Here is a 62671-nt window from a genome sequence, read left to right as displayed (position 1 = left end):
AGAGAGAGAGAGAGAGAGAGAGAGAGAGAGAGAGAGAGAGAGAGAGAGAGAGAAGAGAAGAGAAGAGAAGAGAAGAGAAGAGAAGAGAAGAGAAGAGAAAGAGAGAGAGAGAGGAGAGAGATAACTATTCCAAATCTTGAAATGCATCTACTCATTTTTTTTCTCTGGATGTAATCCTTTAGATTGAGCAAAATGACACGGATAATGTTTCAGAGATGACAGCAACATTTTCTTTAACGGAGGTGGAGGTGTGTAGACAGATCCTAGCAGCATTTCTAAACAAATGCAGTCTGTTGGATTCTCCGTGTATCCAAGGACCTAATCTGGAGCATGCTGAGCCTCACTGTTAATCCATCCCAACTCCCGGCCACTCTGTTCTCACCACATATCTATTCCTCCCCCCTCCCATCCACTCCCCGAGTCAAAATCCACTCACTGTTGTAGCTGCCATGGCTGTTAGTCTCTGCTGCTGCCACGTTCTGCTGTAATAGCCCTTCGGATGTGTCACTTCCTGACAGTGAATGGGTGAAGACAAGGAGAAATTGGGGAGGAGGGAAATAAAAAAGAGAGAAGAAAAGCAGGGAGGGAGGATGAGGGGGACGTGAAGGGATGAAGCAGGGGACAAGAAGGGAAAGGGTGTGTCTTTAACGCCATCGTTTGTCTGGCTGCAACATTCCAACAGCTTAATGCATTTTTTTTTTCAGGTTTGTATAGAGTCGCCTATGGCGAGTATGATTTTAATTCCAGGTGACCAACCTGTACGGAAACCTTTACAAAAGCCAGTAACAATAACAGTAACAGAGTTGGAAGAGACTTTGGAGGTCATCTAGCCCAACCAGATGCTCTTACAGGAGACCTATACCATTTCTGATAAATGGCTGTCCAGGCTCTTCTTAAAAGCTTCCAGTGATGGGGCACCCACGACTTCCAAAGCCAATTTGTTCCACTGGTTCATTGTTCTCCCTGTTAGGAATTTTCTCCTTAGTGCAAGGTTGTTTCTCTCCTTGGTTAGTTTCCATCCATTGTTTCTTGTTCTGTCTGGAGGTGCTTTGGAGAATAGCTTGACTCCCTCTTCCTTGTGGCAGACCTTCTAGTATTGGAAGACTGCTATCATGTCACCCCTGGTCCTTCTTTTCACTAGACTACATATCATTTGCCCCTTCCTTCTGGGTTATTGAACCTACAAGCACAAGCTGTTAGGCTAATAATACACATTTTGTGAGTGTATTGACTAGCACGATATTATTTGTGGTCAGGATCCATGCTCAACAGGTTTCCTGCTGAAATAGTCTTCTTCATCAAGTGTCCTACCAAGAAAAGGCATCTGAAAACTTTGCCCTTTTTTGTCACCCTAAAAATAAAGGCTTCATACATTCATATTTATGCTTTATATGCACATTTCCCCCCCTGCTCTGAGCTTTTATTCTTTCATGAACTTTAACTGAACTAGAGGAATTTCTAAAATTCTAAAATGCACAATTTTCTTTTTCTTTTTGAATCCCACCTTTATTATTTTTTACAAATAACTTAAGGTGACAAACATATTCAACACAACTTCTTCCTCCTATTGTTCTTACAATGACAACTCGGGCTGGGCTGAGAAAGAGGGCCCAAGGTCACCCAGCTGGCTTTCATGGCTAAGGCAGAATTTGAGCTCACTGTCAACCATCCCAACTTGGTCAGTTAGAACAGAAAGACTCTCGGCCCACAGTTAGCCAAAAGTATACTTTACTAAAATCAAGTGGTTACAGAAGAAGCAAAGCTAGATCTGGGGTTTTCACACCTAAAGCATACGGTTAACCTTCCCTTGTTCCCATCCATCTCCCTGGTTATCAAAGAGTGTCCAATTAGGTACTAATAAATTGTTTGGGTAACAGTCCCTGTCTTCGTGGGCTGGATGGTTCTGCATTGTGTTGTGTGACCTTGGAATGGCCAGCAATTCTCATAGGATGACAATCTAATACAGGTCATTTAATATATATTTTAATTTGGTTTTTAGATATTTATTGTATTGTACTGTTTTTATTTACCTGTAAGCCGCCCTGAGTCCCTCGGGAGAAGGGCGGGGTATAAATGGGAACAAATAAATAAAATAAATAAATGATGCAAAGTTTTGATTGCTCATGCTAACCCTTCCCTTATCCCACCCCACCAATCTCCCTCTCCCGTTGTGTTTGTCAGGCTGTCACAGGCAATGCATAGCATAGCAGAATGGCAGTCCTGACACTCACAGTCTCCTGATTTCTAGCCTGGTGCCTTAACCACTACACCACTAAACTGGCTTTCTATGCACAATGGATCATGCGCGCAGGCCAACCCTTTCAAACATTTCAATTTCTTTGCACCTTTTGTTTGTGAATTCTTGATAAAACTCTTCCTCCCAAAGATCACTCCACATTTTCTCTAATGCATGTTTCCACATCAGTAAAACACCACACACACACACACACACACACACACACACACACACTTTTGAGTGACAGCATCTACAGTCATATTGAGATTGCTTTGTTGACACTACCTGTAACACTCAAGATACAAAAGGAAGCAATGTACTAAATCTGGAAATGACAAAAAAGGAATAGGGGAATTGTAACAATTGATCCCGTCTGGAAGTAAATAAATCAAGGCTTTCAGAACTCTGCAATCTAAAAATTGCAAGTGACAATTTCCTGTTCTTTACCCAATGCTTGCTGAAAGTTTTCCCTAACAAAAGGAGGAGATGCATACAACCTTCCCCTCAATATTGTTAATGGAAATACCCTGAGAAATATTTTTGAAAGGCAACTTCCACTGCTTCCATCCTTTGTCATATAAATGTTCTCAGCATCGGTGTCTTTAAAATAAAACTACCCTTTTCCGGATGCAAATTTCAACAACCCGCTCTTTCCCAAACCCGTTTCTCATAAATAAAGGACACTTTAAAAAGCTTGTTCAGTGCAACATTCGCTAAAGCTGTAAAGTCTGTTTTGGTGATTCTCATAAACCTTCTCCCATTGAAAGCTGGGTTGGATTTCTTTAACACAGAGGTCCCCAACCGTTTGGGCACCAGGGTCCGTTTCCATGGAGCAAGGTTTTTCCATAGACGGGACAGTGTGTGGTTTTGTGTGCTGCCTGCATCCCACGGATGGGGCTTTGCTTGTTTGTGCGGCCCAGTTGCTGGCATGCTGCAGCCCGGTACCAGTCCACGGACCGGGGGTTGGGGACCCCTGTTTTAACATCACTACCAACTGCAGCCGTTGTGGGAAATTGTAAGGGTCCTATGGGAGAAAAGGAAAAAGGAAAGAAAAATCTGGTGGTTTCCGATAGTGACGTGATTTCTTGTTCAATGAGAGGCAGAACTCAAGACAGTAATCAATTTGGGGTAATTACTTGAGGTTATTTGGAGATGCTTCAAGATGCTATCCAAAGACAGTAGAGGTACTCCTCAACTTACAGGCTCTACTGACAACAGAATTTCCATCATTAGGCAAGGCAGTCAGTGAGTCGTACCCAATTTTACCACTTTTTTTTTTTTTTTGCCAAGGCTGTTAAATGAATATTTTGCAGTTGCTAAAATCAATAACACGGTTCTTAAACAAATCGAGCTTCTCCCATTGACTTTGCGGGACAGAAGCAACCTGGAACAGTCGCAAATGGTGATTGCATAACCCCAGGACACTGCAACCATCACAAACACTGTACATGCCACTTGCCAAGCACCCAAATTTGGAACACAAAACTATGGGGACGCCCCTTCCCTTTTTTCCTGAAGGGAGGTGGAGAGCAGAACAACCTAGCTTTCTGAAACCTTTAAGTCCTGACTAAACTTCCCATCCTTTACCCTCCATACAACAGAGGTCGATGATGCTGTGATGGTTATAATAGCAATAACAATAGCCCTTAGACTTATATACCTCTTCATGGTGCTTTACAGCCCTCTCTAAGTGGTTTACAGAGTCAGCATCCTGCCCCCAAAAATCTGGGTCCTCATTTTACTGACCTTGGCAGGATGGAAGACTGAATCGACCTTGAGCCTGTCAGGATTGAACTCCTGGCAGTCGGCAGAGTTTGCCTGCAATAGCAATAGCACTTAGACTTATACACCTCTTCATGGTGCTTTACAGCCGTCTCTAAGCGGTTTACAGAGTCAGTATATTGCCCCCAACAATCTGGGTCCTCATTTTACTGACCTCGGCAGGATGGAAGGCTGAGTCAAGCTTGAGCCAGTCAGGATTGAACTGCTGGCAGTCTGCAATATTTGCCTGCAATACTACATTCTAACCACTGTGCCACCATGACTCATAAGTGAAAGTACTAAGCCATTTTCTCCACTGCCATCATAACTTCGAATAGTTGTTAAGCAAATGATTGTACGTTGAGGATTACCTATAACCTTTCTAAAAAATTTAGTGGCTATTCTTCCCAATTTTGGAACCTCATATAAGAACACTGATTGTGAGAACGGCACGTCAGTGACAGCTGGTGTTTTAACTCTAGAAAAAAACGATTGCTCTACTTTTCAAATGTATTTCCTCGTATTCTAGTTACAGACTGTCTGATATGAAAAATCTCACAGCTGGTAATAGGGCATTATGTACCAACAAATCCCAAGCAAGAAAAGCAATCACAGACTTGAAAGCCAAGGTGGAGAGAACACCAATATAATAAAGAATAATGCTAATCTAATCTAACACGTTGAGATGAAAGAATGATTTCTCCCCCGGCACCCACTTTGTCCCCATGCAAATAGCTTAGGGAGATGGCAATCCAGGGTTTGATTTACAGCTCACTTGGAGTAAATACGAAGAAACAAGGATAGCTTTTGACTATATGAAAGTCAGTGATCTCATACATTTTTTTTTTTTGAACAGGTAGGGGAGGGAAAACAGAAGCAGAGGGAGAGCGGATTTATTTTTTTTGACTTCTTCGTTCTATAGGAGGCGAAACATTGTTCTGTAGGGTTTAACAAATCAATCCAAAGTTTAAGGTTTTTGCAATGTTGGATCAATTGGAAAGAGTTAGAGAGCAGGGGAAATAATGTGTTTAAGTCAGTCATTGTTCCTCAACAAAGAGACTATGATTTTTAAATGTTTATTGTTTATTGCTTTTAGGCCCTATGTAAAGATCTTTCCTCTCCCTTCTATCCTTTTAACAAGCTTGTGCAATAAGTTTAAGTCAGGAGAGAGCAGTTGGCACAATGTTACTGCACAAACTTTGTGGCTGAACTGGTAGTTCTCCAAACGGTCTGCAAAAACTGGTAAGCTATGTTTTTAATACCAGCTTTTGAGGAAAGAGATCTTGCTTTCTGATTTCATTCTAAGGGGAGGAAAACTACAAAGGAATTCTCCTTCTTGCAACTATTTAATTAGCCAGTAGTCAAGTGTGTGTAAGTTATCTTGCTTTTCGTTGTGGGATCCTCTGTCCATAAGCCTGAATCCTCCCTGGCTTTCCACAATAACTCCGGAGGAGACCTCATGGCATAACTGTGGTGTTTTCAATTGTGATGTTCCTCTCTCTGCTAAGCGAAGGTCTGACCTTAAGAGACAACTGGGCAATTGGTGTAATCTTTACAGCTTGTTGGGCAGTGTTGGGCTTCAGGGTTTAATAACCAAGGCCTAAACAACAGAGACAAGGTGGCCTGCTACAAGTTGGAGAGAGCTGGTCTCTAAGACCTGCATCCCAGTCAGCTACTACTATTACATTCACGTCGGAAGTAGCTACCAAGGCACTTCCAGGTTGAAAGAATTAGATGGTGACATCACTGTCGCCAGGGAACACCCAAGGGGATGTCCTTGGTATTTTCCCACTGAAGTGCTACCTATTTATCTACTCACATCTGCACGCTTTCAAAGTTAGGGTGGCAGGAGCTGGTACAAATTGATGGGAGCTCATTCTGTCACATGGCTCACGCTCTCAGTTTTGAACTGCTGAGCTCTCAACCTTTCAATCGTCTTCTGACTCAGCGTCCTAACCTCATGATCCACCGCGGCTTCCAGTCAGCTAAAGACTAATCAGAAATCAAGATACCTGAGGAGTCCAGTCAGTTCCTCTGGCTTGCTTAGGAGTCCACCTTGCCTCTGAAGATGCCAGCCTCGTTGGCCAGCGAAACGTCTGGAAATCTGTTGTCTAGACCATGATCACTAAATTGGAAAATTCTTCCTTCCCTTCGAGAAATTTGAAGAAATTGCCCACCCAATGGCCCTATCTCAAGTTGGAATGGAGAATTTAGAAAAGTAATTATGGACGGTCCTTGACTTGGAACCATTTGTTTAGTGAGCATTGGACGTTACAATGGCACTGAAAAAAAGGTAACTTATGACCATTTTGCACACTTATGACCGTTGCAGTATCCCTGTGGTTAAAAGTCAAAATTTAGATGCTTGGCAACTGGCTTGTATTTATGACACCTGAATATAGGTGTGGTTCTGTGGGACTCAGAACGTGAGACTGGCCACCAAGACAGACAAGAAAATCAGAACCTTTGCTTTTTAATGCTAGTACATCCCTTATCCAGGAGGTTTGTTCTGACAGGAAATTGTCAATTGTATACACCTTGTGTTATCTTTTGTTCAGTGTGAACAACCGGTTCTCTGTTTGGATGCCGCTTCCATTCTGGGCCTGGGCAACAAAAAAATTAGCTACCGGTTCTGCCGAACTGGTGTGAACTGGCTGAATCCCACCACTGCTTTCTTTCCTGGAATGTACTCTGAGGCCTGAGCATATGCTGATCACAACGCTTCCTAATCTAAATTTCTGCTGAGGTTCCCAGTTCAAGTTTGTAACAGGCGTAAATGGAAGCGTTGCAGTGACACACCTCAGCAAACTTACTTAGACTATTTCACAAGCCGGATGATGAACTGGTTTGCACGGCGCATTGCAAAAATGTTCCAGCTGAGGTGATGGGAACATTTTTATTTATGTTTGTGAAAAGTGGAAGAAGAGAAGGTAAGAGTCACCGTGTCACAATTCCTGTTTTCTATGCATGTGCAATTTTGTCGACCGCTGCTTGCCAATTATATCCTGAGTGCACTTCACCAGAGAATCTAATTGTAATGGTGGGTTGATAAAAATGCTACTACTCTGCAGTCCAGTAGCAGGGTCCTTTTTTTGAAGTCTCAAAGCATTAATGGGAATTAAACAACATTTAGGCATCTTACACAGGGGCATATTTGGACACTGCATGTGGAAAGGAACATATCTTGGTCACTATCACTTGCAAGAGCAAACTTAGATCACGAGGGCCAACCACAGTCAAAAAAAGGAAGGGGAAATTGGTGCTATCACGAATCTTCCAGGTATTTTGGGAAAAAAATAATTTAAGGTAGAAAGGCCTACATCCTTATTGCCCCCCTGAGTGCCAAAGTGAGTGCCATTAGAACAGAGGGTGGCAATTGTGAAAAGAGAAATGGAAAAATACATCAATGACAAATGATATGCAGGAAAACAAGAATTGCTCAAAGGTGAAAGATGAAAATATTTTGCTGTACACTTTGTACACTTAGCTAAGTAAAAGAGAGTTATTTTTACAAATCACTTAAGGCATTGACCATCTCCAACACACCTCCCTCCTTCTCCTATTTTCCTGACAATTATCCTGGCTTTCGTGGCCGAGGTGCGATTTGAACTCATGGTCTCTTGTTTCTAGCCTGGTGTCTTAACCACTAGACCAATTTCCCCCCCCCCTTTCTTTCTCTTTCTTCATCTATCTATCTATCTATCTATCTATCTATCTATCTATCTATCTATCTATCTATCTATCTATCTATCTATCTATCTATTTATCTGTCTGTCTGTCTGTCTGTCCGTCCGTCCGTCCGTCCGTCCGTCCGTCCGTCCGTCCGTCCGTCCGTCCGTCCGTCCGTCCGTCCGTCCGTCCGTCCGTCCGTCCGTCCATCCATCCATCCATCTATCTATCTATCTATCTATCTATCTATCTAAAGTTTACTCTAGTGCAAACATGTCAAACTTGTGATGTTACGTGACATCGCACAACGTATCGGGACAGTTTTGCCATTGCCAGCAATGGGGTGGGCGCGGCTTCCGGATGACGCATCCGGCCCACGGGCCAGCAGTTTGACACCCCTCCTCTAGTGGCCCATGCATGCACAAACAAACAAACAAACAAACACACACACACACACACACACACACAATATCACAGTGGGGTGTAATGGTTCAGTGCTTAAAGAAGCTGAGTTTGTTAGCCCAGGTTCGAGACCTAAGCTCCTCGTAACAGGGTGAGCTCCCATTCCTTGCCTCAAATTCTGCCCACCTAGCAGTTCAAAAGCATGCAAATGAAAGCAGATTAATAGGTACCACTTTGGTGGGAAGGTAACAGCATTTTGTGAGCCTTTGGCGTACAGTCATGCTGGTCAAAGGAGCACAGAAATTATCTTTGGACAACGCTGGCCAAGAAGCAGAGACGACCACTGTGTCTTAGAGTTGGACATGACTGATGGGGAAACCTTTACCTTTTATAATCACAATATACCTACGTAGTCCCTATATATATAAAGTGTCACAATATATAGAGTCTATGTTTGCTATATATTGGACACACTTCATTTACACCTGTGTCTTTCCTCTCTTCAAAACTAGATCTTCTTATTGAGGTACATTAGAAAAGGATCAGACTGTACCCATTAAATACTCCAGCAGCCAATTTGGTCTTCACCCGGGTTTCCACCCTAGTCAGCCTTTTTCTCTGCTAACCTCATTTTCATGACTAGTGATGAAATTAATAAAAAAGAATATCCAAAGACCTCATTCATCCAGATGGAGCCTGGTGGGAAGGTGAAGTGGAGAAAGGAGGTCTGTGGATCAGGTGCGGTAGGTTGGCGAATTCGGTGAAATTAGGATAATTACCATCCCCGAGATAATGCCATGCAATTTAACACAGCCTAATTGCCCTGATTAATTCCTCTGTGCTCACAATACTTTGCTATGAAGGGCTCTTCATGTTTCAGAGTGGAAGAGAGGGGATGAATTGTTAATAGCTTCTCCTCTCCCTACCTTGGAACAGTTGAGAGAGAGAAAGAGAGAGGCTGAAATGCAGAAATGTTCATGCGGTGGTTTATGTTGAAAAGACTTGTATCGGATATTTAAGACAGCCCTGGTGCCATTCCAGACATTCAGAATGCTCCTCCATCATCATGTTATTATCATGTTGGGATGTCTGGATCAATAGAACTTCACTCCGATACCACAGAATATAGTATCATCTTCCAACGAGATTTTAAAGAGATCTGAACGACGATTTGCACCCTTTCGCATTTGCAACTTTGCTAAGCAAAAAAGAATTTCTGTGGGAAAGACTCCTTTGGATATAGAATTCTTAATGCAGATTAACCTTTTTTTCTTTTTTCTTTATGCAAGTTTCTATGTTAGTAAATTTCCCGGCTGCCTTTTTTTTTTCTTTTTTAGAAAAATAAAAGCATTCTCTATGTAACTTTCAGAAATGACTCTTGACAAAACAAGTTGCTTCACCATGGTATTTTTGAGGAAAGCAAAAACTTATTTCTGTCATGCATAGAATCCTAGAACTGTAGAATTGGATAGGGCCACAAGCACCATCCAGTTTGCCACTATATAATGTGTAACCAGTTAAACCAGCTTTCAAGGTTTGGCTGTCCAGCTTCTTAAAAAACTCCATGTAGAACTCATAATAGGTAGATTTTTCCATTATTCTACAAATCTTACCACTGGGAAGTTTGACCTTACAAACAACAAAGTGATAGATAGGTCATCGATTATAAATCATAGCTACACTAATTAGTCATAAGATACAAACAACAAGTGATAAATCATAAGATACCAATAGGGGAAAGTAGTAGGAAAGATGAGAAGATGACAAGGATAATAGCAATACAGCCTACTACATGGGTAAATATCTTTAGGCATAAGGTAATGCTTGGAAATTACGTGTTCAGTGAAGTGATGGCAGGGGGGGGGGGAACTATATGTCTGTTTGTTTTGGCATGCAGTGTCCTATAGCAGTGTCCTGAGGGCAGGAGTTGAAACAGTTTATGCCCAGGATGTGAGGGGTCTGTAGATATTTATGATCTATAACCTACCACTTTGTTGTTTAATCTGTACACTGACGGCTTGTGCACTGGAGACAAATTCCTTGTGTGTCCAATCACACTTGGCCAATAAAGAATTCTGTTCTATTTTTTAAAATTAAATCTAGATAGCTGCAACTTATAGTTCTTATTTTTGGTCCTAGTTTCTGCAACCATTAAAAATTTGTCCTAGTGGGACTTACAAATTTGTTCTCGCAGAAATCAGCTGCTGTGGATTTCTTGGACATTTCCATTACTAGATTTAGATTCCTCATGGGACCAGCAGAGAAAATATTGACCTGTAGGTTTACTTTAAAAACACTGTTGTCTATTAGCTCTCACGCAAGCTAAAGCAAAACATGAGATGTACATGGGAGGTAGACAAACACTTAATGAATTTTTCTGCAGTTGACGGTTATTCTAGGTCAGATGAGGATAATAAGGACAATGAAGTTAGCACATCATGAAAGCTGATTGAATACCAGAGAGATCAACCTAGTCTACAAAAAAGATCAAATGAAGAATAGAAAAGGAACATGGGAAGACAAGGGATTACACGACTAGTACATAAAAAAATCTAGCAAGCAAAGCAGATAACAAGACGACCTACCAATGGCTAAGAGCAGTAAAGTTGAAGAAAGAGACAATTCTGGCTGCACAAGACCAAACCTTAGGAAGAAATCTATACAAAGTCAGAATTGAGAATATAGCAACAGACAGCAAGTGCCGCCTCTGCAAAGAAGATGAAAAAAAGAGTGGGGCACCTGGTTAGCTGCTGCAAGATTGCCCAGAAAAACAAACTGCATGATAAAAGTAGCAACAATAGTGCGTTGGAATATTTGCAAGAAATGCCATTTGCCTGCAAGCCAGAATTGGTATAAACCATGAAATAAACAATGTAATAGAAAATGGAGAAGTAAAGTGATCTGGGACTTTAGAATTCAAACTGGCAAGCAGCTGCCATATTATATCCAGACTTCACAACTGTCAATAAGAACGGCAAAAACAATCTGGACAGCAGACATGGCAGTAACTGGAGACAGCAGAACAGAAATCACTGGGGAACATCACAAAATACAACCACCTGCAAATAGAAGCAGAATGACTGGGGCGAAAGAAAGCAAAGATAGTATCAATAGTAATAGGCCACTTGGGTACAATCCCAAAACTTCTGCAACACCACCTGAACACTTCTGGTATTGACAAAACCACCATCAGTCAGTTGCAAAAGGCAGCTTCACTTGGGACAGCTGACATCCTGCAACAACATCCTTAACACATATGCCAATCCCAAATCCTTGGGAAGGATTGAAGAAGGTAAAACAAAATGCCAAATTCAGTCTAAAACATTTGCTGGCTGTGCAACCAACCATAATAATAACTATACTGTTTCTTTAACCTGTCAGATTTACATGTGTTTATCACCAGGATGGTTGGCGGCAGAACATAATGTCATATGCTATCATCATCATCATCATCATCATCATCATCATCATCATCATCATCATCATCATCATCATCATCATCATCACCACCACCACCACCACCACACAGATACCATTAGATATTTCTGCTCCTACATGTGAAGCAAGTACATAATCTGCAGCCTTTGTGCAACGATGTCTCCATGGCTGTGTTGTCATTTAGCACTTCTCGGACACCATGTTTCACACTCAAAATAGTAGGAAACGGCACCATCATTTTTCATGCAATGATTATCAGAGTAGATTCTGGACCTGCACAATGGAGCTTGACAGCCTGTCCTCTGTTAAATGTTGAGGGAGAGGATACAGTGTGCCAGGTCCTAAGGCCCCCAATAAATGTCTTCCTGGAAGCCCACTGACAGGTGCTCTAATGAGACTGTTGCAATCATATGCAGTTCTTCAACCAACTCTATTTAGCTGCAAATGGCCAGCATTTCACACATCATTATTTCTTCTGTTTTAATCAAGGGGAAAAGGGCTAGGAGCTGATTTAATTAGCATCCATCAAACAGTAGAATGATAGAACTCCTGAAGGGCAGGTGAGGAATCGATTTTTTCCAATACACCGTTACTAGGTTTCCAAGACGAGAGGCCTATGAACCAAGCACTAAATATACCACGAAGGCATATTTAAGACCAACAACTAAATGCTGAAAGAAAAGAGGGCTGTGCGCTTATGGATTGAGATGCTTTGAAAAAAAGACATGGGCCCCCTTATCTAAATAATGGTGTCTGTCACTCCATTGGTACATGGGGTGCAATCTACTGAAGGCATAAAAGAACATGTTGCAGAAGTGTAACAATATATAAAAATAAAATAAATGGTTCCAAAAGGAGGACACTTGCAGACAGCAACAATTCTAGAGTATGTGGATACATCTTTGTGTGCATGTGTGTCCATGTGTGTGTGTGTATACACACACACACACACATCACTAAGTTTCACAGATCCCTGTCTCTCAGAAACGCATATCAGAGGCAAACTGACATGACGCTTCTCCCTTTGAAATTTGAAAGTTGCAGAAAAGGAATAAATAAGAAAAAAAGATAGCTTTCTTTTTACTTTTGTCTCCCACCTGACAATTTATCTCCAGTCTCTTTTTTTTTTCCTTTTGAAAAATAATCTTCCAAGCCCATAAAACAAAACCCCTTCTATCTATCTATCTGTCTGTCTGTCTGTCTGTCTGTCTGTCTGTCTGTCTGTCTGTCTGTCCGTCCGTCCATCCATCCATCCATCCATACCTACCTTATCTATCTATCTATCTATCTATCTATCTATCTATCTATCTATCTATCTATCTATCTATCTATCTATCTATCTATCTATCTATCTATCTATCTATCTATCTATCTATCTATCTATCTATCTATCTATCTATCTATCTAGGCAGAATAAACATCTGAGTGCATTCCTATGCAATCTGCATTGAAAAGGACACATCTGTCTTAAAGCCAGAACATGGATAGGCTTAGGAAGAGCAGAATGCTGCAGTGCTTTTGTTACATAAAGGTCTGTTTTGCTGTATGCGGACATGTAACTGGGAAATTAAGCAGTTCACCTTTTCGTTAACTGCTTTGTATCTTATTTTGGCTCCAGACAGATGGTGCTTTTTTTTTCTTCCTTTGATTAAGAAGAGGAAGACAAGAGGAAGACCAAAACAAAAAACAAAAAACCCAGAAGTGAATCCTGAATCAGAAAAAAACAGTCAAGCATCCCATTGTTTGAATTTAATGAAAATACCAAAATGCATGCACATGCATACACACACACACGCATACAGGGACACACACACACACACACACACACACACACACACTGGGCGATAGGGAGCTCTGATACATTTTAATGAAGTTGTTAGCCTGCAGAAAGCTTTGGACCTGCCGTGTCAATATTAACCTTCTGATGGAATCTTACATAGCTTTCCCTCCAGAGAATGATAAAACGCTGCAATCTCCAGAGGAAATCGGTAGGAGAATTTACAATAACATTTTAGCTAAAATCAGCTGAAATGAAAGTTTGGCATGAGTTTTGGACTCAGAAAGTGAAACTCTGAATGTATTTACCCCAAACAGGCTTTTTTTTTTTTTGAAGCAGAGGGACCACTCACACAGAGTACGCGCTCACGAGCAGGAGTGAGGACCTTAAAAAAATGTATGTGGTTTCCAAAGCTCCACTACACTGTCGATTTATTTCTATCAAAACCCAAAGTTGATTTTGTATTCCGGCTTAGGAAGGACAGGGAAAAGATGGAGAGGGGTGCTATTTCCCGAAGCTTTCCCATCTTCAGTTTGATTCTTGGCAATGCTGACTTGACCTCACAGGTAAATCTTTTGCAAGATGTTCTACATGAGATTTAGGGATTGGTGACTTTTTCTTATACTGTATGTCTCAAAAAAGATATTAAAAACTTGAAATGAATGGGCATTGTATAACACCTTGCTCCCCAAGGATTAAAACAGAGGAAGCCCCAATAAACTTAAGAAGACAACTTCCTTGTTGTTGTTAGTTGCGAAGTCATGTCCGACCCATCGCGACCCCATGGACAACGTTCCTCCAGGCCTCCCTGTCCTCTACCATCTTCTGGTGTCCATTTAAGTTCACGCCTACTGCTTCAGTGACTCCATCCAGCCACTTCATTCTCTGTCGTCCCCTTCTTTAATTTTTATTATATTTATTATATTCTATTGCCCTCAATCTTTCCCAACATTAGGCTCTTCTCCAGTGAGTCCTTCCTTCTCATTAGGTGGCCAAAGTACTTGAGTTTCAACTTCAGGATCTGGCCTTCTAAAGAGCATTGTATAATACCTTGCTCCCCAAGGATTAAAACAGAGGAAGCCCCAATAAACGTAAGAAGACAACTTCCTATCACTTATCAATTGTTGTCTCTTATCTTATGATTTATGATCTATGACTTAACCCTTTGTTGTTTGTAAGTACACTGAGAGTTTATGCACCGGAGACCAATTCCTTGCATGTCTAATCACACTTGGCCAATCAAGAATTCTATTTCTATTTTCCTATTTCCTGGCTGGGCAGTTCTTCTTCAGGGGAATCTAGGGAACTGCCTGATACAGCTAGTCCTTGACTTACGAACACAACGGAGACCAAAAAACAAGATAAAGTCCAGTAGCCTTTTGAAAAAGCACCTTTGGGACAATCATGACCTGGATGACTGAGAATCTCATGAGACATTTCCCTACAAGTAGATTTTTTCTCAATCTGGATTTTTCTTTTGTGATCTGCTCTGATTTAATTCACAAACTCGATATACCCAACAGTGACCTAGATTAGCGTGGCTTTGTTCAACACAATGTCAAAAAAAAAAAAGTATTGTAGAAATATTCAGATCAGAGCTTAAGATGTCCCTGCTTTTTAGTTTTTATGGAGACCAAAGTCTCTAGTCGGTGCTTAAGGGATGCTGCTCCCTGCTCAGGATGGAAAGATAATATTATACAATCAGAAATGTATTTCTCCTCATCGCTTAGCATATATCTGCTTTGTAAAGCAGGGGTTAAATTGCTGTAATTGTCAGTTCATTTACTGTAAAGAGAACCTTTTTTGCCCCTTGATCCCAAACTAGATGAGTTTACCTGTGTCCTTTGAAAAAATTCAAATTAACAGAATAACAGAGTTGGAAGGGACCTTGGAGGTCTTCTAGTCCAACCCCCTTCTCAAGCAGGAGACCCTATACCATTTCAGACAAATCTCTTCTTAAAAACCTGTAGTGATGAAGCACCCACAACGTCTGAAGGCAAGCTGATCCACAGGTTAATTGTTCTCACTGTTAATAAATTTTTCCTTAGTTCTAAGTTGCTTCTCTCTTTTCGTTTAGTGTCCATCCATTGTTTCTTATCTTGCCTTCTGGTGCTTTGGAAAATAGGGTGACCCCATCTTCACTGTGGCAGCCTCTCAAATACTGGAACACTGCTATCATATCACCCCTAGTCCTTCTCTTCACTAGACTAGACATACCCAATTCCTGCAACTGTTCTTCACCTAATCATCCAATCCTTTACCCCAACAAGTTATTTGCTTGTCTAAACTGTGTTTGCACCAGCTAGAGAGCACAATAACTGAGCCTAAATTGCCTATTATTTCTATTTTCATCATTTACACACACTTATCAGTTACCCTTCCTGTTGCTTTTTCCATAAGCCTCCTGTATTAAGTTTGCCTAATCTTCCTCCACAAGTCGTGGCCTCCAATCCTTTAATCAACTTTGTTGCCCTCCACTGGATTCTCTTTAATTTATCAATGTCTTTTCTTTAATGAAAGACCTGGTGAAACGCAAGGAGTGGCTTGTTCCAAAATTATGCATGTTTCTAGGAAAGAGAGAGAGGCTGTTGAAAACATGTGCTGGGCTGAAGAAAGAATGACTGTAGTGAAATGTGGTTAAATGAGGGTGTTGTGAATGCAGATGGAACAGCAAGGGGGGAAAAAAAGAGAAATAACTGTACGGCTTTTCTAGAAAATCTGGACCCTTCTATCGAGAGTCCTCAATAGTGAGATGGGCGACACATGCATTAAATAAATAAATTATTATGCTTGTTTCTTTCTTTGTTTGTTTTAAGGAATGCTTCTTATGAGTCAATTACGTATCTTTACATGTGTTTGAAAGCATTCTCCCTGTACCATTGCCACTTTTTTTTTTTTTACAACAGTCACAAAAGGTTGAGGGTGAGGGTGAGCCAAAGAAATAGGAGAATAACAGAAAAGTTGGAAGGGACCTTGGAGGTCTTCTAGTCCAACCCACTCCCACCCCTACCCCACTCAAGCAGGAGACCCTATGCCATTTCAGACAAATGGCCATCCAACTTCTTCTTAGAAACCTCCTGTGATGGAGGACCCAAAACTTCTGAAGACAATCCATTGTCTCCAGGCATAATTTATGCAGTGTATGACGTGCATATGTGGAACCCTTAACCTAAAGTTTGAGATAATCAAGAGGTCCCATTTCTAATGAGGTTCTAGAGGTTCCACTTAAAATTAGGAATGCTCATAAATACTGAACTGACTGCAGTAAGTCCAATGCTTTGTTTGCCAAAGTGATGTTGTCATTAATAAGTCTTCCCCCAACTCTTGTGCGGAAAAGAATTGGCCTGATCCATCCTCAGTGCTAGTTTATGAGCCATCAGATTCCCCGAAACCTAGATGTTCTCTGAGCATCATGCAAAAATAAGGGTTTACATCATTGTGGAAATCTTTCACAACTGTAGAGCAATTTAAGCACAGAGCAGAATGAAATGGCAATACTTTACATGGTTGAATTTTTAGTTCACAGATATGGGGGAAACAACAAGGAAATAGAAATGTGGAATGGATTCTGGATGAAAAAAAAATGGCTCCTGATATTCAAGAGAGGGCATTGATGGGTTTCAATTGATGTTGAATAGTCCCAACAGAAGAGGAGGAGGGGAGGAAGAAGAGGGGAAAAAAACAGCAACTAGAAGTTCAATTGTCCTTCAAATTTTAAGTGCTGCTTAACTAATTTGCAGCTTGGGTCCATGCCTACTAGGAAACACATGAAACTAAGGTCTTTTGTTTCTTAGCTATGGTTTCTTAGATATAGTAGATTCTATAGTTTGAAGTCCAGCTTGATTGACCCTGCTGTAGTATTGCTGTAGATAGAATCAAGCTTATTTGTACTGAATCACATTTGTGGAATTCTGTCCCTTGGTGGCCTCCGCCAGCTTTATTCAGACGCATCTGCTAATAATTGGCAGAAGTATGTCATCACCTCATTAAGAATGGTGATTTTTTTTCCTTTCCTTGGAATAATTTGAACACAGCGACACCCTGTTCTGCCCCCAACTGTCCCAGAATCACACAGCATCTAGGCGCTGGGAGGCTAAGCAGTCACCCGATGCATGCCATCTCATCTCAAAATTTGCCAAAATGTCCTTTCCAATTTGCTGCTCATGAATGAACGTGCATTTTTAGTCAGCCCTGCCGTGTTCCAGTGCTGCACAATTAAAATGTTCGTGAACAAAAGGAGAACAACAGCATGCCAAAGAGTTGATTTTCCTGATCTTTTCTGCCTGATATAATTCTCTCGGCTTTTAAGGAGGCTTTTATTCTGCTGTTAAGAGCAAGACGTAAATATGCAGGAATCCCAGTTTTTGATGCAATACTAGGGGGGGGAACCCATATTTGACCTTCAGCTTCTTTACATCTGAAGAATATAAACTATAGTAGGAACTGTAGGGTTTTGTGGAACTCTGTTCTCAGAATGGTCCAGTAACCATTAGCCAGTCAGTACCTAACATTTAATTATTTCAGAAGAATTTGAACATTTATTTGTCTCTTTTTCCCCTAGACTTGACTATCTAGGCCAGAACTTGGTTTTTTTAATAGTGGACATCTCTCCTATTTATGTGACCTGATGTAAAAGGTATCACCCTTCTTCTGCTGTTTAAACCCAGTAGATAAAATCCCAAGGTATACAACACCAGAATTTGTGCATTCCATTGGTTGATTGCTGTGACAGAACCATCCCTCATAAAAGTTGCTCCATCCTGACTGAGTGAGTCGGGATGGAACAAAGCTGTTAACTCAGTTTCTTTTCTCCAATCTCTGTTTGTGCCACTCGCTCCAACCGATACTTTCGAATTTGCCTTACCCTGTAATAATCAGTGCTGTAGACATCTCTGGACATTCCAAAGTCTCCAATCTTCACCAGTAGATTAACTCCCACCAAGCAGTTCCTCGTGGCCAGGTCTCTGTGTACAAAGTGCTGGGAGGCAAGGTAGACCATCCCCGAGGCAATCTGGCTAGCAATGTGCAGCATTTGAGAAAGTCCCAATTCCCCTTTGACTTGCCGAGGCTGTCCATCCACGAGGATCAGTGCATCCGGCCCATGTGCCCTGGGGGAAGTAAGACAGGGGTCAGGTCCAATGGATCAGATTACAGAACAACCAACAGCATCTCTATTTACTTTCTTGCCCCTAATTCATGCAGTCAGTTTCACCATCTCCATCAGTTCCATCATCTTTTCAATGTCAACGCTGCTAACATCAGATGTTTTTGATTTGACAACAGTTAGAGATGCAACCATTTTCTTCTTATGTTTTATTTTTAGAGTTAGATGATGCTGGGGGGGGGGAGAGAAATGTGCATGAGAGTTTAGATAAGAGATGATAAGAATTGGCGGGCTGGAAAACTGGAGGGAGAGCCTGCATTTCAAACTAATTGGAGAATGTGATTTATGACTGTTAATTGGAGGAGGGAATTGTGCTTTGATACTATGTGCTCAGGGGAGGGGAATCCAGTTTTTGGCTTTGACTGTGTTAGTGCCGATGCTATGCTACTCAAATAAAGATTCTTTAAGGTAAACAATGCCTCAAAGTTCTTTGAAGAGTTTCATCTGTCGGAACTATGACATTCAATCTATCCCTCCATTGTGGGAACAAGATTTTTTTTTTTAAAAAAAGCAGCAATCTTCAATCTCTGCTCCAGATTTGTTGGAAGCACCAGTTCCCAATTAAGATGTATCATTGCCTCCTTTCTCTGGGAAAAGACAGCTAGGCTATTTGTACCCTAAAAACTTTAGTTAAAATTCAGTGAAATCTGGCCAACAATAAATAGTTTGTTTGATTTTCTTTTTAATCATGAACTTTCTGTTCATGAGACTTTAAAGCAATCTCCCCCCCCCCTCCAAATCTGCAGTAGAGAATTCCTGGTGACCTCTCTCGGTAGCCTAGCTTAGGACAGGTGAAACATTTCTGGTCTCAGGGCTGCCAATCTGTAGTCTTGTGATGTGTCAAGATAAAAAATCTTACATCTAAAAGTGACTTGTTTGGGAAGTGGTGGGGGTGGTGAAAGGAGGAGGAGAAGGATATACAAACAGTATCTCAAACGCCTCTTGAGAAATATTGGCTAATATTTAATTGGAGTATAATCTGAAGCTTGCAATGTAGTCTCATATTTTAAGCAAACACAGTACTTGGGGAAAACATGCATGCAGTATAAATGCAAAGATCTCTCGGGGGGGGGGGGAAACCCTGAGAAATAACATATGAATTCCAAACTATCCAATTTGCAAGATCAGGTAGAAAGAGAAGGTATCCCCCCCCACAAAAAAAAAAAAACATTTTAGAATGATGGATAACCTGACTGACAAAAATAAAGTCACCTCTTGGTAGCCTACTTTGCTTCTGCTGCCAAAATTGTATTAAGAAACCGATTCGATTCACAACAGTATTGATGAATACTGTCCTATTTTCATTATCCCTTCAAAGTGCAGGCAGGTGTCACCAAAAGGCCTTATAATTGTGTATCAGGGCCATGAGCTAACCACACGGAAAAGCAGTATGCTTCGTGAATTGGACCCTGAACACGTGAAGGAGGTCTTCTCATCCAACTCTGGAATTACACTTTTGCTATTTGATCAATTGCCTGGCTTATCATCCATAGCAGCATTCCGCCAGCTAGAAGTAGTGCCCCAGAGATCATTAATAAGAACAGTGTGCTGTGATTTTCTGCTAGCATGCAGCAATGTCCCTTTTGTGGCTCATTTCCTTTTTCTTTAAAACAGCTGCTGGCATTTTTACCTTTGTCAACTGCAGCAGCAGCAGCAGCCTAGCCAGCAAATTGAAAATTTCAGTCTGCTAGCTCTTTCTCTTCTGAGACCTAAGCTCCTTCTGGCTTGAAAATACGAGTCTTGATTTTCAACCTTCCCGGGGTTGATGAGATACGATATGAAGGATATATGATTAGGTTTGTATGCCACTGCATACGTCTAAGGTTCCCAACAGCTAACAATAATAAAATTGTACCAGAGTAATAAATTAAAATGCCCAAGGTAAAAACAGCAGGGAACAAGAGTGAAAAAGGCAAATGCAAACACAGTTGGGGGTGTGTCATCTTAGCTTCAGTTTCTCCACTGCAGGAGCTTTATGTTAGACAACTTCTGGAAGGCAACCACAGAAATGGCTAACCTACCTTCCCGGGAATTGTATAAGCAGGGGGTCTTCAAACTTGGCCCTTTTATGACTTGTGGACTTCAACTCCCAGAATTCCTCAGTCAGGGGTCATAAAAGGGCCAAGTTTGAAGACCCCTTCAGACAAGTAGTGAGTATTGATGTCCCAAGCTGGGATTTTGTATGTAATGGTGGAAGGGATTGGAGGAGCCTTAAATGTTTTCCCCCACTGTGATCTCATTCAGTTTCTTCAATTCTCACAAGAAGGGAAAAGGGGGGGGAGGAGAGAAATCTTGCTCCTGGAACAATTGGCCCTGCTGACCTTGCTTGCATGGGGAAATATGTCAATATTCCTTTGTTAAATCTACTGGAACAAAGCTGTTGGCTTTTTGCTAGCTTGTCAGATTGACTTGGAAAATGCATTTAATCTCTCTGAGTTGCCCACATTTAGACAACAGGACTACAGGGGAAATGGAAACCGAAAAGATATGTCAAGACTGACAACTCTTCCACTCATCCTGCAACTGTAGTCTGCAGGTTTCAGATTTTGCAGAGTTCCCCTATCTCTTCAAAGAGGGCAAGACCGTCTTTGGAAGCATCCCAATATTTCTTGTCCTCTGGATGCCAGCTAAAATAAATGAAATCTAGAGGAAAGAGATTTGCTTCCCCACCCCCACCCCCACCCCAGTCATGTGTCAGCTTTGACAACAGAATAATTGGCTTGGCAAAACCTCAAACCTAGAAGTGTAGCTGCTATCTAAATTATTGACACAATTACTTTACAATCCCGCTTAATCAATGTAGCAGGAGAGGAAACACACACGCAACACGTATCACAAAAGTCCAATTAACTCAATACTAGGGAATAACAAATAATCATTACTGAAAAATGGGAGTACCGTTGCATGAATTCTGGAACATTAGCCCTTGATTTCAACATGACAGAAGAACAGCATCTCCATCCATTTTTGTGTTCGGCTATTGGCTGTTCTATGCTGATGGAAATGCTGGTAAGATAAGAGTGGCTAGGATTTTTTTTTTTTGGCAGAATTTTTGTAGAACTGGAAAAGGTAAACCATCCAGTCCAGGGGAGAAGCTGGACTTTCTTGGCAAATTAATTACCAACTAAAGACCAGAGTATAAGAAAACATCAAGCCCCAGTCCATGCTAAAATCCTTATGCGGATCCATATGTCTTGAAGTGGCTGGAGGACAAAGCCAAAAGGAAAGATCAGTGCTAGGACTGAAAATCTCAGATTTAGTGAAGAGCTGCCATAAATTGATACTGCCAAAAATATAGCTTGGAGAAATTTCTCGATAATGAATTATCCAGTTTGTCATATGATTTCTTAGCAGTGAGAGTGATAGGAGTTTCTTTGTCTGAAATGTTCCCTGAATTACAGCTGAGTTATATCGATATTTATCGATATTTATTATTAGAGCAAGATATGATTGAGGAACAGGTGAAAGAAACGATGATTATTTGGTGTAAATATTTTGGGCACAATATTGATTTGGATAATTGGCAAAGTTTATGGGGAAAAAAATCTAAAAATTACTCTAGCAACCTCCTATAAGGAAAACCTCTATAAGATGTTTTATAGGTGGCACCTCCCTCCCACAAGATTAGCACGAATGAACAAGGGGAAATCCTCGATATGCTGGAAGTGTGGAGAGACCGTTGGGAATTACTACCACATGTGGTGGCAATGCCCAAAGAGCTGCCATAAATTGATGCCGCCAAAAATACAGCTTGGAGAAATTTCTCGATAATGAATTATCCAGTTTGTCGTATGATTTCTTGGCAGTGAGAGTGATATGAGTTTCTTTGTCTGAAATGTTCCCTGAATTACAGCTGAGTTCTCCTTGGTTTTGGTCCCTAGTTGGAGCCTTCTGGTCAGTTTCTCTGACTTAAATCCTAATTTCTAGCTAGTCACGTAGAACTGCCCATGGCTTAGTGTGACAGTGCCACAGACTTTCTTGTAGTGTCTGTAATGGTGAAGGACACCGCTATTTGTGTTAAATTAGTCCCATATTTGCATAGTAGCCATAGTACCACAGAGGGTTCAAGGAGAAGAAAAGGAGTTTCACTCTTTCTAAAGCTTGGTTGGACAGTGGGAAGATCAATCAATCAGAATAGAGCAGGAAGGAATCTTGGAGGTCTTCTAGTTCAACTCCCTGCTCAAGCAAGAGAACCTATCCAATTTGGGACAAGTGGATATCCAGTCTCTTCTTAAAAACCTCCAGTGATAGAGCACCCAGAACTTCTAAAGGCAAGCTGTTCCACTGGTTAATTGTTGTTGTTAGGAAGTTTCTCCTTAAATCCAGGTTGCTTCTCTCCTTGATTAGTTTCCATCCATTGTTTCTTGTCTTGCCTTCTGGTGCTCTGGAAAATAAGTTGACCCCCTCTTCTTCGTGGTTGATGCCCCTCAAATACTGGAATACTGCTATCATGTCCTTCTTTTCTCTAGACTAGCCATACCCACTTCGATGAAGTCAAAATATTTGCAGTCATGCCCTATCCCTCATATCAATTTTTATTCTTCCCTTTCTATAACTCAGTAGTAATATTTAGCCTTTACCTCAGAAACTTATTCAAGTCCCCGTGCTTCATGTATTCGAAGACCATGATAAGTGGATCTCCTTCGCCACAGACACCATAAAACTTTACAATATGGTCATGCTGCAGGTTGGTGAGAAGCTCTGCCTCCCTCTGGAAGTCCTTTCGGGCAGCCAAAGTTGGGTCCTTGAGAGCCTAAAAAACCAAAAAGAAAAGAAAAAAGATGGATGGATGGATGGATAGGCAAGATGGTGAAAGTCATGAAAAATAACTTGTTTACAACTTATTGTCTATAATTCTCCCCATATCATTCTAGATAAGAATTAGAATTGGTTTACACAATGTGCTACATTAGATTAAAATATGAGTTCTGAATATTGGTTAGAAGGGAAACTAAACAGGGTTAGCTCTATTTAGTAATTGGAGGGAAAATATCAGGAAATGCCAAGGACATAAGGTAAAGGTGTTGTTGTTTTTTAATCCCCCCACATAATGGCAAACTACTTCAACATTGTTACCAAGAAATCTGCATGGATGTGTTCATGAAGCTGTTAGTTGTTGAGTTTGGAGAAGATTCTTCCAATGATTCAGCATATTGTAGGAACCCAGCCAATGTTTTAGCATGTTATATGAAACAAATCATTGTGTATATTTTATTTGCTTGGGCATAGGACGTTATGTGAACACAAGAATGTTCCTTCCTATTCTGCTTTGTTAACCAGATCTTGGGTCATATGAACTAACCCTTGTCCATTGAGCAAATACAGATGAATACTTTGGAATATGAGAAGCTGGCTTATACTCAGTCACATCATTGGCTGAGATCGACTGGCAGATGCTTCCAATGGATATTCAATCCTATTTGGAAATGTCTACGGTTGAACTTTTCCATTCCATTCAAGATATGAGTTATGTCACTGTGCTATGCTTCCACTGATAACTTGAAAGAAATGAGCTGGCAACTTTTGCATGAAAATCTTGTGCCCAGCCACTACGTGATTCTGGCTGTCACGGAGGATGGCTATTTTCTAGAAGAGCATATAGATTAGTTAGCTAAGGCGAAAGCAACAAAATACCTTGGAATTATAAATCCAGCACCTGATGCATGATAAAAGCTCATTGGATGAAGAATGCGTGTGTCTTTAATGAGTCACCAGATCCTTCACTGCTTTGTTTTAGGCAAGTTGTTCTTCTGTTTTGCTTTGCTACCAGTAAGTGTCAAGGACAATGATTTTACATCTGAAGTTCTTTATTACTTAGAAGCATGTTGGGATGAATTAATATAGACAGCTATTTGCTCAGCAGAGGCACCAATGACAGAATACCTTTGAGGAGTTCAATTAGGAGTCTTAGGAAATTACATTTCCCAGAGGTCCTGATCCCAAGATAATATTGGGATATAAAATGTCTTAGCATCAAGTTTCTCCCCTGCCAATGCTAAGAGATCAAAGCAGTGAGGGGAAATTTGCTTAGGAAAATAAGAATTGAAAGATCCCACAGATTTCAATAGTCTTTAGGCTATTGTGGGCTTTTGTCTTTGAGAAATAATGGGATATGAATTCATCTTGCATTAAGAGTCATTCTGGAAAACACAGCCTCTAGGAGGCAAGTCATTTCCATCCCCAACCTTAATCCTTTCCCCACCCCCCCCAAAGAACTTGCAATCGTGCTGCCAAAATTGCATCATTTTGCTGCTTAATCTTGGCAGCAAAATGGAAAGACCAAAAAGAAGATGTAGAGTCATGTGCAATATGCAATATGCAGGATACAGTTTCTCCATCCCTGCTTACCCAGTGGAATATTGCTTTGCCTTTTGAACATGATGCACAATTTCTTTGCACTGGGTACATGCATTTTCCATGACATTTGGGACGAATGTATTCTCAGAGAAAAGCATCCTGGAATTAAGGAGAAACTTCCTGACAGTGAGGACAATTAACCAGTGGAACAGCTTGCCTTCAGAAATTGTGGGAGCTCCATCACTGGAGGTTTTTAAGAAGAGGCTAGACAATCACTTGCCTGAGATGGTATAGGTTCTCCTGCTTGAGCAGGGGGTTGGACTAGAAGACCTCCAAAGTCCCATTCTATTCTATTCTATTCTATTCTATTCTATTCTATTCTATTCTATTCTATTCTATTCTATTCTATTCTATTCTATAATCTGTCTATTCTATTCTATTCTATTCTATTCTATTCTATTCTATTCTATTCTATTCTATTCTATTCTATTCTATTCTATTCTATTCTATTATTCTATTCTATTCTATTCTATTCTATAATTTGTCTATTCTATTCTATTCTATTTCTATTCTATTCTATTCTCAGGCAATGTACTCAAGAAGTTGTGAAGGAACACAAGGTAATGTGATCAGAGAATGACATTTTTTTCAACTGGATTGATTCTTGTTTCTCCCAAGATTGGGATCAGTTATTTCTTTTTCCTTTAAAAAAGAAAGTAATAACCTGGAGCAAGTGTTAAGGAGGAACTCTCTAAGATCTATCTTTGAGCCATCTTTTATGTTATTTTCTAGGAAATGTATTAGGAAAATTCAGTGGACGTCTCTGGTTAGCCTTTTCATATCTGTGGGGTTATTGGTGACCTCTGAGCTTGGTTGCTTTCTTGCAGTTGTTTTATTACCCAACTAGGTGACATCATCAGTGCACTGATGAAATATCTGCAAGAAAACAACCAAGCTGAGAAAGCATCAAGACCTCCACAGTTCAACCATGAGCTACACATGTTCTCTTCTATTTGTCATATCTAGAGTAGACCCAGATTGCTAATGGCATCTATTAGATGATATGTCTAATAAAACTAGTGCCTAAATGAAACCTTGAGAAAAAAATGGGGGTTTCTGGGGTCCATACATTATAGAAACACAAACAATGCCAGCAATTATGAAATAATTTCTCTGGATACCAGCTGACCACACATCACGCTTGAAATTTCTCTCGACTCTCTTTGTTTGTTTGTTTGTCTGTCTTGCAATAGGGGGGAGGGAGGGAGAGAGACACAGAGAGAAAGTAGTAAATAATCTCAAAGGTAATAGCTTCTACTTATTTCTAGCCCAGTAAGAATCCAAGTCTTATGACCTTAAAGGCAAAGACTCCATATCTCATTATTATGATTCTTCTGAACCAGTGAAGCCTTTTATTTTGAAGAAAATGATTTTGCTGCCTTTATTCTGAAGAAGGATGTGCTCACGGTAAAGTTTTTCTTATGGGTGGGTGGGAATTGTGGATACTTGAAAAAAAAACGCAGTAATAAAAGCAAGGCATTTCACTCTTCATAATTTCCAAAAACCTTGTTTCCATTCTTTGCACTTCATAATAATTTCCTGGGAGAATCAATCTCCCATTTGTACTGAAAGTGGCTTCTCAACCAAATTCTGGTTTGCTATGATTAGGTAATTTTTGTCTAGTGCATGTATGGAATTGTTACTGGGTCTGGTGTGCCTGAAGTCTGTATATTTCCTCATAAGGGTTTTGAACTAAAGATGAAACAATTTGTTCTCAAAATTAGTTATGAATGCTAAAGTCAAAATTGAGACTCCAGACCTATTTTGTTATCCATAGGCAAGGCTTTTCGAATTTTATCACCCCTATCCAATAAACTGGGAGTACATAATTATATTTATTTAGCATTTTTATCCTCCATAGAATATGCATAACAGATGTCAGTCATTGAACCAGAGTGGGAGCTACGGAATATTAAACCAAATGCACGTTGTTGTTTTATTACAAAATATTATCTGTACAGTTTAAGAGGGGATGAGAGGCAAGAAACATTGCCCTTGGTTTTCTGTATTTCTATGCCTTGCATACTCTTATTTAAATGTGGGGGGGGGAATCACTCGGATGAGTTTTCATCTGCAATTTCAAATGGTTATGTCTCCCACTGATTCTAACCTTTTAAATCATCAATGTCAGATTCCGGGAGCTTAAAAGAATACCTGCTTGCTCACAATTCTTCTGATAAGCTAAAGGAATCCAACAGAGTCCAACACAAATTGGATATATTTAGATTCCTGTGGCTTGGCTCATGGGCAGGCAAGGAGAGGTGTGTTTATACCAATGAATCTGTGGGATCCTCACAAGCCACCTGCCAGGTCTCCAGCTTCTATCTATCTATCTATCTATCTATCTATCTATCTATCTATCTATCTATCTATCTATCTATCTATCTATCTATCTATCTATCTATCTATCTATCTATCTATCTATCCATCCATCCATCCATCCATCCATCCATCCATCCATCCATCCATCCATCCATCCATCTATCTATCTATCTATCTATCTATTAAAAAGACACTTTGCATGCTACAAACAAAAGTACCAGGTTCAAGTTTCTTGGTTGTCAAGATTTACTCTGCCCCCCCCCCCATTGACCTTATGGACAATGGACTGAAGGTCACTGCTTAATATCAATGTGTATCTATTTGCTCAGTAGTAACCGAATAACAAAGTTGGAAGGGACCTTGGAGGTCTTCTAATCCAACCCCCTGCTCAGGCAGGAAACCCTATACCATTCCAGACAAATGATTGTCCAATCTCTTCTTAAAAACCTCCAATGATGGAGCGCCCACAACTTCTGGAGGTAAGTCGTTCAACTGATGAATTATCCTAACTGTCAGGAAATTTCTCCTTAGTTCTAGATTGCTTCTCTCCTTGATTACTTTCCATCCATTGCTTTTGATTCTACCTTTGGGTGCTTTGGAGTATAGGTGGACCCCCTCTTCTTTGTGGCAGCCCCTGAGATATTTGCTATAAGAATACAGCTAGGAAGGAACTTCACAAAGTGTTTTTAAGCTTGAGGGGTGGAGGAATTCTCCAATTCAGTCAATTTATTTAATGTCTCTTAAAAATCTTGATCTATTGTGGAGGGATCCAAAAGAAAATTCAGTTACATCTAACTGTCATCCTTTCTCAAAATTTATTATGCAGTGCTAAGAAACTGCTCTTGAAAGTTGGGGGTTTTTTTTTCCCTTCCAAAACAGAAAATACATTTTTTTTAAAAAAAAAACAACAGATTTAATATCTTACATTTTACCCCCATCTCTTCAAGGCATCACATAATTTTATTTTATATATTTTCTATCAGTGCAGAAGCTGACCACAAATATTTAGATAGATGACGGTATTCCGTTCAGACCTAAAAACATCTGTCTTCATCCTAGGCTCTTGATTATTTTTAGCTTTCTACTATCTTCCTGATGTTAACACGAAGCCCTGAGAGCAACAGAACTCTTTTCTCTCGCCCTTTACTTTATCTTCACCCCATCCAAACGAATAGACATATTTTCTGCTACTAGAGCTAGACAAAAACCATTCGTTTTTTGTTTTTTTAAAAGCTTAGGACAAAACCTCCCAAGTCATTTGTTGAAAATATTTGCTTTATCTGTTGAAATCATGCTTAGGAGGAATTGCTAGCAATAGCAATAGCCCTTAGACTTATATACCGCTTTGCAGTGCTTTGCAGCCCCTCTCTAAATGGTTTACAGAGTCATCATATTGAATAAATACAGAATTCCTTTCCCTAGCACCACCAAGTGATCTACCCTTGTCAGAAAACTAGCCACAAGCATTCTGAGGTGACTGATGTTGCTAGTGTCAGCTTCTGAAATGAACCGGCTGAGGCCATCTTCGTCCTTCTAAGTTGCCACAGGTTGGGGGAAGGGGGGAAGGAAAATGACAGCATTGCTAGACTAAACATAGAGTAGAGCGGTCCCATGGGAACCAAGGTCATTCCCACAGAAGCTGGAAGGTGGAGAAAAGAAGTTAATGGAGCCCACCAATTACTTCGATTGGGTAGTGTGATCTATCACATAGCAAAGGGGAGGGGATTGTTAGATTTAGCTACATTGAATCTTTAAGGGGAAGTTTAGCATTGGTTTCACTTTTGACCATGCCAATATTATGTATCCAAAAAATATATGCTTTGAGGAAACTTCAAGCCTCGGAGTTCTGATTTATTTGGTTTCATTAGTTGGAACCTTGACACCTACATTGGGTTCAAAGGAAACCATAGGAAGAACTTCAGAATCTGATATGAGCGGCCATTTTTGGAAGATGAGCATGAGCCTTCATGTTTTACCTTCACAGCTACCAGCATCTTGTCCTTGGTGGGACTGAGGTTATAGCACTCAGCCAGGAACACCTTCCCAAAAGCACCTTCGCCCAGTTCTCTCTTAAGGACGATGTCTCTTCTCTTAATATACTGTACATCTGCAAAGGGCAAGGGGCAGGACAGGAGGAAAGCATGAACTAATGTTAATACAAACAACAATTCACAGTTTGTTCCTCTTACTCACTCTAGAACAGGTTCCCAATTTGCAAAATGAGAATGTATGGAGATTCTCAGTCATCCAGATCATGGTTGTCCCAAAGGTGCTTTTTCCAAAAGACAACTGGATTTCCTTTGTTTTTCCTTTTCACTTCTCATCCAACAAGCTTCTTCAGAACTGAAGAAACTTCTTGGATGAGAAGCAAAACATCTTCAAGGAAAAACAAAGGAAGTCCAGTTGTCTTTTGGAAAAAAGCACCTTTATTATGTTTACTCATAATAAATCCATACTCTTTGAGAAGGAAGCAGGGCTTTAGAACATTTCATCTTGTTAAGAAGTACTGCCTTCAGAAGTTTTGCAGGGTATGTCTTTGCTCAAGGGGGGGGGCATCTTGTGTCATGTTTTTTCCCCCACCATTTGATTGATGGTTCTCTTTCCAAAATTCTCTCCCCCCTCCCCATTTATTTATTTATTTTTGCAGCAGGAGATTATGCTTCAGACAAACCAAGAGTATGAGTTTGCTTGTATATAATATTTATCTACATTATTGTTGCATTTTTTTAAAAAAAAAACATGTATGCACTGAAATCAATGCTATCTATTTCTTCCAGAAACAAATCAGTATTTTTGGATGGGTGGGTGGTAGAATTACATTCTAGCTCAGAAATATTTAAGACATATATTCCAAGGACAATGGCAACACAACATTTCTCTGGTTCGCAACGGTTCCATCATGCAGGACTTAGCATCCCAGGGGCAAAGAAACACAAGCAATTCGGATATAATTTCCTTATTACAATTGCTGCTACCATGAAAGCAGATGGAGAAAAACTGGCAGAGTGTGAAGACCAATTTCATAAGGGGAGGTCTCACAATCTCACTATCTCCCAGACATTTCATTGGCCATGCAATGGAGTCCATCTAGATTTTGGAAATGAGCTTGTCAGAATGGAAACTATTTTCAAACTATTCCCATTCCGATATGAGAAAATAGCTAAATCTACTGAACGTAATTTCCAAATAGGAATATACCTATTACTGGCCAAGTGATATACAACTACCATGGGCTGTTATGAAAGTGCAATGAATGAAAAAAATATCTAGAATGGAAGCAATTTTAAAGGGTTTTTTTTTTTTTTAATGAATGAATGAATGAAGGCAAATACATATGTCCCAGGATAATGTTGCAAGACCCAGGCTGAGTCAGTCACCGGGACCAGAGTTTTTAGTCTTCTGAGCTTTTGGACTTGTGCTGGAACCCATCCTCCAGTGGTGAAGCACCTACAACTTCTGAAGGCAACTTCTGTTCCACCTGGTTAATTGTCCTCACTGTTAGGTCCTCCTTAATTCCAGGTTGCTTCTCTCCTAGATTAGTTTCCATCCATTTTTTCTTGTCTTGCCTTCTGGTGCTTTGGAAAATAAATTGACCCCCTCTTCATTGTGGCAGCCCCTCAAATATTGGAATATTGCTATCATGTCCCCCCTAGTCCTTCTTTTCTCTAGACTGGCCATACCCAATTCCTGCAACCATTCTTCCTATATATTTCCTCATCCTCAGGGAACTTCTATCTACTGTAACGTGTGCTTTGGGCTATTCTATGCATAGTGTTTATATTTATTGATTGGGGTGTTGATGGCCAGCTATTAAATTATTGGTTGTTGTTTCCTTCTGCTGCCAAGTCCTTGGCTCCTAAGTACTTGATAAGCCGTGTTTATTTAAGGTGTTTTTCTTTCCCAAATTAAATTAATAACACCCATTTCTGATAGGGTTAAAACTGGTCTGGGAATCACTTTAGTTCATTCCTCTTGTTAAAAAAAAAGTGAGGCAGGACATAATAAGAGGCCCAATGAAGAAATCTTTTCATCATGCTTTTATATATGAATTGCATATCACATTATATACTGGTTTTTCCCCCTGACTGAAGTTTCAGTCATTTTGAGCATTGATATAAAGATTATTGCAGCCAATCTAATTAACACCACTTCTCACATTATATATCCACTAGACAATAAAATACACATCTACTAAATAGATGCCACCACATTTGAAAAACTTACTTTCAGGTTAAATATACAGAGAGCTGAAGTCTCAACTGATTGACAATCAGGCAATCCTATACTTGCCTTCTTTCAGTAAATTCCACTGAATTAAATAAGATTTAGTCCTTGATAGAGCACAGTCTCCTTATTGTGTACAGCTTGCTAGACTAATAATTTTAAGAAATTTTGCCCACAAAACATAATTCTATTTTTTTTAAAGGATTCTTGGATGTTTAGGTGATTATCGTGTCAAAATCCCTTTGCAAAGGGATTGTTCTGCTTGGAAGATATACTTTGTAAGATGAGGCTAAACAGCTTACATTTTTATAAGCAGCTATAGAAAAGAGATTATTATTTTTTTTTAAAAAAAGTTGATCAATCAAAGCCATCATTTTAGGAGGCTAAAAATGATTCATTTTTAACAATAGCTAGCCAAACTGTAATGACTAACAGATTTATTACAACATAAGCCCTAATGGAGTGCTTCTGTATCTATCATTTTATCAGACAGATTATCGGATTCCCAAAAAGAATGCATGGGAGACAAAAAGGAGGGTTGGTAATGGTAAGTTTATCGCTAGGTGCTCATTCCCAATACATTTCTTCAAAATGTTATCTGCAGAGAACAGTGTCCTTCAGGGACAGTCCTTGGTGCATCTACAGGTAGGTTATAATGTTCTCACAAAGCAAAATCAACTGGAAAACCAGCTTCAGATCTGAAGGTGCTTTGGAGCATCAGGGTTATGGATAGACCACACATCAGAACTTTCTTAAATTAAAGATGTCCTTTTCCTAGGATCACACTGCAAATGTGGATGGCAACAGTCCTGGGGTGTAATGCAGCAGCTTTAAGGAACTGCCAACATCTACTGCACAGGAGACTGTTGGGAGAGATTTATCAGATGACTGAAAAAAACATTCTTTCTATGCAGTTTTAGTTATAGGAAACAAACATGCATGCACAAACACACACACAAGCATACATCACACACACATGGGCTGTTCATGTATGGGTGCTTTGTTTCTGAGAAATGGGCTGATTTTGTCTTAATTACAAGCTATGACAAATAATGTCCCTAGGTAAAGACAAGAAAACCGAACAAGAAAAAGTCAGCCTCCAAGAAACGGCCAGAAAAGCAATATTCAAAAAATAAAAACAAAACACCAACTGAATCAAAATGAACAAAGCTTTTCATTTGAGAAAACCAAAATAATAAAAAACAACAACAATGCGTATACACAAATACAGGGTGAGGTATCTATCTATCCACCCATCCATCTATCTATCTCAAAGCTTTGGAAACACAAAACATTTAAATGGCTCTTAAACAATTAAGCCTGCTAATTAAAAGATTATGGGCTGGCATAAAAGCTAACCATGTCTAGACATCTTCGCTTGTTTGGGAAGAGTGATGTGCCCAGCTTGCACAAACTATGGTTCTTAGAAGAAATTCTTCATCAGAGAATTCCCACTGACCTTTTCATTTCATAATGAAAGGTCCCTAATAACGATATTATGAATAATATTTAGCAATTAAGTGGCAGATAGTATTAAGCATGCTTGAAATCTTCTTAAACAATTTGTGTTTTTCACGGCTGATTTTAGAGCAGGATATTCAGCAAATTATCCAGATGTTTTCATGCATCTATATTCTGCTCACTGTTGCACTGATCAGGGTTTGTAGTTTTTAGGTTGGCTATTTTTGCCCAGGCTTATCCATGGTTAACTAAACCACACATTGCCTTAATTTTCTGAGCTTGTGTAACATGTTAGCTTAAAATCTGACTGCCTGTTTTGCATGGTGACTTTTTGACAATTCCCTTTTTTACAATGGAGATCAAATGAAGAAGCATAACATTTGAGGGCATCAAATTCCACATATATATCATATTCCATATATCCAGAACAAGCAGTAACTTTCCTAAATTAATTCTTTTTATATATTTTTTTATTTTAGTTATTTATGCCTTCGAGTCAGTGTTGACTCCTGCCAACTGCCTGAATTCGTCCCTGCTGCTTTCTTGCCAAGATTTTCAGCAGTAATTTGTCCTTGCCTCCTTCCTAGGGCTGAGACAAAATGAATGTTTCAAGATCATCCAGCTGGCTTCATGCCCAAAGTAGGATTAGAACTCATGATCTCCCAGTTTCTAGCTCGGTGCCTGAACCACTATACACCCCCCCCAAACCCAGCTCTCTGATTCTACAGTTCTTTAAAAAAAAAAACTTTTTAAAAATACGCAAACGAGGCAGCAAAAAAAAAAATAGAACAAGTATTTCAGCTGAATTGTTCACTTTAGGGAAGCAAACACTGGTCATACAAAATATCAGCAGAGTTTCAAAACTCCCGAAAATTATAGATGGAGAAATATTCAAAAAGGATTGTTCTGCATGTCAATGAATAGAAATCTAAGCCTCCGCCAGCCCCAAAAGGGAGATCAGAATCCGAGATGAAAATCAAATGTCATTACTCTAACTTTCGTCATTTTGCTACCAGTCCTTCTTCCTCTGTTTGTGAATAATAAGTCTGCCACTGAAGAGGCTAAGTTGTAAGGTCACTAGAGAGGCAGATCTGCATAAACCTTTTACAGCCGTTTGGTACGTGCAGAAGAGCTCCCGATGAATAGCTGCTGCTTGTTATTCCAAAGTGATTGTTCAGGTATCTGGTGCCAACTTGTTTGGCTCTATCAGATCGCAGTCAGCCTTTCTAACAAGGCATCTGCCAACTGACATCTCTGCCTGCACCTTCTGTACTGTCCAACTCCTCTACAGGTCATGAATTAACACTGACAACAGCCAGCAAGCCTACCCCTGAAATAATTCTCAACAACAGGTTGCAAGCACAGCCAGTAAAAAGGGGGGGGGAGAGATATCACTTCAAAGGTAACCTAGTACTTATGCAGTTGGAATGGCAATACAATCAATACCGTGTTTCCCCAAACATAAGACCGGGTCTTATATTAATTTTTGCTTCAAAAGATTCATTAGGGCAGGGGGTCTTCAAACCTGGCCCTTTTATGACTTGTGGACTTCAACTCCCAGAATTCCTCATTGGATGGCAACCCATGTAACATAGAATAGAAGAAGAACAGAATAGAATAACAACTTTACTGTCACTTTGAATGTACACTAATCGGCATACATTAAAATGAAATTTTGTCCCATACATACCACCAAACATATCTTGTTTGTGACTGAGGAGATCATGGCTGGCCTCCTGCATGCTGCACTGTTTTGTTGGGTCAGCCACAGATTCTGAATAAGTTTCATGGAATTGTAACCCTTCTCTCTGGCAGGACACTGCTATTTTTACTTGGAGTTACATTCAAGTATGGAGGTCCAGAAGAATATCATGCTGTTTTCTGTGACTTGGATCTGGTTCTATGTTTCCATTTCATCTTTAGTTCTTGTTATTTGGTTAACATTTTTCTTAAAAACATTTTTTTAAAAAACAAAGTGGAAGAAATAGTCTTATTTGTTCATTCTTAAAATTACTCATGGATCTCTTATTGTTAAATCATTGTAACAATAAATCTAATGTGAAGTGAAACATACACCCCCCCCCAGGAATTATGAACATCAAATGTAACATCCACAAATATGCACCGCCACTTGTGTAATTAAGATATATAACTAACTGCCACTGAAGGTATATCAGAATCATACAGATGACTTCACATTATTAGCAATTCAGATGTCAGCCATTCAGCTACTCTGATGGGGAGTTGAAACATGTCAGCTGCAGAACGTAGAGGGATCACATGGACACACAATTAGAAAGCCTGGGCCAGTTATAAAAACCATGATGAGAAAATTGGAATTGCAATACCCCGATGATTTCACTCGCTAAAGCTGATCGCAAGATTGGGCCTTGCAATTAAAATCTGATTAAGTTCCTAATGTGACCATTTCTTCAAATGTTTTCAGAACAGCGATGTTCATGAAGCATCCTTGTGCATGCTGCACTAGGAATCCATTATAAGGTAGAAGGGCCACAGCGAATGTGACAATATTAATGACAGTCTAATGCACTAAGGGCTAATTCTTCCTTTGAAGCTACCAACTGTTAGGAGAGGCTCACCATTTTTAATTTCTAATATATATATATATTAGACTGTCAATATACACGTCTGGTTTTGACAGTCCCTGGGTACCATCCAGTGGTAGCACATAATCAAGAGGTCTATGGGTACCATGTTAACACACACACATACACACACACTGTATCGTAATATAAGTTGTCCAGTTTTGCTTCAGTATGATTTATGGATCGAGCAAGTGTGACTTGTAAGCCTTGTTTTATGATTTAGTGATTGTGGGCTTGCTGCGACAGCCATAAATATGAGAACCAGTTTTAAGTCACTTTTTTTTTCCAGTGCTAAATGTCTACGGAGATTCTCAGGCATCCAGGCCATGGTTGTCCCAAAGGTGCTTTTTTGAAAAGGCAACTGGACTTTGTTTTTTTCTTGAAGACGTTTTGCTTCTCAACCAAGAAGCTTCTGACTTAAAACATGATAGCAGGCTTCCAATATCTCAGGGGCTGCCCCAAAGAAGAGGGAGTCAAGCTATTCTCCAAGGCGCCTGAAGGCAGGACAAGAAGCAAAGGATGGAAACTGATCAAGGAGAGAAGGAACCTAGAACTAAGGAGAAACTTCCTGACAGTTAGAACAATTAACCAGTGGAACAACCTGCCTCCAGAGGTGGTGAATGCTCCAACACTGGAAGTTTTTAGGAAGAGACTGGACAGCCATTTGTCTGAAATGGTATAGGGTTTCCTGCCTGAGCAGGGGGTTGGACTAGATGACCTCCGAGGTCCCTTCCAACTTTACTATTATTATTATTATTATTATTATTATTATTATTATTATTATTATTATTATTATTATTATTATTATTATTATTATTATAACATGTCCCAGATCCTAGAGGGAAAGAAAGGCTAAAGAGAATTGGAGGCTTCACAGGGAGAAGAACAGAAGAGAGGAAGAGAGAGAAAGGGAAACTTTCCGGTGAGCAGTGATTTTTCCACCCACCACCCTCCTTCCCCTGCCTCTTGCCTTAATCTGTGCTGCCAAAGCACTTCAGCTGCAACATTAATTCGATACCACACATTTAATTATACATTATTTGGAAGCAAATTTATCTGAGCAGAGGAAAGCACCTTTGGGAACCTGCTTGCTCCCTCCAGTTTTGTGTGCCTAGCAGAAGAAGCAGCAACGATGGCTAATGGGAAAGAGAGAGAGAGAAAGAGAGAGAGAGAGAGAGAGAGAGAGAGAGACAGACAGACAGACAGACAGACAGACAGACAGACAGACAGACAGACAGAATGAGAGAGAGATTGAAAGAGAGAGAGGGAAAGAGAGAGAGAGAATGAGAGAGACAGAGGGAAAGAGAGATTGAAAGAGAGGGAGGGAGAGAGAGAGAGATTGACAGATTAAGAGGGATTGAGACAGATTAAAAGAAAGATTTTTGAGAGATTGAAAGGGATAGATAGATAGATAGATAGATAGATAGATAGATAGATAGATAGATAGATAGATAGATAGATAAATGAGATAGAAGACAGAGAGAGATATGAGATAGATAGATAGATAGATAGATAGATAGATAGATAGATAGATAGATAGATAGATAGATAGATAGATAGATAGATAGATAGATGAGATAGAAGACAGAGAGACATGAGACAGACAGACAGACAGACAGACAGACAGACAGACAGACAGACAGACAGATAGATAGATAGATAGATAGATAGATAGATAGATAGATAGACAGATAGAGAGGGAGGGAGGGAGGGAGGGAGAGAGAGAGACACAGACACACACAGACAGACAGACAGACAGACAGAGATTGCTCTAACTTGGAAGGAGACAAAAGTTTGGTTTATTTTAACACCATCTGCAATTGTCATTCCATCCACTCTCCCAAAGAAGGGAAGATTTCAAAAGGTGATATGGTTGCACTTCACAGCAAAATCTGCTGGCTGAGATTTAATCCTCCCCCCCCCCCACTGGCCCTTTTAAAATCCCCCCAACTGCTCCAAGCCTGGCCTCAAGTGATTTTTTTTTTTTTAATGGAAAATGTTGAATTCCACCGATTCCCCCTGGTTCTCTTTACTTACCCCCCTCCCTTCTTTTTTTCTCCTCTTCTCTTTTCAGAATCAGAAAGGAGTGGGCTGGATGGATATAATGGGGGAGAGATTCCCCACTGGGACCCCCATGGGGTGGTCAGATTTCAGGCTACGCTGCTTTAACAATGGAGTAATCAGATACCTTCCGGCATCCTATTGCAGATGGATATTCTCAATCAAGCTCGTTCTTGAAAGGTTTGAGAGCTTTTAAGGGCAGGATGGCAGCTCGGAAAGGTTGAGGACTTCCCTTCATAAATTGAGAATGCCGTCAGCATTGTTGCCATCAATGGGTTGTGTAAGATGCAGAGCTTTGAACCTTGGCAAAATGTGGCTGCAATTTGCCCAGATTAGAGCTCTATATCAATCAATCAATCAATCAATCAATCAGAATAGAGTTGGAAGGGATCTTGGCGATCTTCTAGTCCACCTCCCTGCTCAAGCAGGAGACCCTATACCATTTCAGACAAATGGCTGTCCAGTCTTTTCTTAAAAACCTCCAGTGACAAAGCACCTACAACTTCTAAAGTCAAGCTATTCCACTGGTTAATTGTCCTCACTGTTAGGTCCTCCTTAATTCCAGGTTGCTTCTGTCCTTGGTTAGTTTCCATCCATTGTTTCTTGTCTTGCCTTCTGGTGCTTTGGAAAATAAATGGACCCCCTCTTCTTTCTGGCAGCCCCTCAAATATTGGAATATTGCTATCCTGTCACCCCTCGTCCTTCTTTTCTCTAGACTGGCCATACCCAATTCCTGCAACCGTTCTCCAATTCCTGTATTTGTCTCCAGGCCCCTAATCATCTTAGTTGCTCTTCTTTGCATTTTTTCCAAAGTCTCAACATATATATATATATATATATATATATATATATATATATATATATATATATGAGTCTTTGGTCATTCGGGTTTTCTCCCGTGTAAGATTAGAAGTATCATAGCGACGTTTCGATGAAATCACATTCATCATCATCAGGCTTGTGCTTTTAGCTTTGTGCACAAAGCACAAAGCACAAAGCACAAAGCTAAAAGCACAAGCCTGATGATGATGAATGTGATTTCATCGAAACGTCGCTATGATACTTCTAATCTTACACGGGAGAAAACCCGAATGACCAAAGACTCATATATATATATATATATATATATATATATATATATATATATATATATATGTTGAGACTTTGGAAAAAATGCAAAGAAGAGCAACTAAGATGATTAGGGGCCTGGAGACAAATACAGGAATTGGAGAACGGTTGCAGGAATTGGGTATGGCCAGTCTAGAGAAAAGAAGGACGAGGGGTGACAGGATAGCAATATTCCAATATTTGAGGGGCTGCCAGAAAGAAGAGGGGGTCCATTTATTTTCCAAAGCACCAGAAGGCAAGACAAGAAACAATGGATGGAAACTAACCAAGGACAGAAGCAACCTGGAATTAAGGAGGACCTAACAGTGAGGACAATTAACCAGTGGAATAGCTTGACTTTAGAAGTTGTAGGTGCTTTGTCACTGGAGGTTTTTAAGAAAAGACTGGACAGCCATTTGTCTGAAATGGTATAGGGTCTCCTGCTTGAGCAGGGAGGTGGACTAGAAGATCGCCAAGATCCCTTCCAACTCTATTCTGATTGATTGATTGATTGATTGATTGATATAGAGCTCTAATCTGGGCAAATTGCAGCCACATTTTGCCAAGGTTCAAAGCTCTGCATCTTACACAACCCATTGATGGCAACAATGCTGACGGCATTCTCAATTTATGAAGGGAAGTCCTCAACCTTTCCGAGCTGCCATCCTGCCCTTAAAAGCTCTCAAACCTTTCAAGAACGAGCTTGATTGAGAATATCCATCTGCAATAGGATGCCGGAAGGTATCTGATTACTCCATTGTTAAAGCAGCGTAGCCTGAAATCTGACCACCCCATGGGGGTCCCAGTGGGGAATCTCTCCCCCATTATATCCATCCAGCCCACTCCTTTCTGATTCTGAAAAGAGAAGAGGAGAAAAAAAGAAGGGAGGGGGGTAAGTAAAGAGAACCAGGGGGAATCGGTGGAATTCAACATTTTCCATTAAAAAAAAAAAAATCACTTGAGGCCAGGCTTGGAGCAGTTGGGGGGATTTTAAAAGGGCCAGTGGGGGGGGGGGAGGATTAAATCTCAGCCAGCAGATTTTGCTGTGAAGTGCAACCATATCACCTTTTGAAATCTTCCCTTCTTTGGGAGAGTGGATGGAATGACAATTGCAGATGGTGTTAAAATAAACCAAACTTTTGTCTCCTTCCAAGTTAGAGCAATCTCTGTCTGTCTGTCTGTCTGTCTGTGTGTGTCTGTGTCTCTCTCTCTCCCTCCCTCCCTCCCTCCCTCTCTATCTGTCTATCTATCTATCTATCTATCTATCTATCTATCTATCTATCTGTCTGTCTGTCTGTCTGTCTGTCTGTCTGTCTGTCTGTCTGTCTGTCTCATGTCTCTCTGTCTTCTATCTCATCTATCTATCTATCTATCTATCTATCTATCTATCTATCTATCTATCTATCTATCTATCTATCTATCTATCTATCTATCTATCTCATATCTCTCTCTGTCTTCTATCTCATTTATCTATCTATCTATCTATCTATCTATCTATCTATCTATCTATCTATCTATCTATCTATCTATCCCTTTCAATCTCTCAAAAATCTTTCTTTTAATCTGTCTCAATCCCTCTTAATCTGTCAATCTCTCTCTCTCTCCCTCCCTCTCTTTCAATCTCTCTTTCCCTCTGTCTCTCTCATTCTCTCTCTCTCTTTCCCTCTCTCTCTTTCAATCTCTCTCTCATTCTGTCTGTCTGTCTGTCTGTCTGTCTGTCTGTCTGTCTGTCTGTCTGTCTCTCTCTCTCTCTCTCTCTCTCTCTCTCTTTCTCTCTCTCTCTTTCCCATTAGCCATCGTTGCTGCTTCTTCTGCTAGGCACACAAAACTGGAGGGAGCAAGCAGGTTCCCAAAGGTGCTTTCCTCTGCTCAGATAAATTTGCTTCCAAATAATGTATAATTAAATGTGTGGTATCGAATTAATGTTGCAGCTGAAGTGCTTTGGCAGCACAGATTAAGGCAAGAGGCAGGGGAAGGAGGGTGGTGGGTGGAAAAATCACTGCTCACCGGAAAGTTTCCCTTTCTCTCTCTTCCTCTCTTCTGTTCTTCTCCCTGTGAAGCCTCCAATTCTCTTTAGCCTTTCTTTCCCTCTAGGATCTGGGACATGTTATAATAATAATAATAATAATAATAATAATAATAATAATAATAATAATAATAATAATAATAATAATAATAATAATAATAGTAAAGTTGGAAGGGACCTCGGAGGTCATCTAGTCCAACCCCCTGCTCAGGCAGGAAACCCTATACCATTTCAGACAAATGGCTGTCCAGTCTCTTCCTAAAAACTTCCAGTGTTGGAGCATTCACCACCTCTGGAGGCAGGTTGTTCCACTGGTTAATTGTTCTAACTGTCAGGAAGTTTCTCCTTAGTTCTAGGTTCCTTCTCTCCTTGATCAGTTTCCATCCTTTGCTTCTTGTCCTGCCTTCAGGCGCCTTGGAGAATAGCTTGACTCCCTCTTCTTTGGGGCAGCCCCTGAGATATTGGAAGCCTGCTATCATGTTTTAAGTCAGAAGCTTCTTGGTTGAGAAGCAAAACGTCTTCAAGAAAAAAACAAAGTCCAGTTGCCTTTTCAAAAAAGCACCTTTGGGACAACCATGGCCTGGATGCCTGAGAATCTCCGTAGACATTTAGCACTGGAAAAAAAAAGTGACTTAAAACTGGTTCTCATATTTATGGCTGTCGCAGCAAGCCCACAATCACTAAATCATAAAACAAGGCTTACAAGTCACACTTGCTCGATCCATAAATCATACTGAAGCAAAACTGGACAACTTATATTACGATACAGTGTGTGTGTATGTGTGTGTGTTAACATGGTACCCATAGACCTCTTGATTATGTGCTACCACTGGATGGTACCCAGGGACTGTCAAAACCAGACGTGTATATTGACAGTCTAATATATATATATATTAGAAATTAAAAATGGTGAGCCTCTCCTAACAGTTGGTAGCTTCAAAGGAAGAATTAGCCCTTAGTGCATTAGACTGTCATTAATATTGTCACATTCGCTGTGGCCCTTCTACCTTATAATGGATTCCTAGTGCAGCATGCACAAGGATGCTTCATGAACATCGCTGTTCTGAAAACATTTGAAGAAATGGTCACATTAGGAACTTAATCAGATTTTAATTGCAAGGCCCAATCTTGCGATCAGCTTTAGCGAGTGAAATCATCGGGGTATTGCAATTCCAATTTTCTCATCATGGTTTTTATAACTGGCCCAGGCTTTCTAATTGTGTGTCCATGTGATCCCTCTACGTTCTGCAGCTGACATGTTTCAACTCCCCATCAGAGTAGCTGAATGGCTGACATCTGAATTGCTAATAATGTGAAGTCATCTGTATGATTCTGATATACCTTCAGTGGCAGTTAGTTATATATCTTAATTACACAAGTGGCGGTGCATATTTGTGGATGTTACATTTGATGTTCATAATTCCTGGGGGGGGGTGTATGTTTCACTTCACATTAGATTTATTGTTACAATGATTTAACAATAAGAGATCCATGAGTAATTTTAAGAATGAACAAATAAGACTATTTCTTCCACTTTGTTTTTTAAAAAAATGTTTTTAAGAAAAATGTTAACCAAATAACAAGAACTAAAGATGAAATGGAAACATAGAACCAGATCCAAGTCACAGAAAACAGCATGATATTCTTCTGGACCTCCATACTTGAATGTAACTCCAAGTAAAAATAGCAGTGTCCTGCCAGAGAGAAGGGTTACAATTCCATGAAACTTATTCAGAATCTGTGGCTGACCCAACAAAACAGTGCAGCATGCAGGAGGCCAGCCATGATCTCCTCAGTCACAAACAAGATATGTTTGGTGGTATGTATGGGACAAAATTTCATTTTAATGTATGCCGATTAGTGTACATTCAAAGTGACAGTAAAGTTGTTATTCTATTCTGTTCTTCTTCTATTCTATGTTACATGGGTTGCCATCCAATGAGGAATTCTGGGAGTTGAAGTCCACAAGTCATAAAAGGGCCAGGTTTGAAGACCCCCTGCCCTAATGAATCTTTTGAAGCAAAAATTAATATAAGACCCGGTCTTATGTTTGGGGAAACACGGTATTGATTGTATTGCCATTCCAACTGCATAAGTACTAGGTTACCTTTGAAGTGATATCTCTCCCCCCCCCTTTTTACTGGCTGTGCTTGCAACCTGTTGTTGAGAATTATTTCAGGGGTAGGCTTGCTGGCTGTTGTCAGTGTTAATTCATGACCTGTAGAGGAGTTGGACAGTACAGAAGGTGCAGGCAGAGATGTCAGTTGGCAGATGCCTTGTTAGAAAGGCTGACTGCGATCTGATAGAGCCAAACAAGTTGGCACCAGATACCTGAACAATCACTTTGGAATAACAAGCAGCAGCTATTCATCGGGAGCTCTTCTGCACGTACCAAACGGCTGTAAAAGGTTTATGCAGATCTGCCTCTCTAGTGACCTTACAACTTAGCCTCTTCAGTGGCAGACTTATTATTCACAAACAGAGGAAGAAGGACTGGTAGCAAAATGACGAAAGTTAGAGTAATGACATTTGATTTTCATCTCGGATTCTGATCTCCCTTTTGGGGCTGGCGGAGGCTTAGATTTCTATTCATTGACATGCAGAACAATCCTTTTTGAATATTTCTCCATCTATAATTTTCGGGAGTTTTGAAACTCTGCTGATATTTTGTATGACCAGTGTTTGCTTCCCTAAAGTGAACAATTCAGCTGAAATACTTGTTCTATTTTTTTTTTTGCTGCCTCGTTTGCGTATTTTTAAAAAGTTTTTTTTTTTAAAGAACTGTAGAATCAGAGAGCTGGGTTTGGGGGGGGTGTATAGTGGTTCAGGCACCGAGCTAGAAACTGGGAGATCATGAGTTCTAATCCTACTTTGGGCATGAAGCCAGCTGGATGATCTTGAAACATTCATTTTGTCTCAGCCCTAGGAAGGAGGCAAGGACAAATTACTGCTGAAAATCTTGGCAAGAAAGCAGCAGGGACGAATTCAGGCAGTTGGCAGGAGTCAACACTGACTCGAAGGCATAAATAACTAAAATAAAAAAATATATAAAAAGAATTAATTTAGGAAAGTTACTGCTTGTTCTGGATATATGGAATATGATATATATGTGGAATTTGATGCCCTCAAATGTTATGCTTCTTCATTTGATCTCCATTGTAAAAAAGGGAATTGTCAAAAAGTCACCATGCAAAACAGGCAGTCAGATTTTAAGCTAACATGTTACACAAGCTCAGAAAATTAAGGCAATGTGTGGTTTAGTTAACCATGGATAAGCCTGGGCAAAAATAGCCAACCTAAAAACTACAAACCCTGATCAGTGCAACAGTGAGCAGAATATAGATGCATGAAAACATCTGGATAATTTGCTGAATATCCTGCTCTAAAATCAGCCGTGAAAAACACAAATTGTTTAAGAAGATTTCAAGCATGCTTAATACTATCTGCCACTTAATTGCTAAATATTATTCATAATATCGTTATTAGGGACCTTTCATTATGAAATGAAAAGGTCAGTGGGAATTCTCTGATGAAGAATTTCTTCTAAGAACCATAGTTTGTGCAAGCTGGGCACATCACTCTTCCCAAACAAGCGAAGATGTCTAGACATGGTTAGCTTTTATGCCAGCCCATAATCTTTTAATTAGCAGGCTTAATTGTTTAAGAGCCATTTAAATGTTTTGTGTTTCCAAAGCTTTGAGATAGATAGATGGATGGGTGGATAGATAGATACCTCACCCTGTATTTGTGTATACGCATTGTTGTTGTTTTTTATTATTTTGGTTTTCTCAAATGAAAAGCTTTGTTCATTTTGATTCAGTTGGTGTTTTGTTTTTATTTTTTGAATATTGCTTTTCTGGCCGTTTCTTGGAGGCTGACTTTTTCTTGTTCGGTTTTCTTGTCTTTACCTAGGGACATTATTTGTCATAGCTTGTAATTAAGACAAAATCAGCCCATTTCTCAGAAACAAAGCACCCATACATGAACAGCCCATGTGTGTGTGATGTATGCTTGTGTGTGTGTTTGTGCATGCATGTTTGTTTCCTATAACTAAAACTGCATAGAAAGAATGTTTTTTTCAGTCATCTGATAAATCTCTCCCAACAGTCTCCTGTGCAGTAGATGTTGGCAGTTCCTTAAAGCTGCTGCATTACACCCCAGGACTGTTGCCATCCACATTTGCAGTGTGATCCTAGGAAAAGGACATCTTTAATTTAAGAAAGTTCTGATGTGTGGTCTATCCATAACCCTGATGCTCCAAAGCACCTTCAGATCTGAAGCTGGTTTTCCAGTTGATTTTGCTTTGTGAGAACATTATAACCTACCTGTAGATGCACCAAGGACTGTCCCTGAAGGACACTGTTCTCTGCAGATAACATTTTGAAGAAATGTATTGGGAATGAGCACCTAGCGATAAACTTACCATTACCAACCCTCCTTTTTGTCTCCCATGCATTCTTTTTGGGAATCCGATAATCTGTCTGATAAAATGATAGATACAGAAGCACTCCATTAGGGCTTATGTTGTAATAAATCTGTTAGTCATTACAGTTTGGCTAGCTATTGTTAAAAATGAATCATTTTTAGCCTCCTAAAATGATGGCTTTGATTGATCAACTTTTTTTAAAAAAAAATAATAATCTCTTTTCTATAGCTGCTTATAAAAATGTAAGCTGTTTAGCCTCATCTTACAAAGTATATCTTCCAAGCAGAACAATCCCTTTGCAAAGGGATTTTGACACGATAATCACCTAAACATCCAAGAATCCTTTAAAAAAAATAGAATTATGTTTTGTGGGCAAAATTTCTTAAAATTATTAGTCTAGCAAGCTGTACACAATAAGGAGACTGTGCTCTATCAAGGACTAAATCTTATTTAATTCAGTGGAATTTACTGAAAGAAGGCAAGTATAGGATTGCCTGATTGTCAATCAGTTGAGACTTCAGCTCTCTGTATATTTAACCTGAAAGTAAGTTTTTCAAATGTGGTGGCATCTATTTAGTAGATGTGTATTTTATTGTCTAGTGGATATATAATGTGAGAAGTGGTGTTAATTAGATTGGCTGCAATAATCTTTATATCAATGCTCAAAATGACTGAAACTTCAGTCAGGGGGAAAAACCAGTATATAATGTGATATGCAATTCATATATAAAAGCATGATGAAAAGATTTCTTCATTGGGCCTCTTATTATGTCCTGCCTCACTTTTTTTTTAACAAGAGGAATGAACTAAAGTGATTCCCAGACCAGTTTTAACCCTATCAGAAATGGGTGTTATTAATTTAATTTGGGAAAGAAAAACACCTTAAATAAACACGGCTTATCAAGTACTTAGGAGCCAAGGACTTGGCAGCAGAAGGAAACAACAACCAATAATTTAATAGCTGGCCATCAACACCCCAATCAATAAATATAAACACTATGCATAGAATAGCCCAAAGCACACGTTACAGTAGATAGAAGTTCCCTGAGGATGAGGAAATATATAGGAAGAATGGTTGCAGGAATTGGGTATGGCCAGTCTAGAGAAAAGAAGGACTAGGGGGGACATGATAGCAATATTCCAATATTTGAGGGGCTGCCACAATGAAGAGGGGGTCAATTTATTTTCCAAAGCACCAGAAGGCAAGACAAGAAAAAATGGATGGAAACTAATCTAGGAGAGAAGCAACCTGGAATTAAGGAGGACCTAACAGTGAGGACAATTAACCAGGTGGAACAGAAGTTGCCTTCAGAAGTTGTAGGTGCTTCACCACTGGAGGATGGGTTCCAGCACAAGTCCAAAAGCTCAGAAGACTAAAAACTCTGGTCCCGGTGACTGACTCAGCCTGGGTCTTGCAACATTATCCTGGGACATATGTATTTGCCTTCATTCATTCATTCATTAAAAAAAAAAAAAACCCTTTAAAATTGCTTCCATTCTAGATATTTTTTTCATTCATTGCACTTTCATAACAGCCCATGGTAGTTGTATATCACTTGGCCAGTAATAGGTATATTCCTATTTGGAAATTACGTTCAGTAGATTTAGCTATTTTCTCATATCGGAATGGGAATAGTTTGAAAATAGTTTCCATTCTGACAAGCTCATTTCCAAAATCTAGATGGACTCCATTGCATGGCCAATGAAATGTCTGGGAGATAGTGAGATTGTGAGACCTCCCCTTATGAAATTGGTCTTCACACTCTGCCAGTTTTTCTCCATCTGCTTTCATGGTAGCAGCAATTGTAATAAGGAAATTATATCCGAATTGCTTGTGTTTCTTTGCCCCTGGGATGCTAAGTCCTGCATGATGGAACCGTTGCGAACCAGAGAAATGTTGTGTTGCCATTGTCCTTGGAATATATGTCTTAAATATTTCTGAGCTAGAATGTAATTCTACCACCCACCCATCCAAAAATACTGATTTGTTTCTGGAAGAAATAGATAGCATTGATTTCAGTGCATACATGTTTTTTTTTTAAAAAAATGCAACAATAATGTAGATAAATATTATATACAAGCAAACTCATACTCTTGGTTTGTCTGAAGCATAATCTCCTGCTGCAAAAATAAATAAATAAATGGGGAGGGGGGAGAGAATTTTGGAAAGAGAACCATCAATCAAATGGTGGGGGAAAAAACATGACACAAGATGCCCCCCCCCTTGAGCAAAGACATACCCTGCAAAACTTCTGAAGGCAGTACTTCTTAACAAGATGAAATGTTCTAAAGCCCTGCTTCCTTCTCAAAGAGTATGGATTTATTATGAGTAAACATAATAAAGGTGCTTTTTTCCAAAAGACAACTGGACTTCCTTTGTTTTTCCTTGAAGATGTTTTGCTTCTCATCCAAGAAGTTTCTTCAGTTCTGAAGAAGCTTGTTGGATGAGAAGTGAAAAGGAAAAACAAAGGAAATCCAGTTGTCTTTTGGAAAAAGCACCTTTGGGACAACCATGATCTGGATGACTGAGAATCTCCATACATTCTCATTTTGCAAATTGGGAACCTGTTCTAGAGTGAGTAAGAGGAACAAACTGTGAATTGTTGTTTGTATTAACATTAGTTCATGCTTTCCTCCTGTCCTGCCCCTTGCCCTTTGCAGATGTACAGTATATTAAGAGAAGAGACATCGTCCTTAAGAGAGAACTGGGCGAAGGTGCTTTTGGGAAGGTGTTCCTGGCTGAGTGCTATAACCTCAGTCCCACCAAGGACAAGATGCTGGTAGCTGTGAAGGTAAAACATGAAGGCTCATGCTCATCTTCCAAAAATGGCCGCTCATATCAGATTCTGAAGTTCTTCCTATGGTTTCCTTTGAACCCAATGTAGGTGTCAAGGTTCCAACTAATGAAACCAAATAAATCAGAACTCCGAGGCTTGAAGTTTCCTCAAAGCATATATTTTTTGGATACATAATATTGGCATGGTCAAAAGTGAAACCAATGCTAAACTTCCCCTTAAAGATTCAATGTAGCTAAATCTAACAATCCCCTCCCCTTTGCTATGTGATAGATCACACTACCCAATCGAAGTAATTGGTGGGCTCCATTAACTTCTTTTCTCCACCTTCCAGCTTCTGTGGGAATGACCTTGGTTCCCATGGGACCGCTCTACTCTATGTTTAGTCTAGCAATGCTGTCATTTTCCTTCCCCCCTTCCCCCAACCTGTGGCAACTTAGAAGGACGAAGATGGCCTCAGCCGGTTCATTTCAGAAGCTGACACTAGCAACATCAGTCACCTCAGAATGCTTGTGGCTAGTTTTCTGACAAGGGTAGATCACTTGGTGGTGCTAGGGAAAGGAATTCTGTATTTATTCAATATGATGACTCTGTAAACCATTTAGAGAGGGGCTGCAAAGCACTGCAAAGCGGTATATAAGTCTAAGGGCTATTGCTATTGCTAGCAATTCCTCCTAAGCATGATTTCAACAGATAAAGCAAATATTTTCAACAAATGACTTGGGAGGTTTTGTCCTAAGCTTTTAAAAAAACAAAAAACGAATGGTTTTTGTCTAGCTCTAGTAGCAGAAAATATGTCTATTCGTTTGGATGGGGTGAAGATAAAGTAAAGGGCGAGAGAAAAGAGTTCTGTTGCTCTCAGGGCTTCGTGTTAACATCAGGAAGATAGTAGAAAGCTAAAAATAATCAAGAGCCTAGGATGAAGACAGATGTTTTTAGGTCTGAACGGAATACCGTCATCTATCTAAATATTTGTGGTCAGCTTCTGCACTGATAGAAAATATATAAAATAAAATTATGTGATGCCTTGAAGAGATGGGGGTAAAATGTAAGATATTAAATCTGTTGTTTTTTTTTTAAAAAAAATGTATTTTCTGTTTTGGAAGGGAAAAAAAAACCCCCAACTTTCAAGAGCAGTTTCTTAGCACTGCATAATAAATTTTGAGAAAGGATGACAGTTAGATGTAACTGAATTTTCTTTTGGATCCCTCCACAATAGATCAAGATTTTTAAGAGACATTAAATAAATTGACTGAATTGGAGAATTCCTCCACCCCTCAAGCTTAAAAACACTTTGTGAAGTTCCTTCCTAGCTGTATTCTTATAGCAAATATCTCAGGGGCTGCCACAAAGAAGAGGGGGTCCACCTATACTCCAAAGCACCCAAAGGTAGAATCAAAAGCAATGGATGGAAAGTAATCAAGGAGAGAAGCAATCTAGAACTAAGGAGAAATTTCCTGACAGTTAGGATAATTCATCAGTTGAACGACTTACCTCCAGAAGTTGTGGGCGCTCCATCATTGGAGGTTTTTAAGAAGAGATTGGACAATCATTTGTCTGGAATGGTATAGGGTTTCCTGCCTGAGCAGGGGGTTGGATTAGAAGACCTCCAAGGTCCCTTCCAACTTTGTTATTCGGTTACTACTGAGCAAATAGATACACATTGATATTAAGCAGTGACCTTCAGTCCATTGTCCATAAGGTCAATGGGGGGGGGGGCAGAGTAAATCTTGACAACCAAGAAACTTGAACCTGGTACTTTTGTTTGTAGCATGCAAAGTGTCTTTTTAATAGATAGATAGATAGATAGATAGATGGATGGATGGATGGATGGATGGATGGATGGATGGATGGATGGATGGATGGATGGATAGATAGATAGATAGATAGATAGATAGATAGATAGATAGATAGATAGATAGATAGATAGATAGATAGATAGATAGATAGATAGATAGATAGATAGATAGATAGAAGCTGGAGACCTGGCAGGTGGCTTGTGAGGATCCCACAGATTCATTGGTATAAACACACCTCTCCTTGCCTGCCCATGAGCCAAGCCACAGGAATCTAAATATATCCAATTTGTGTTGGACTCTGTTGGATTCCTTTAGCTTATCAGAAGAATTGTGAGCAAGCAGGTATTCTTTTAAGCTCCCGGAATCTGACATTGATGATTTAAAAGGTTAGAATCAGTGGGAGACATAACCATTTGAAATTGCAGATGAAAACTCATCCGAGTGATTCCCCCCCCCACATTTAAATAAGAGTATGCAAGGCATAGAAATACAGAAAACCAAGGGCAATGTTTCTTGCCTCTCATCCCCTCTTAAACTGTACAGATAATATTTTGTAATAAAACAACAACGTGCATTTGGTTTAATATTCCGTAGCTCCCACTCTGGTTCAATGACTGACATCTGTTATGCATATTCTATGGAGGATAAAAATGCTAAATAAATATAATTATGTACTCCCAGTTTATTGGATAGGGGTGATAAAATTCGAAAAGCCTTGCCTATGGATAACAAAATAGGTCTGGAGTCTCAATTTTGACTTTAGCATTCATAACTAATTTTGAGAACAAATTGTTTCATCTTTAGTTCAAAACCCTTATGAGGAAATATACAGACTTCAGGCACACCAGACCCAGTAACAATTCCATACATGCACTAGACAAAAATTACCTAATCATAGCAAACCAGAATTTGGTTGAGAAGCCACTTTCAGTACAAATGGGAGATTGATTCTCCCAGGAAATTATTATGAAGTGCAAAGAATGGAAACAAGGTTTTTGGAAATTATGAAGAGTGAAATGCCTTGCTTTTATTACTGCGTTTTTTTTTCAAGTATCCACAATTCCCACCCACCCATAAGAAAAACTTTACCGTGAGCACATCCTTCTTCAGAATAAAGGCAGCAAAATCATTTTCTTCAAAATAAAAGGCTTCACTGGTTCAGAAGAATCATAATAATGAGATATGGAGTCTTTGCCTTTAAGGTCATAAGACTTGGATTCTTACTGGGCTAGAAATAAGTAGAAGCTATTACCTTTGAGATTATTTACTACTTTCTCTCTGTGTCTCTCTCCCTCCCTCCCCCCTATTGCAAGACAGACAAACAAACAAACAAAGAGAGTCGAGAGAAATTTCAAGCGTGATGTGTGGTCAGCTGGTATCCAGAGAAATTATTTCATAATTGCTGGCATTGTTTGTGTTTCTATAATGTATGGACCCCAGAAACCCCCATTTTTTTCTCAAGGTTTCATTTAGGCACTAGTTTTATTAGACATATCATCTAATAGATGCCATTAGCAATCTGGGTCTACTCTAGATATGACAAATAGAAGAGAACATGTGTAGCTCATGGTTGAACTGTGGAGGTCTTGATGCTTTCTCAGCTTGGTTGTTTTCTTGCAGATATTTCATCAGTGCACTGATGATGTCACCTAGTTGGGTAATAAAACAACTGCAAGAAAGCAACCAAGCTCAGAGGTCACCAATAACCCCACAGATATGAAAAGGCTAACCAGAGACGTCCACTGAATTTTCCTAATACATTTCCTAGAAAATAACATAAAAGATGGCTCAAAGATAGATCTTAGAGAGTTCCTCCTTAACACTTGCTCCAGGTTATTACTTTCTTTTTTAAAGGAAAAAGAAATAACTGATCCCAATCTTGGGAGAAACAAGAATCAATCCAGTTGAAAAAAATGTCATTCTCTGATCACATTACCTTGTGTTCCTTCACAACTTCTTGAGTACATTGCCTGAGAATAGAATAGAATAGAAATAGAATAGAATAGAATAGACAAATTATAGAATAGAATAGAATAGAATAGAATAATAGAATAGAATAGAATAGAATAGAATAGAATAGAATAGAATAGAATAGAATAGAATAGAATAGAATAGAATAGAATAGAATAGACAGATTATAGAATAGAATAGAATAGAATAGAATAGAATAGAATAGAATAGAATAGAATAGAATAGAATAGAATAGAATAGAATGGGACTTTGGAGGTCTTCTAGTCCAACCCCCTGCTCAAGCAGGAGAACCTATACCATCTCAGGCAAGTGATTGTCTAGCCTCTTCTTAAAAACCTCCAGTGATGGAGCTCCCACAATTTCTGAAGGCAAGCTGTTCCACTGGTTAATTGTCCTCACTGTCAGGAAGTTTCTCCTTAATTCCAGGATGCTTTTCTCTGAGAATACATTCGTCCCAAATGTCATGGAAAATGCATGTACCCAGTGCAAAGAAATTGTGCATCATGTTCAAAAGGCAAAGCAATATTCCACTGGGTAAGCAGGGATGGAGAAACTGTATCCTGCATATTGCATATTGCACATGACTCTACATCTTCTTTTTGGTCTTTCCATTTTGCTGCCAAGATTAAGCAGCAAAATGATGCAATTTTGGCAGCACGATTGCAAGTTCTTTGGGGGGGGTGGGGAAAGGATTAAGGTTGGGGATGGAAATGACTTGCCTCCTAGAGGCTGTGTTTTCCAGAATGACTCTTAATGCAAGATGAATTCATATCCCATTATTTCTCAAAGACAAAAGCCCACAATAGCCTAAAGACTATTGAAATCTGTGGGATCTTTCAATTCTTATTTTCCTAAGCAAATTTCCCCTCACTGCTTTGATCTCTTAGCATTGGCAGGGGAGAAACTTGATGCTAAGACATTTTATATCCCAATATTATCTTGGGATCAGGACCTCTGGGAAATGTAATTTCCTAAGACTCCTAATTGAACTCCTCAAAGGTATTCTGTCATTGGTGCCTCTGCTGAGCAAATAGCTGTCTATATTAATTCATCCCAACATGCTTCTAAGTAATAAAGAACTTCAGATGTAAAATCATTGTCCTTGACACTTACTGGTAGCAAAGCAAAACAGAAGAACAACTTGCCTAAAACAAAGCAGTGAAGGATCTGGTGACTCATTAAAGACACACGCATTCTTCATCCAATGAGCTTTTATCATGCATCAGGTGCTGGATTTATAATTCCAAGGTATTTTGTTGCTTTCGCCTTAGCTAACTAATCTATATGCTCTTCTAGAAAATAGCCATCCTCCGTGACAGCCAGAATCACGTAGTGGCTGGGCACAAGATTTTCATGCAAAAGTTGCCAGCTCATTTCTTTCAAGTTATCAGTGGAAGCATAGCACAGTGACATAACTCATATCTTGAATGGAATGGAAAAGTTCAACCGTAGACATTTCCAAATAGGATTGAATATCCATTGGAAGCATCTGCCAGTCGATCTCAGCCAATGATGTGACTGAGTATAAGCCAGCTTCTCATATTCCAAAGTATTCATCTGTATTTGCTCAATGGACAAGGGTTAGTTCATATGACCCAAGATCTGGTTAACAAAGCAGAATAGGAAGGAACATTCTTGTGTTCACATAACGTCCTATGCCCAAGCAAATAAAATATACACAATGATTTGTTTCATATAACATGCTAAAACATTGGCTGGGTTCCTACAATATGCTGAATCATTGGAAGAATCTTCTCCAAACTCAACAACTAACAGCTTCATGAACACATCCATGCAGATTTCTTGGTAACAATGTTGAAGTAGTTTGCCATTATGTGGGGGGATTAAAAAACAACAACACCTTTACCTTATGTCCTTGGCATTTCCTGATATTTTCCCTCCAATTACTAAATAGAGCTAACCCTGTTTAGTTTCCCTTCTAACCAATATTCAGAACTCATATTTTAATCTAATGTAGCACATTGTGTAAACCAATTCTAATTCTTATCTAGAATGATATGGGGAGAATTATAGACAATAAGTTGTAAACAAGTTATTTTTCATGACTTTCACCATCTTGCCTATCCATCCATCCATCCATCTTTTTTCTTTTCTTTTTGGTTTTTTAGGCTCTCAAGGACCCAACTTTGGCTGCCCGAAAGGACTTCCAGAGGGAGGCAGAGCTTCTCACCAACCTGCAGCATGACCATATTGTAAAGTTTTATGGTGTCTGTGGCGAAGGAGATCCACTTATCATGGTCTTCGAATACATGAAGCACGGGGACTTGAATAAGTTTCTGAGGTAAAGGCTAAATATTACTACTGAGTTATAGAAAGGGAAGAATAAAAATTGATATGAGGGATAGGGCATGACTGCAAATATTTTGACTTCATCGAAGTGGGTATGGCTAGTCTAGAGAAAAGAAGGACATGATAGCAGTATTCCAGTATTTGAGGGGCATCAACCACGAAGAAGAGGGGGTCAACTTATTTTCCAGAGCACCAGAAGGCAAGACAAGAAACAATGGATGGAAACTAATCAAGGAGAGAAGCAACCTGGATTTAAGGAGAAACTTCCTAACAACAACAATTAACCAGTGGAACAGCTTGCCTTTAGAAGTTCTGGGTGCTCTATCACTGGAGGTTTTTAAGAAGAGACTGGATATCCACTTGTCCCAAATTGGATAGGTTCTCTTGCTTGAGCAGGGAGTTGAACTAGAAGACCTCCAAGATTCCTTCCTGCTCTATTCTGATTGATTGATCTTCCCACTGTCCAACCAAGCTTTAGAAAGAGTGAAACTCCTTTTCTTCTCCTTGAACCCTCTGTGGTACTATGGCTACTATGCAAATATGGGACTAATTTAACACAAATAGCGGTGTCCTTCACCATTACAGACACTACAAGAAAGTCTGTGGCACTGTCACACTAAGCCATGGGCAGTTCTACGTGACTAGCTAGAAATTAGGATTTAAGTCAGAGAAACTGACCAGAAGGCTCCAACTAGGGACCAAAACCAAGGAGAACTCAGCTGTAATTCAGGGAACATTTCAGACAAAGAAACTCATATCACTCTCACTGCCAAGAAATCATACGACAAACTGGATAATTCATTATCGAGAAATTTCTCCAAGCTGTATTTTTGGCGGCATCAATTTATGGCAGCTCTTTGGGCATTGCCACCACATGTGGTAGTAATTCCCAACGGTCTCTCCACACTTCCAGCATATCGAGGATTTCCCCTTGTTCATTCGTGCTAATCTTGTGGGAGGGAGGTGCCACCTATAAAACATCTTATAGAGGTTTTCCTTATAGGAGGTTGCTAGAGTAATTTTTAGATTTTTTTCCCCATAAACTTTGCCAATTATCCAAATCAATATTGTGCCCAAAATATTTACACCAAATAATCATCGTTTCTTTCACCTGTTCCTCAATCATATCTTGCTCTAATAATAAATATCGATAAATATCGATATAACTCAGCTGTAATTCAGGGAACATTTCAGACAAAGAAACTCCTATCACTCTCACTGCTAAGAAATCATATGACAAACTGGATAATTCATTATCGAGAAATTTCTCCAAGCTATATTTTTGGCAGTATCAATTTATGGCAGCTCTTCACTAAATCTGAGATTTTCAGTCCTAGCACTGATCTTTCCTTTTGGCTTTGTCCTCCAGCCACTTCAAGACATATGGATCCGCATAAGGATTTTAGCATGGACTGGGGCTTGATGTTTTCTTATACTCTGGTCTTTAGTTGGTAATTAATTTGCCAAGAAAGTCCAGCTTCTCCCCTGGACTGGATGGTTTACCTTTTCCAGTTCTACAAAAATTCTGCCAAAAAAAAAAAATCCTAGCCACTCTTATCTTACCAGCATTTCCATCAGCATAGAACAGCCAATAGCCGAACACAAAAATGGATGGAGATGCTGTTCTTCTGTCATGTTGAAATCAAGGGCTAATGTTCCAGAATTCATGCAACGGTACTCCCATTTTTCAGTAATGATTATTTGTTATTCCCTAGTATTGAGTTAATTGGACTTTTGTGATACGTGTTGCGTGTGTGTTTCCTCTCCTGCTACATTGATTAAGCGGGATTGTAAAGTAATTGTGTCAATAATTTAGATAGCAGCTACACTTCTAGGTTTGAGGTTTTGCCAAGCCAATTATTCTGTTGTCAAAGCTGACACATGACTGGGGTGGGGGTGGGGGTGGGGAAGCAAATCTCTTTCCTCTAGATTTCATTTATTTTAGCTGGCATCCAGAGGACAAGAAATATTGGGATGCTTCCAAAGACGGTCTTGCCCTCTTTGAAGAGATAGGGGAACTCTGCAAAATCTGAAACCTGCAGACTACAGTTGCAGGATGAGTGGAAGAGTTGTCAGTCTTGACATATCTTTTCGGTTTCCATTTCCCCTGTAGTCCTGTTGTCTAAATGTGGGCAACTCAGAGAGATTAAATGCATTTTCCAAGTCAATCTGACAAGCTAGCAAAAAGCCAACAGCTTTGTTCCAGTAGATTTAACAAAGGAATATTGACATATTTCCCCATGCAAGCAAGGTCAGCAGGGCCAATTGTTCCAGGAGCAAGATTTCTCTCCTCCCCCCCCTTTTCCCTTCTTGTGAGAATTGAAGAAACTGAATGAGATCACAGTGGGGGAAAACATTTAAGGCTCCTCCAATCCCTTCCACCATTACATACAAAATCCCAGCTTGGGACATCAATACTCACTACTTGTCTGAAGGGGTCTTCAAACTTGGCCCTTTTATGACCCCTGACTGAGGAATTCTGGGAGTTGAAGTCCACAAGTCATAAAAGGGCCAAGTTTGAAGACCCCCTGCTTATACAATTCCCGGGAAGGTAGGTTAGCCATTTCTGTGGTTGCCTTCCAGAAGTTGTCTAACATAAAGCTCCTGCAGTGGAGAAACTGAAGCTAAGATGACACACCCCCAACTGTGTTTGCATTTGCCTTTTTCACTCTTGTTCCCTGCTGTTTTTACCTTGGGCATTTTAATTTATTACTCTGGTACAATTTTATTATTGTTAGCTGTTGGGAACCTTAGACGTATGCAGTGGCATACAAACCTAATCATATATCCTTCATATCGTATCTCATCAACCCCGGGAAGGTTGAAAATCAAGACTCGTATTTTCAAGCCAGAAGGAGCTTAGGTCTCAGAAGAGAAAGAGCTAGCAGACTGAAATTTTCAATTTGCTGGCTAGGCTGCTGCTGCTGCTGCAGTTGACAAAGGTAAAAATGCCAGCAGCTGTTTTAAAGAAAAAGGAAATGAGCCACAAAAGGGACATTGCTGCATGCTAGCAGAAAATCACAGCACACTGTTCTTATTAATGATCTCTGGGGCACTACTTCTAGCTGGCGGAATGCTGCTATGGATGATAAGCCAGGCAATTGATCAAATAGCAAAAGTGTAATTCCAGAGTTGGATGAGAAGACCTCCTTCACGTGTTCAGGGTCCAATTCACGAAGCATACTGCTTTTCCGTGTGGTTAGCTCATGGCCCTGATACACAATTATAAGGCCTTTTGGTGACACCTGCCTGCACTTTGAAGGGATAATGAAAATAGGACAGTATTCATCAATACTGTTGTGAATCGAATCGGTTTCTTAATACAATTTTGGCAGCAGAAGCAAAGTAGGCTACCAAGAGGTGACTTTATTTTTGTCAGTCAGGTTATCCATCATTCTAAAATGTTTTTTTTTTTTTGTGGGGGGGGATACCTTCTCTTTCTACCTGATCTTGCAAATTGGATAGTTTGGAATTCATATGTTATTTCTCAGGGTTTCCCCCCCCCCCCGAGAGATCTTTGCATTTATACTGCATGCATGTTTTCCCCAAGTACTGTGTTTGCTTAAAATATGAGACTACATTGCAAGCTTCAGATTATACTCCAATTAAATATTAGCCAATATTTCTCAAGAGGCGTTTGAGATACTGTTTGTATATCCTTCTCCTCCTCCTTTCACCACCCCCACCACTTCCCAAACAAGTCACTTTTAGATGTAAGATTTTTTATCTTGACACATCACAAGACTACAGATTGGCAGCCCTGAGACCAGAAATGTTTCACCTGTCCTAAGCTAGGCTACCGAGAGAGGTCACCAGGAATTCTCTACTGCAGATTTGGAGGGGGGGGGGAGATTGCTTTAAAGTCTCATGAACAGAAAGTTCATGATTAAAAAGAAAATCAAACAAACTATTTATTGTTGGCCAGATTTCACTGAATTTTAACTAAAGTTTTTAGGGTACAAATAGCCTAGCTGTCTTTTCCCAGAGAAAGGAGGCAATGATACATCTTAATTGGGAACTGGTGCTTCCAACAAATCTGGAGCAGAGATTGAAGATTGCTGCTTTTTTTAAAAAAAAAAATCTTGTTCCCACAATGGAGGGATAGATTGAATGTCATAGTTCCGACAGATGAAACTCTTCAAAGAACTTTGAGGCATTGTTTACCTTAAAGAATCTTTATTTGAGTAGCATAGCATCGGCACTAACACAGTCAAAGCCAAAAACTGGATTCCCCTCCCCTGAGCACATAGTATCAAAGCACAATTCCCTCCTCCAATTAACAGTCATAAATCACATTCTCCAATTAGTTTGAAATGCAGGCTCTCCCTCCAGTTTTCCAGCCCGCCAATTCTTATCATCTCTTATCTAAACTCTCATGCACATTTCTCTCCCCCCCCCCAGCATCATCTAACTCTAAAAATAAAACATAAGAAGAAAATGGTTGCATCTCTAACTGTTGTCAAATCAAAAACATCTGATGTTAGCAGCGTTGACATTGAAAAGATGATGGAACTGATGGAGATGGTGAAACTGACTGCATGAATTAGGGGCAAGAAAGTAAATAGAGATGCTGTTGGTTGTTCTGTAATCTGATCCATTGGACCTGACCCCTGTCTTACTTCCCCCAGGGCACATGGGCCGGATGCACTGATCCTCGTGGATGGACAGCCTCGGCAAGTCAAAGGGGAATTGGGACTTTCTCAAATGCTGCACATTGCTAGCCAGATTGCCTCGGGGATGGTCTACCTTGCCTCCCAGCACTTTGTACACAGAGACCTGGCCACGAGGAACTGCTTGGTGGGAGTTAATCTACTGGTGAAGATTGGAGACTTTGGAATGTCCAGAGATGTCTACAGCACTGATTATTACAGGGTAAGGCAAATTCGAAAGTATCGGTTGGAGCGAGTGGCACAAACAGAGATTGGAGAAAAGAAACTGAGTTAACAGCTTTGTTCCATCCCGACTCACTCAGTCAGGATGGAGCAACTTTTATGAGGGATGGTTCTGTCACAGCAATCAACCAATGGAATGCACAAATTCTGGTGTTGTATACCTTGGGATTTTATCTACTGGGTTTAAACAGCAGAAGAAGGGTGATACCTTTTACATCAGGTCACATAAATAGGAGAGATGTCCACTATTAAAAAAACCAAGTTCTGGCCTAGATAGTCAAGTCTAGGGGAAAAAGAGACAAATAAATGTTCAAATTCTTCTGAAATAATTAAATGTTAGGTACTGACTGGCTAATGGTTACTGGACCATTCTGAGAACAGAGTTCCACAAAACCCTACAGTTCCTACTATAGTTTATATTCTTCAGATGTAAAGAAGCTGAAGGTCAAATATGGGTTCCCCCCCCTAGTATTGCATCAAAAACTGGGATTCCTGCATATTTACGTCTTGCTCTTAACAGCAGAATAAAAGCCTCCTTAAAAGCCGAGAGAATTATATCAGGCAGAAAAGATCAGGAAAATCAACTCTTTGGCATGCTGTTGTTCTCCTTTTGTTCACGAACATTTTAATTGTGCAGCACTGGAACACGGCAGGGCTGACTAAAAATGCACGTTCATTCATGAGCAGCAAATTGGAAAGGACATTTTGGCAAATTTTGAGATGAGATGGCATGCATCGGGTGACTGCTTAGCCTCCCAGCGCCTAGATGCTGTGTGATTCTGGGACAGTTGGGGGCAGAACAGGGTGTCGCTGTGTTCAAATTATTCCAAGGAAAGGAAAAAAAATCACCATTCTTAATGAGGTGATGACATACTTCTGCCAATTATTAGCAGATGCGTCTGAATAAAGCTGGCGGAGGCCACCAAGGGACAGAATTCCACAAATGTGATTCAGTACAAATAAGCTTGATTCTATCTACAGCAATACTACAGCAGGGTCAATCAAGCTGGACTTCAAACTATAGAATCTACTATATCTAAGAAACCATAGCTAAGAAACAAAAGACCTTAGTTTCATGTGTTTCCTAGTAGGCATGGACCCAAGCTGCAAATTAGTTAAGCAGCACTTAAAATTTGAAGGACAATTGAACTTCTAGTTGCTGTTTTTTTCCCCTCTTCTTCCTCCCCTCCTCCTCTTCTGTTGGGACTATTCAACATCAATTGAAACCCATCAATGCCCTCTCTTGAATATCAGGAGCCATTTTTTTTTCATCCAGAATCCATTCCACATTTCTATTTCCTTGTTGTTTCCCCCATATCTGTGAACTAAAAATTCAACCATGTAAAGTATTGCCATTTCATTCTGCTCTGTGCTTAAATTGCTCTACAGTTGTGAAAGATTTCCACAATGATGTAAACCCTTATTTTTGCATGATGCTCAGAGAACATCTAGGTTTCGGGGAATCTGATGGCTCATAAACTAGCACTGAGGATGGATCAGGCCAATTCTTTTCCGCACAAGAGTTGGGGGAAGACTTATTAATGACAACATCACTTTGGCAAACAAAGCATTGGACTTACTGCAGTCAGTTCAGTATTTATGAGCATTCCTAATTTTAAGTGGAACCTCTAGAACCTCATTAGAAATGGGACCTCTTGATTATCTCAAACTTTAGGTTAAGGGTTCCACATATGCACGTCATACACTGCATAAATTATGCCTGGAGACAATGGATTGTCTTCAGAAGTTTTGGGTCCTCCATCACAGGAGGTTTCTAAGAAGAAGTTGGATGGCCATTTGTCTGAAATGGCATAGGGTCTCCTGCTTGAGTGGGGTAGGGGTGGGAGTGGGTTGGACTAGAAGACCTCCAAGGTCCCTTCCAACTTTTCTGTTATTCTCCTATTTCTTTGGCTCACCCTCACCCTCAACCTTTTGTGACTGTTGTAAAAAAAAAAAAAGTGGCAATGGTACAGGGAGAATGCTTTCAAACACATGTAAAGATACGTAATTGACTCATAAGAAGCATTCCTTAAAACAAACAAAGAAAGAAACAAGCATAATAATTTATTTATTTAATGCATGTGTCGCCCATCTCACTATTGAGGACTCTCGATAGAAGGGTCCAGATTTTCTAGAAAAGCCGTACAGTTATTTCTCTTTTTTTCCCCCCTTGCTGTTCCATCTGCATTCACAACACCCTCATTTAACCACATTTCACTACAGTCATTCTTTCTTCAGCCCAGCACATGTTTTCAACAGCCTCTCTCTCTTTCCTAGAAACATGCATAATTTTGGAACAAGCCACTCCTTGCGTTTCACCAGGTCTTTCATTAAAGAAAAGACATTGATAAATTAAAGAGAATCCAGTGGAGGGCAACAAAGTTGATTAAAGGATTGGAGGCCACGACTTGTGGAGGAAGATTAGGCAAACTTAATACAGGAGGCTTATGGAAAAAGCAACAGGAAGGGTAACTGATAAGTGTGTGTAAATGATGAAAATAGAAATAATAGGCAATTTAGGCTCAGTTATTGTGCTCTCTAGCTGGTGCAAACACAGTTTAGACAAGCAAATAACTTGTTGGGGTAAAGGATTGGATGATTAGGTGAAGAACAGTTGCAGGAATTGGGTATGTCTAGTCTAGTGAAGAGAAGGACTAGGGGTGATATGATAGCAGTGTTCCAGTATTTGAGAGGCTGCCACAGTGAAGATGGGGTCACCCTATTTTCCAAAGCACCAGAAGGCAAGATAAGAAACAATGGATGGACACTAAACGAAAAGAGAGAAGCAACTTAGAACTAAGGAAAAATTTATTAACAGTGAGAACAATTAACCTGTGGATCAGCTTGCCTTCAGACGTTGTGGGTGCTTCATCACTACAGGTTTTTAAGAAGAGATTTGTCTGAAATGGTATAGGGTCTCCTGCTTGAGAAGGGGGTTGGACTAGAAGACCTCCAAGGTCCCTTCCAACTCTGTTATTCTGTTAATTTGAATTTTTTCAAAGGACACAGGTAAACTCATCTAGTTTGGGATCAAGGGGCAAAAAAGGTTCTCTTTACAGTAAATGAACTGACAATTACAGCAATTTAACCCCTGCTTTACAAAGCAGATATATGCTAAGCGATGAGGAGAAATACATTTCTGATTGTATAATATTATCTTTCCATCCTGAGCAGGGAGCAGCATCCCTTAAGCACCGACTAGAGACTTTGGTCTCCATAAAAACTAAAAAGCAGGGACATCTTAAGCTCTGATCTGAATATTTCTACAATACTTTTTTTTTTTTGACATTGTGTTGAACAAAGCCACGCTAATCTAGGTCACTGTTGGGTATATCGAGTTTGTGAATTAAATCAGAGCAGATCACAAAAGAAAAATCCAGATTGAGAAAAAATCTACTTGTAGGGAAATGTCTCATGAGATTCTCAGTCATCCAGGTCATGATTGTCCCAAAGGTGCTTTTTCAAAAGGCTACTGGACTTTATCTTGTTTTTTGGTCTCCGTTGTGTTCGTAAGTCAAGGACTAGCTGTATCAGGCAGTTCCCTAGATTCCCCTGAAGAAGAACTGCCCAGCCAGGAAATAGGAAAATAGAAATAGAATTCTTGATTGGCCAAGTGTGATTAGACATGCAAGGAATTGGTCTCCGGTGCATAAACTCTCAGTGTACTTACAAACAACAAAGGGTTAAGTCATAGATCATAAATCATAAGATAAGAGACAACAATTGATAAGTGATAGGAAGTTGTCTTCTTACGTTTATTGGGGCTTCCTCTGTTTTAATCCTTGGGGAGCAAGGTATTATACAATGCTCTTTAGAAGGCCAGATCCTGAAGTTGAAACTCAAGTACTTTGGCCACCTAATGAGAAG

The 62671-nt window shown here is 39.8% G+C and overlaps 1 protein-coding gene across 1 annotated transcript; it reads right to left on the bottom strand.

The window, feature by feature from the left end:
- Positions 1-18075: 18075 nt before the first annotated feature.
- LOC107296648 (NT-3 growth factor receptor-like) lies at positions 18076-34553 on the bottom strand. The gene is made up of 4 exons (XM_015825994.1): positions 34502-34553; positions 29103-29233; positions 23028-23200; positions 18076-18391 (listed from the first exon to the last, which is right to left on the bottom strand). The coding sequence occupies exons 1-4, from the start codon at positions 34551-34553 to the stop codon at positions 18076-18078; spliced, it is 672 nt and encodes a 223-aa protein (XP_015681480.1).
- Positions 34554-62671: the final 28118 nt, after the last annotated feature.

This window comes from Protobothrops mucrosquamatus, unplaced genomic scaffold (assembly GCF_001527695.2).
Source record: "Protobothrops mucrosquamatus isolate PMUCROS unplaced genomic scaffold, P.Mucros_1.0 scaffold2917, whole genome shotgun sequence".
Classification (NCBI taxonomy): domain Eukaryota; kingdom Metazoa; phylum Chordata; class Lepidosauria; order Squamata; family Viperidae; genus Protobothrops; species Protobothrops mucrosquamatus.
This window is presented reverse-complemented; position numbering and strand designations above follow the sequence as displayed.

Coding starts and splice junctions, on each gene's coding strand:
- LOC107296648 (XM_015825994.1), bottom strand. CDS start 34,553: ATGCAGGAGGCCAGCCATGATCTCCTCAGTCACAAACAAGATATGTTT. Junction 23,201..29,102: donor AGATGCTGGTAGCTGTGAAG/GTAAAACATGAA, acceptor TTGGTTTTTTAG/GCTCTCAAGGACCCAACTTT. Junction 18,392..23,027: donor GACTTGAATAAGTTTCTGAG/GTAAAGGCTAAA, acceptor TACTTCCCCCAG/GGCACATGGGCCGGATGCAC.